Source organism: Cucumis melo, chromosome 5 (assembly GCF_025177605.1).
Source record: "Cucumis melo cultivar AY chromosome 5, USDA_Cmelo_AY_1.0, whole genome shotgun sequence".
Taxonomy (NCBI): Eukaryota; Viridiplantae; Streptophyta; class Magnoliopsida; order Cucurbitales; family Cucurbitaceae; genus Cucumis; species Cucumis melo.
In genome coordinates, this window is record NC_066861.1 from 10,667,494 (window position 1) to 10,722,388 (window position 54,895).

The 54,895-nt window shown below is 34.9% G+C and overlaps 1 protein-coding gene and 2 long non-coding RNA genes across 4 annotated transcripts; all 3 read right to left on the minus strand.

Annotated features, from left to right (window-relative positions):
* Nucleotides 1-2,701: 2,701 nt before the first annotated feature.
* Nucleotides 2,702-4,233, minus strand: LOC127149444 (uncharacterized). The gene is made up of 4 exons (XR_007821049.1): nt 4,130-4,233; nt 3,620-3,683; nt 3,416-3,470; nt 2,702-2,869 (listed from the first exon to the last, which is right to left on the minus strand). It is a non-coding gene; the product is annotated as an uncharacterized LOC127149444 (long non-coding RNA).
* A 15,474-nt stretch (nt 4,234-19,707) lies between these two features.
* Nucleotides 19,708-28,707, minus strand: LOC107991526 (pyridoxal kinase-like). The gene is made up of 5 exons (XM_051085315.1): nt 28,636-28,707; nt 28,493-28,586; nt 28,236-28,340; nt 27,889-27,972; nt 19,708-20,020 (listed from the first exon to the last, which is right to left on the minus strand). The coding sequence occupies exons 1-5, from the start codon at nt 28,705-28,707 to the stop codon at nt 19,977-19,979; spliced, it is 399 nt and encodes a 132-aa protein (XP_050941272.1). The 3' UTR covers nt 19,708-19,976.
* A 4,242-nt stretch (nt 28,708-32,949) lies between these two features.
* On the minus strand, nt 32,950-46,086 carry LOC127149453 (uncharacterized). Of its 2 annotated transcripts, none has more exons than XR_007821057.1 (5): nt 45,966-46,086; nt 45,070-45,178; nt 44,879-44,963; nt 44,693-44,792; nt 32,950-35,077 (listed from the first exon to the last, which is right to left on the minus strand). It is a non-coding gene; the product is annotated as an uncharacterized LOC127149453 (long non-coding RNA). The 2 variants fall into 2 exon arrangements; XR_007821056.1 differs by lacking the exon at nt 32,950-35,077 and adding an exon at nt 44,406-44,446.
* Between the last annotated feature and the right edge of the window lie 8,809 nt (nt 46,087-54,895).

The following is a 54,895-nucleotide window of genomic DNA, read 5'->3' on the forward strand; positions in this document are numbered from 1 at the left end:
TTATTTTCAAACCAACAAAAATGGTTTAAAATGTGTTGAAGTATCACTTGAACTTTCAAAAACGATTTAACAATGCTTACACTAGAAGAAATTTGACCTTTAATGTCACTTGACAAACGACATCTTTGCGAGCGTTATTAAAGGCCTTTAATGTCGGTTTAAAACCGACATTAAACGACATTAAAGGCCTCTTTAATGTCGGTTTAAAAACGACATTAAAGGCCTTTAGTGTCAGTTTTCAACCGACATCTTTGATAGTGTTATTGAAGCCCTTTAATGTCGGTTGAGCTTTAATGTCAGTTTTAAACCGACATCTTTGATAGTGTTATTGAAGCCCTTTAATGTCGATTGGGCTATGATGTCGTTTTAAAAACGACATTAAAGAGACCAATAATGTCAGTTTAAAACCGACATTAAAGACATGTTTTTGTCCATTTTTAGAAATTTATATTTATTTAATTCTTGTATTATTGTCCATTTTTTATAAACCAACATTGAATCCATATAGATAAATATTTTTTTCTCGCTCCAACAAATCAATAAAATTAGTATTATTTTAGAAACTATAATATTTATCTTTTACATTTGTATACACAAAATGAAAACTTAATATTGTGTTTATAAATACATTCTACAATAGTACATGAAAAAAGATCCTAATACAAGACGTAAATAAGAAAAATTCTAAACGTCTTCTCAATCTTCAATCTTCAACGATCGCCTAGCTATCTACACAATCGCTCAGCTTTCAATCCGATACAACTTCAATCATTCTACAAACAAAACCAAAACAAAGCTAAACGTGAGGTATTTAAACATTGAGGTAGAATAGACGCATCTAATAAGTAGTTAAATTCACTTATTAATCACATCAAAATAAGGATTAGGTATCCTATAAAAGATAGGGACCATTATTAACATAAACAAAAAGCTCAACATATAGGAATACCTGTAATAAATTTAAAGAGGTACCAAACAAAGCTAAACATAATCACAAAACCCAAATTCCAATCACAAATTCAAGTGCATAATGAGCAACTTTACTTGAAGAGATGGAAGAAATGAGAAGCATAAAGCAATCAAGAGCCCATGTGTGTTGAGGAGAAGAATCAGAAGGATGAGAATTATGGTGTTGAGTTTCTAAAAGATGATAATTGAAGAATGGTTTTATGAGAGGGCCTTTGTAAAATGCAAATAAAAAGTGGTGACAGGAAAAGCATTAAAAGCAGCCGCACCCGAAACTGCACACGTATATTTAACACCTAAACTATAAGCTATCAACACCAACGTCCTCCTGCATGCATTTCTCAATTAATTACTAAATTTCTTTTCTGATCTTAAAAAGAAAAAAAAAAGTTTGTAAAAATTACCCAAGTAAGGCCAACGTGAAAATCTTGAACATATCTCCTATCGATAAACATGCTACTTCTTTTCTACCACACATCCATACAAAAAATGAAGTGTTATTTGAGAGAAATGTTGTATGAAAATAGTGATTAATGAATTTAAAATTAGAAAATTAATTACCTTTTGAAAAGGATGGTAGGAAGAATAAGGAAGAGAGTTCCAAAAGCTTGCCTATAGAAAATAAAAATGAAGTTGTTCATACCAGAAGTAAAAGCAGCTTTTGCCAAAATACTCATTCCAGAGTACGTGATTTGAACAACAATGGCTCCAATCAGAGGCTTCTTTAGTTTCATTCTTTTTTCTCTAATCAAACTACCTTCTACATACATATGATATATATATATATATATATATATAACAAAAATGTGTGTTTTGGATTTTTCTTTTTTTTCCACTAGAATAAGGGGAAGTTTTCCCACTCCATCTTTGTTTTCACCCACCTATCGAAAACAAGGAACTTCATTATCAATTTGAAAAAAAATGAAAACATTCACAATACAACCAAAAGAGAATGAAAAACCATGGCGTGTATTGCTACCATGGGTTATATAGTCCCCGCCATAGCTAAACGAATACATTCCAACATCACTGCTAAAAGAACCTAAAATATCAACGAAAGCTCATAAGCATAAAATATCAACGAAAGCTCATAAGCATAGTCCCCGCCTTAACAGAAAAGTAAAAGAAATTCTAGCTGAAAATACATACTTAAGAATGCCAGATGCATAAAACCAGTTCCACGTGTATCGCTGCTAAACACACTTCTACAACCAATTAAGCCCTTGATAAATAGCAGATGAAAAAAGTTGATCAGTGTGACGGAATGCAAAGATCATAACCATCAAGAGGATGCATTTTTCACAAAAAAAGAAAAAATGAAAACAAACAAATGTAATTTCTAATTTTTTAAAAAATAACAGAGTTACCAACCAGGGATACAATTCAATTTTTTAGGTACATCATATTATTGTTGATAGTTAACCCTTTTCTTCTTTGCAGTATGCGTTAAGCCAAATTATATCAATCCTATTTGAAGGTTATAAAATCATCAGCATCCCACACAATAAACTATCCTATTGAAGCTTCATAATTGTAAGACTAGCCTATTTTCCAAAAGATATAGTTATCCTAGTCTGGAATGTGGCTGATGCCATCAAATTGGAAATTCAGAGAATGGAGGGATGTGTGAATTGCAACATCTTGCCAATATTACTGCTTCACGGTTTTCATCACATAATTTTGCACCAAATTTGTTTTTCACAAAAACAAGCTAAAGAGAGTGGAATTACCCATGGCAAAGTTCAACAAGCTGAGGAATGAGATCCGAATTTCTTAGTCCAACTATGGCAGTAGAAGTTGTATTGACAGCTTGGGATGTGACAATAATTAGTGACTGCAGTCTAGTTATAGCAGCCTTCGTCTTATCTAGCTTGCTTTCATCCTCCCCCTTGTATTCCTGACTCTACAACAATGACAATTTTTTTTCATGTTCAATCTTCACACCTTCTCTAGCTTGAAAAGAATTTTTATAGAATATGTTAACCAACAAAAACACCGAACACTTATATAGTTTCTATACATAACCAAAATGTGAAACCAAGCAAGGATAAGAGGCCTGTAATATACAAGGGGGGCTTTGAATGAATAAAAAGTAATGACATCGGGGCTTTGGATGAATAAAAAGTAATGACATCTATCATTTTCTATCACACTTTGAGAGAGAAAGAGAGAGAGAGAGATTTAGAGATAATGAATAGTCTAGGAGGCACATTCATAGTCACCAGAAAAAAAAAGCATACACTTATTCTTCCATTCTATCTTTGTGTTTGGAATTTTCGAAGTTATGGAAATTATATCTTCCATTCATAGTCACCAAATTATATCAATCCTATGTGATAAGGCTTCTATAATTAAACCAACATGTTCTTCATTAACCTGAATCAAATCACAATGCTTGACTTTTGCATACAGAAAAGAATAGAAACAATTAGATATACATAAATCTTACCTGTATGGTGACTTCTTCAATTGGCTCAAGCTTCGTTGAATTCTCAGTTTTAAACCTGATGCAAAATGTAGATCAACCAAATTATTTTATGTACTCTATTCTTTTGAAATTTTCTTGTAATGCATATACAAATAAATACATGAGAAAACTGCAAGGAGTGAGATTTACATGAATAATTCCATGCTGAAGCATCAATAAACTCACATTACTTTAGGTGGTGAAATGGATAACACAAATCCTTCACGTCACATGTTCTCAATTAGAATACCTTATTAAATAAGCACATACGACTTCAAAAGGATTGAAATATTAAATAAAATGCAAATAGAAAAGAAAATTAAGAAAGTACGAGTATTCAGAAAAGAATAACTATACTAATTAGATTTTTTTTATTTAACCAAAAAAAAACTCCTTGATAAGCTCATTAACTTCTTCTGTCATAGTAGTAGAAAAGAACATTGTCTACCTCCTTTTTGGAATATAGAATCATATTTGATTGTGAATTATTGCTAAGCTAGCTTAACTCGAGTAAAATTAAATGTTATTTAGAAGATTAATTTGGAAAAACGTAGGCAAAATAATAAAAGAATAATAATAAAAAATAAAATAGTTGGTTGAATTTGGTAATACGTAGTTGATGGAGTGGAAAGACGTCGGCATCGTGAATCTTCCCGGAGTAATAAGCATTTTGGCCGAACTCTTAATGTGGATTACCTCTCTCCCAAAACTCAGAACCAAGAACTTTGAATTGTTCTTCTACACTCATCAATTGTACATCATCTTCGTCGTCTTCTTAGCCCTACACGTCGGCAATTTCGTCTTCACCATCGCCGCCGGTGGAATCTTCATATTCATGCTCGACCGCTTCCTCCGATTCATTCAATCAAGAACCACCGTGGATGTAATTTCGGCCAAGGCGTTTCCCTGCGGCACCGTCGAATTGGTCCTCTCCTAACCTAAAAGTACTGTTGAATCCATTTATTCAGTAATTTCTTCAATTCCTTTGGGCATTCCATTTAGCAGAAAAGAAAAGAACATTGTCTATTAGAATATAGAATAAAAATCCCAGTAAATGTTATATATATAGACAGATCAAAATTTCTTCTTCATGGAAATAATGTCATCAGAGTCAAAGAAAACAAGACTTAAACGATAACATCTTACAAACTCGCGGGGCATGAAGCATATCCATAAACAATGAATTTGTGAAAAATGCAATTCTTCGTCGTACTTCAAGGTTTATAGGAACCTCTATAGCAGATTCTTTCACAATCAATAGTAGATAGAGGCTTTTAATTTGACATACACCCAGAGCACGGTCCCTCTCTGTTCATCTCTCCATACATAAATAAAAATCGAAAAAAAATGGAGATGAAAGAAGAGAAGATGAAAGATGGAAGAAAAGGTGGAAGAAGAAGACGAGCGGCCGATTGGTGCAGCCGGAGAAGATCGTAAAGATGGAAGAAGAGGAGACTAAAGATTGATTATTAAGGAAGAGAAGATGTGAGATGAGAGATATAGAGGGAAGGGCGACGAAGGCGGCTGCTAAAACAAAAGCAACGCAAACCCTAAACTAAAAGGAAAATATTAATTTTATATAAAAAAAAATAAAGGTTAGCTTTAATGTCGGTTTTAAACCGACATCAAAGAGGAAGGATTAATGTCGGTTTTAAACCGATATTAAACATCCGTGTTTTTAAAACCGACATTAAACCTTCATATTCATTTTTTCCAACTGAAGTTAAAGGCCATATTTCTTCTAGTGTTAATTGTAAGTTTTTAACTTATAACCTACCAAAAAGTTAAAAAAGTGCGAAATAAGCACTTCAAGACTTATACGGCAACCAAGTGTGTAAGTGCAACAAACATAGTTTCAAATAAACCAAAAAACTGATTAAAATATGTCTAAGCTTTCAAAACGACCAAACAATGCATAAGTGTTATTTGTAACTCACAACCTACCAAAATTTTAAAGTGTGTAAAAAAGACTTGAAGACCCAACAGTCAACCAAGTGTGTAAGTGCAACAAACTTAGTTGCAAACAAACCTAAAAAGTGTTTAAAATGACTAACAATGCTTGAGTGTAAGTTTGTAATTCATAACCTACCAAAAAGTTTAAAAAGTGTGAAAAATGTTCTTCAAGACACAAAATGGCAACAAAGTATGTAAGTGCAACAAACTTAGTCGAAAATCAACCTAAAAAGTGTTGAAATCGCGTCTAAGTAGCATTTGTAATTTGAAAACGACTAAACAAAGCTTAACCTACCAAAAAGTTTAAAAAAAGTGCAAAAAAAGTACTTCATGACTGAAAAGGGTATGTTCGTAACTCATAACCTACCAAAAAAAAAAAAAAACTGCAAAAAAAGTACTTCATGACCCAAAATGGCAACCAAGTGTGTAAGTGTAACAAACTTAGCTTCAAACAAACTTAAAAAGTAGTGTTCAAAACTTTTGTAATTATCACTTGAACTTTCAAAATGACCTAACGTTGCTTAATTGTAAGTTTGTAACTCATTACCTACCAAAAATTACAATAAGAGTTAAAAAAGGACTTAAAGACCCAAAATGACAACCAAGTGTGTAAGTGCAACACACTTATTTTCAAACAAACCTAAAAAGTGTTTAAAATGACCTAACAATGCTTAACTATAAGTTTGTAACTCATAACCTACCAAAAAGTTTATAAAGTGTGAAAAAAGCACTTCAAGACCCAAAATGGCAACAAAGTATGTAAGTGTAACAAATTGGTTTAAGGTCCAACCTATAGACTGAATCCCTCTCGCGCCAATGAGAGGGTGGAGCCCCTTGTTCAAGACTTGGATTCAGTCCTTAAGGGAACAACCTATCTACTAACTCTAAAGCGGGTAGGAGTGAGTTCCTTCTTGCACCCTAGGTCTCTAGCTATCCATCTGGTCTTACGCCTGAATTGGAAGGCTTGCTAGGCCAGCGCCGTTGAGCTACCCTCACTTGTGCAGATCTAAGGATAATTTTGTGTGAACAGAAGTTCATAGTTAATTCAGGATTAAGATTAAGTTACTTAAGTCTTCAATAATCAAAACAGTTAGTTTTAAATAGTCGATGATGTTATAACTTAAAAGTGACTATTTTATGGTTCTATTCCTATGTAAACTTTTTACACAGGACGCCCTAGTTCCATGTCTCTTCACGAACAATTTAGCATCACTTCGTTTGTACTAACTACAAAGCAAGCCACATCCATAGTGTTCCTAAAATAAGGCTCCCGACCTTATTCATACACTATAGATCGTTTGGGCTATATACCCGAACTTGATCTACGCTTATGTCTCTACATAAAGTTCAAGTCTACACTAGATAGTCTCAGGACCTTAGTTTATTAGATTCAAGAATATAGTATTATATTTTCACTAATAAATCCTCAATAACCATTTTATTGAATATAATATAATTTAACTACAAACTATGAGTTTTAGGAGATAAATTCCAATAGTGCTTCCACTAAATTGAGCTCTTGGGAATTTTTTACCACCAAGTGTCGCTATGCCTTCAGTTGTCTTTCCTTACGGATGATTTGGTCATTTTCCACCTCATGATTCAATTATTCCTTGAATTGTTTCGTTTTAGCACAATTTTGCTCCAAAATTCTCTATTTTACCTCTTATGCATAAAATACTTGCATATTAGACACTTAAGCTCATTAAACATAGGAATGATCTAGAATTAAGAGAAGATTACGTATATCAAGCGCCATCAACTATGGTTGGTCAACATCTAATCACCGTCTCCAACGACCATCACTACTATACCTCCAAACTTCATTTTTCATTCAATCACTGACAACCAATTTTTGTTTACTGTTTTTCCCACAACCTCTTCCGACTAACATCCGATGACTCCTTTTCGACAACTGTCGTCGACTAAATTTAGGATGGCTATTTTCTAGTGATCATCGTGGACTAACTATCAACCATAGTAAATTATCGCTAGAGAATCTGAATTTACCATTTTTCGCTATTGTTTTTTCAACAACCACTGTCGGTCAACCTCCAACAACCAGTTTTCTTGCAATTGACCACTATTAATCGTCGTAGGCGAACCTTTGTGAACTAGTTTTAGAAAATGTTTTTTGTCAATCGTTGTCAGTTAACTTTCTTCTACCGTTTTCCTTGCAATCAGTGTTGGCCAACCTTTGACTATCACTTTTTGACAATCGTCATAGAACAACTTTCGAAAACCATTTTTCAATGACCTTCTCCACTCTTGTAACTGTCTTCTGTTGACCGTTGTCAGCTAACCTTTGGTCACACTTTTTTCGGTGACTATCGTTGGCCAACTTTTCTTTATCATTTTTGGATGATCATAATTTGGTCATTTTTAATTTTAAAAATTATTTCAAATTAATAAAAACATTTTTAGTATATAACAAATTAAACAAAGTTTTACCTAAAAATACTTTTAAACAAAAGTGGCAAAACACATGTGTTTTTATTTTAAGGAGTTTCTAGAAAAAATGTTCAAATGGAAATGCATTTTTTTTCACAAAAAAAACATTATTTTCTTAAGTTATTCCAAACAAACCGTTAAAGCAATTAAGTTTTTTAAAAAATTATTACCTATCTTTGCAAACACAACCTAACATTTATAATAGAGTACTTTTTGTGGGGTTGGTAGCAAAACTTTGGTTGCAATGTATTTATTTTCAGCTTGTTCATAGCAAAAGGCATCTTTGTTTATTCTTTCATTGTAAACCCTTTACCAAAAATCGTTATTGGTCAATATTTTTATACAAATATTATAAAGTGTATGATAACGTATATATATTAAAGTGTTGACTGTTTGTTTTCATATGGGTGTATTGTATTAAAAGTACTTTGTAATTGAACTGGTATGTGTAATGGCAGGGCGACAAGAAAAATAGGGACTATTGTTTAATGTATTTTCTTGTAAAAAAAATAATAGTAATAAAGGAGTATATGACATTTGATTTAAAAAAACTTTCAAGGTAAAGAAATTCTTAACATTCAATTATAGTCATGTTAGGTGTGTTTAGGGGTGAAAAAAACCGACCCGAACCGATTCGGTTCAATTCGGGTTGGACCGTTGGTAACAACAATATTATCGAATCGATTCAATTCGGGTCGGGCTAAAATTAACCGGTCGTTTCAAATCTCATTTCTTCGTTCTTCCTTTCTTCGTTTCTTCGTCTGTGCACTCTACTCTGCTGCATCATTCGCCTTTACCTCTTCCAGTTCTTCGTTTCATCTTCGCCCCAACCCCTCATTCGTTATTTCATTTTCGCACTTTGCCATTTCATCGTCACTCGTCAGGTAGCATTTTCATTTTAGCACTTCGCCATTCTGTGACTCTGTGGGTTTGTTGTTTAGAACACTTTCTTCGAATAACTTCCCTGGGTTTTGGTTGGAAGAAATTTTGGTTTAATTTTGTTGATGGGTTTTGATCTTGTTGATACGACCACTGAAAAAATTCCCGTTATGTATTTGTTCATTGAGTTTTAATTGGTTGTCTTCCTGCACGTCATATTTCAAACCCAAAGTTTCCATAGTATTCTCAATCTTATAAATTGTTTGAGATAAGGTTTTTTGAGATTATGAACAGTCTGAATGAATAAATTGTTCGAGCATTTGGGGTTTTGAGATAAGACCAAATTTGTTGGAACGGAGGGAATGGGAAGCTTTGATGAAGAAATGGGAGTTTTGTGGGGAAGTTTTGGAAGACTGAGAGTAATGGCCATCCTCTGATTTTTCTGGTGGAAACAGAGAGATGGGCGATGGAAGAATAAGAAGAATAAGAGGAAGAGAAACGATAAGGTTTGTAATTTGGTGATGAAATGGCATTGGCTAATTTTGCTTTTGCATTTGGGGTTTTGAGATAATAACATGAAAATTTTGTAAGTGTAGGACAAGAGGACAACCTAGTAGAAATGGGGGAAAGAAGAAAGAAGGTGAAAATTTGTAATATACTGTAGGTGAAAATTTGTAATATACTGTAAAATGGATTAGATATTTAAAAGAAACAAAAAATTTGTTATAGATACCAATCCTCATGGAAGTATACCTTTCTTTTATTTATTTTTCTTAAAGTGATTATCTTCTACGATTCTTAGTAAATTGTTAACATTATTTTATTGTACAAAAATTCCAATGTAGTCTTTAGGTCATTTATACTACAAAGACTCCAGAATCATCTTGATGCTTGTAAACTCTAGAATGTCACCTGAATCCTCTTTACCTTCAGTATTGAGTTAGATATTATTCTCTAGGGAAACTGAGGGATAATTTACCCATTTATATCTTAAGATGTGACTTATTGATTTACCCATTTTTTAGATTATTTATCATGAAATTATTTTCTTTTCACATTTTGGTTTCCATTCTTCTCTTATCCTATTCTGATTTGTATATTAATACATAATTGTTATAATATGTGGACTCTAATTTCATGTCATACATTTGCTATGCCAAATCAAAACATATATATTAAAGAGATAATACAAGCAGAAAAGATAAACCTATATTATTTGAGATGAAGAATGAGCTTCTAAACCTACCTATGAAAGGCCATGAGTAACCACTCTCTTATGCTTCTTCTTAGATTTAAATTACTATTAAGATTTTAAAGTTCTCTAATTACCTACCAATAAAAAATGGTTAGTTTTTATTGACAATATGCAAACTGCAAGATTTAATTTTCAAAATTTTAGATTGATAATATATTATAATCTTAATCTTAGTTGAGATTTTATTTCATTTTAGCTAAAATTTGAGCATTTTTTCTGTGTGTTTTGTTTGATGATTATTAGGATGACTTCATTCTCTGTAGATGAGACTTCAAATCAGAGTTGTTCTAGTCCAGTGTTAGGAAAAAGAAATCCGGTTAAGTCACTATCATTGGTATGGGAACATTTTATAAAAGTAGAAGGATGTGATCCTAAATATCCTAGGGCTGCTTATAAACATCGTGGGGCTTCGTATGCTTGTGATTCCAAAAGAAATGGTATCACTAATTTAAAAAGACATTTAGAGAAATGTAAGATGTATATAAATCCATTGGAAGATAATGTTGAAGGAGAGGGAGATTCTGAAAGTAGTTTGATGGCTGCATCCTTCACTCAAGAAAATTGTAGAACAATGCTTGCTAGGATGGTTATCTTGGATGAATTGCCATTTAAGTTTGTAGAAAGTGAAGGGTTTCACCAATTTTGTTTGGCATTAAATCCAAAGTTTGTGATTCCATCAAGAGTAACCGTTGCAAAGGATTGTTTTCAAATGTATATGAGGGAGAAAAAAAAGTTAAAAAATGCATTAACTCGAAGTAGCCAAAGAGTTTGTTTAACAACGGATACATGGACTTCTGTGCAAAATATTAATTATATGGTTATAACGGCTCATTTCATTGATGATGATTGGAACTTGCATAAAAGAATTTTGAACTTTTGTCAAGTAGCTAATCATAAAGGAGATACAATAGGTAGAGCCATTGAAAAGTGCTTATAAGGTTGGGGTATTGATAGGCTCTTTACTGTAACTGTTGATAATCCGAGTTCAAATGATGTAGTTATTGCCTACTTGGTTAAAAAGTTTAAAGGCGGGTTGGTGTTGGATGGTGAATTTATTCACATTAGATGTTGTGCCCATATTCTTAATTTAATTGTTAGTGACGCCTTAAAAGATTTGCATGTGTCTATCATACGAATTAGAAATGTTGTGAAGTATGTTAGGTCATCTCCTGCTAGATTGCAAATATTTAAAGATTTTGCTAAAGAAGATAAGATGTCAACGAAAAATTGTCTTACGATGGATGTTCCAACACGATGGAATTCTACTTTCACTATGTTGGATGGAGCAATTAAGTGTCAAAAGACTTATGAAAGATTAGAAGAGCATGACCCTACTTATTTACCAAAGGATGATATTCCTATTGCTGAAGATTCGGATAATGCAAAAGTGTTTGTAAAGTTTCTAAAGACTTTTTCAGAGGTAACAATGAGGTTTTCTGCATCTATGTCTGTGACTTCAAACATAATTTTTCACGAACTTTGTTTGATCCAAGAAATAATTCGTGAATACTCATCGTATGAGAATGCATTATTGAGTCAGATGACATTAAGCATGTAGCCAAAATTCAACAAGTATTGGGATATAACTACAAGTGAGAAGACCAATTTATTATTGTATGTTTCTGTAGTTCTTCACCCTAGGTATAAGCTAGCTTATGTGAATTATTGTTTTAATGAATTTTTGGAGGAAGATTGTGCAAAGATATGGACGAATAAGGTTGAAGAAGCATTTCTTCGATTGTGTGATGATTATTATATGAGAATGTCAAAAGAAAAATATTCACAAACACAATCATGTATACCTATGGAAGGATTTGACTTTCAAAGTCAAAGTGAAATACCTTCAATCTCATCTAGTGGATCTTATAAGGCACATGCTGCTGTTCATGATAGATTTAAACAAAATAACAAAACATGTCTAGATGATGTTAAAACAGAGGTGGCTCGTTATCTGGATGAGGCTCGTATAGAAGATGAATATTTAGATTTGCTAAATTGGTGGAAGGTGAATTCCTCTCGATTTAAGATCATTAGCCAAGTAGCCAGGGACATCTACAGTAATCCTATATCAACTGTGCCTTTTGAGTCCGCCTTTAACACTGGAGGACGGGTGTTAGATTCTTTTCAAAATTCTCTAACTTCTCAAACTGCAGAGGCACTCATTTGTGCTCAGAATTGGATTCAGTCTAAACCTTTGGATGACATGACTGAAGAAATTGATGGGGCTGAAGAAATTGATGAAGGTAATATTCTTTTTGAAGTACGCATTTAAAATTTTCAATTATCCCTTATAAGCTAATTGTTTGTCATTTTGATTTAGAATTCATAAACATAGGAAAGGAGATGAAAGGCGCATTTGAGAATTTGAATAATGACTCTATGGTTTAAATCCCTACTCTCAAATCTTTATTTGCATTTTTTTAAATTGCTAACTTGTTAAATATCGAATCTTGTTTTTTTAGAGTCTTGAAGCACAGTGATGGAAGCACTTTGGGTTATACGAACAAGGTGGTCCTCGTGAAGATGTTCATTAATTCATACCTTCACATTGCTTCATGAAGGTTCTTGGGATTTAACATATGGTTATTTGTGTATTCTGAGTATTCATGAGCGGGGTTAATCGATGTGTTATGTTATTTTAGTTTTAAGACCTCGTAGTTAGTGAGGGTTTAGATTTCATTCTGTGGATTTCTAGAGGTTACTGTATGACTATTGGAGAAGATTTAATTTGGAATTGTGTCACTTTTTGCTTGTATGTTATGACTTGTTTAGACTGCACTTTTTGAAATTGAAAATACTGTTCATTCATGGTCTTGTAGTGATGGCATGCTCTTGCATTACATTTGTTTGATATCTGTTTATGAGCAGAAAAAGAAGCATCACCAGCTTAGAAGAGTTATCTGTAGGCTGTTGATTGTTGAATATAGTCTGCTAAATTGTTGCCTATCATATTCTTGTTTTTTATTGTCAACTAGAGCAGAAATATTATACTTTATATCTTGTCAACTAACATTGCTTCATGAAGGTTCTTGGGATTTAGCATATGGTTTTTAACTTCTTTTTGGCTTCAAAGTTCTGGAAAACTCACTTTAAAGTTCTGGAAAACCCTTTAGTTTCTCATTTGTCTATCACAAGCACTTAGTGGTTTCAGACATAAGGTAGCTTCAGTTTGCATCTCATCATTCATTTGCTTTGATCTTTACGTATTTCTCTGCTTGTAGATGTAGATTCTTATATATTTTCATTGATTTATAACTTTCCAAAGAGTATCAAAGATGTTCATATTATAATGCTGGATGTTTCTGATTGGCAGGTGGATCGAGTATCTGTCAGCACTCCAGTATATGTTCATATTATATTTAAATTTGTGATAGCCGGAAGTTGTGTTGTGCCTAATATATTATTATAGAAGGGGCTTAGACTTATTTGTATTATTTTTTGTGTATTAAAGTGTGAACTACTTTTATAGTTTTATTGGGTGCAGAAGGGCGGTTGAGAATAATGTTTTCGTAGCTTTAGAATAATGTTTTTGAATTGTGTATTTGAAAGAAAAAAAAAACAGACCGACCCGAATGTGGGTCGGGTCAGGCTCTGTTTCAGAATTACCCATACATTTTGGGTCGGGTCGATTTTGAAGAAAACCCGACCCGACCTGACTACACCCCTAGGTGTGTTATTGACATTCAATGATCGTCTTGCTATATCTGTTCTTGACATTCGATTGGAGTCATGATTGACATGTTCTTGATAGGAAAAAAATGTCAAATTATATAAATTCATGACATTTTTATTAACAATCGTCAATATGCAAAGAATTACAGATAATTACTTTAATATGTGTGAACTAATGATAGTTATTGTCATAAAATATAAAATAATGACATTCATTATTTGTCAATACTACTGGATGTGACATTTATTTATCATTATTATTGTTATTATTCACGAAAACACTTATTGTGACAGTTTTTTCAATCTATCATAGATAGTCATATTTTTACAGGCGATACAATAACTATAAAAAACTGTCAAGAATTTTGAATATGACGGATTTTAACTATTGTGGTAGGCCATTTTTCTTGGCATGAGTTTGAAGTGCAATCTAATGAAACTAAAATTTTATTCGACTCAAATGAGTCATGAGTTCATATTGATTTTATTTTTCTTTTTTCTTTTAGTTACAATTTTAGTTTCTATCACGTTTGTGCGTATAAAATACTTTATAAACTTTAATATATATTTAATGGGTCACATATTCTAATTTTAAGAATTAACTGATATATTATATATAAAAGGGAAACTTACATACATGTAACAACACATCAAACTATTTACCGGCCCGTGTAACAAAACCCATAAAGTTAGCCGTTTTTTAAATTTCCAGGTTCGCGATGAAATCATCTCTCCTGCAATTTCTTTCATCGTCTTCCCCTGCGATTTCTTTCATCGTCTTCCTCTGCGATTTCTTTTATCGTCTTTCTTCCTTTCCTCTTCTTTTTTTCCGCGATTTTTTTCCATCATCTTTCTTATTTTTCAATTGCTTTTTCACGTCGTTAAATCTTTCCATCGTCTATCTTCTTTTCCTCTTTTTTTCTTCGCTGCGATTTCTTTCCATCGTCTTTCTACTTTTCTGATTTTGTGATTTCTTTCAATCATTTTTCTTCTTTTTTGATTTTTTTTACGTCGTTTAATATTTTCATCGTCTTTCTTCTTTTCTGATTCTCTTTTACGTCGTATAATCCTTCCATCATCTTTCTTCTTTTCCTCTTCTTTTTTTACGTCGTTTAAATTTGGATAACCACATCTAAAGGACCGTGTATAAAAAAATAGCAAAATTTCGTGTATAAAAAATCTTGAAAAAAATTATTTAGATTGGAGTAGCCAAATGTAAACGATCGTAAACAAATGTAAACGATCGTGTACCAGAAGAATTAAAAAAATCGTTTAACCAAATCTAAACAATTGTGTAGATAAACCAAACGATCGTATAAAAACATAAACGATTGTGTAGCAAAAGAATTTAAAAAAATCGTTTTGCCAAATCTAAACGATCATGTACCAAGTTTTGATTGGAGTAGCCAAACGTAAACTATCGTGTAAAAAAATAAATCATCGGTAGACAAATCTAAACGATCGTGTACCAAAAGAATTAAAATAATCGTTTAGCCAAATTTAAACGATCGTATAGAAAAATCTAGCTAAACGATCGTATAAAAAAAATAAACAATCGTGTAGGAAAAGAATTTTAAAAAATTGTTTAACCAAATCTAAACGATCATGTACCAAGTTTTAAAAAAAATCGTTTACATTTGGGTTCCCAAATCTAAACAATCAAAAATATCAAATCTAAATGATCGTGTAACCAAATTTAAACGTAATCAAATCAAACGATCGTGTAACAAAATTAAACGACAAAATTGAAGAAATAAATTATAGCCATATCTAGACGATTGTATACCAAAAAATAGCCAAATCTAAACAATCGTGTACAACAATAGCCAAATCTAAACGATTGCAAATATATTACGCGTCGGTAGTTGACGGGGCATTTTCGGTATTTTACACAGTGAACCTCTAGACATTTTTCGTTTTCGAAATTATTCTATAGAATGTAAATATTTTGCCACTTTTTTATATTTTTGAAAAGACCCCTAATAATATAATAATAAAGAAGTATTATTATTATTATTATTATTATTAATGGTTATAAATTCCTAAGATTTTGTGTATTTAAGGAATTTATTTATGGCTCGTGTAACAAAGCCCATGAAGTTAGTCATTTTTTAAATATTTCAGGTTTGTCCTTCCGTCTTTCTTCTCCTCTTCGCTACGATTTCTTTCCATCGTCTTTCTTTTTTCTTTTTTTATCCAAACTGCAATTTGCTTATTCAAGATCGTGTAGACTTGAAAAAAATGCCGTTTAGATTTAGACCAAAATCTAAATGATCGTGTACAAAAAATAGTCAAATCTAAAGGATCGTGTATAAAGAATCTTAAAAAAAAATTGTTTAGATTAGGATAGCCAAATCTAAACAATCGTGTACCAAAAGAATTTAAGAAAAATCGTTTAGCCTAAATCTAAACGATCGTGTACCAAAGAATCTTGAAAAAAATCATTTGGCCAAATCTAAAAGATCGTGTACCAAATTTTTTTTTAAAAAAAAAACCGTTTAGATTTGGTTACCTAAATCTAAACGATCGTGTAACCAAATTGAACGATAGAATTGGAAAATAAGGTCGCTTAGATTTGGCTATCCAAATCTAAATGACCAAATCTAAACGATTATGTACCAAATAATTATCAAATCTAAACGATCATGTACCAAATATATTACGCACGTTATTGACAGTGTGGTTGACGAGACATTTTTTGTATTTTCCATCGTGGGCCTGTGGGCTTTTTTCGTTTTCAGCATTGTTCTAGACAGTGTAGATATTTTGCCGCTTTGTTATATTTTTTAAAAGACCTCTATTATATATATATCCTAAAAGGAAAAGGAAATAATAATAATAAATATTATTATTATTATTATTATTATTATTATTTGGGTTTATAAATAGCATTAGAATGCTTAGATTGAAAAGAAAAGGAAAAAGAAAAAGTTTTTTTTTATCTTCTTCACTAAGATAACCTCTGCCGCTACAGTCTCACCGGTTTTAGTTATGATTGGTCCCTTTGTCAAAGCTTGAAGATTTAAGTGATGAATTTTTCCAGAAATTTTCAACCTCCATTTGGGTAAGTTAAGGTAACTAAATTAGTAATTTGTTTACAAACATTGTTAATTTAATTTTGGATCTAATTGGGGTTTCTTTAAAGGTTCAATTGGTTAAATTTTGAAAATTTAATCTTGGTTTTTTTTCCTAATTAAGGTTAAATTGGTTTCAACTTTAAGTTAAATTGGGAAATTTTATATGTAAGTCATTGGTAAGTTTTATTATTTAAGTTATTGATTTTCTCTTACTGTGTAGGATCTGTTTTAATTGGGAATTGACTGTCAGCAAAGGAAATATTATTTTAGTTAATCTCAAGGTAAGAGATTCTGCTATTGGATATTCGAATATAAAATTAAGAGCTTGCATGTATTTTTCAATATGCATTGATGTAGCTAAGATGCATAATGTATTGATGTAGATGACTGATATTATGTTGGTGATGATGACCGATATGTTTATAATGTTTATGATACATGATATATTAATCACATGCTTAAGGAGTTATGATTAATACTCATGTCATGTTTATGATGTTTATGATGATGTTACATGCTTTTGGACTATGGTGTGTCTGTTAACTTTGTCTGTTGAGTTTTTTACCCACCTGTATTGTGATTCTATCTATAGGGTCACTCGTATAATAAAGGGTGTTCCTACGAAATCACTCACATGATTTAGGGGTGTACCTACGAATCACATCCATGATTAAGGGACAGTTTTATTGTGTATACAGGGTCATTCGCACAATAAGGGGTGTTCCGACGAGACCACTCGCAATTAAGGGGTGTATCTACATATTACAAACACGTTTATGGAATGTGTACCTACGACCACTCGCATGATAGAGGGTGTTCATATGGGTTACTCACACGATAAGTGGTGTTCGTACGGTCTCACTCGCCCAGGTGTGCTACATTGAACACACGACACTATTATTATGTTTCTAACAGTAAGTTAACAGATTACCTAGCGGAACTAGTAGTGGGTCCCTTACTAGGTATAGTTATATACTCACTCTTTTCTATGTTTAATGTTGCAGGAAAAGATAGAGGATCTGGAAAGTTGGCGAGAGCCAGGAAGGGTTCGTGATATGCCATATGGGAACTTAGTTTTGCTTCTGCTTTTCATTGTTTGTTTTTAGTATTTTGAGCTTGAACATTTTTATCTATTTATTTTTACTATCTTTAAAATTTGTAAAACCAACTGCGCAACATGTTTTCATGGTATTTTTAATAAAAATTTATTTTTCCTCTTTTTTAAGAAATTGCCAAAATTGTTATTTATCTTAAAGGTAATGACATCAACTTAGTATAAAGAGTTTGGTCGTTACAGGATGTCTGCTACTTTGAATATGCTACTTCTTTTAAAAATATAACAAGACGACAAAATATTTACATGGTATAAAACAATTTTGAAAACGGAAAAAGTCCACAAGCCCACAATGGAAAATACCAAAATGCCCCGTTAATCACGCTATCAACAACATGCGTAATATATTTGGTACACAATCGTTTAGATTTGACTATTGTTTAGTACACAATCGTTTAGATTTGGATAGCCAAATCTAAACAACTAAATCTAATTTGGTACACGATCATTTACATTTGGTTAAAGGAATTGCAGTTAAGAGAAGAAGAAAGACGGAAAAGCAAACCTGGAATATTTAAAAAATGGTTAACTTCATGGGTTTTGTTGAACGGATCATAAATATTTTAGTGATTTGTTATATGTATGAAAATTTTCCTAATTTTAATGTATATCATATACATATTAAATTTTAACCTATAATTTTTATATGAATATAATTCACATTAAATTAATACTTGAACTTATTCGAATATTTTATTCTCTCCTAAATTAATTTTCAAACATATCCAAAATTAAATTCATATAATAAAGTTTAATTAAAATATAAACTTTATATTATAATGTATCACTATACATTATATTAATTCTCAAAGTAAATTTGAACATTTCAAATTACAAGTAATACAATTAAATCTCATTACCCTTTACGAGCTAGGAAGGAAACCTGATAAACCTACAGATTAGAAGCTACAATGATATGAGATTAATTGGCTAAACTCATTAACCATGGTAATCAATATTCGTTAACTATGTCTACACTCCACTAAAGGCTACAACTGAACTCTTCTCACTGTAGATATATTTATGTGTCCACAAATATAGACCAATACCAATAAGTTAGTCCTTCACAAGTGTTCGTAACACCAGTTGGATCAAATTACCATTTTACCCTTAAGTTACTTCTAGTCCTTAAATATCAGTGCTTATCTAAAGAACAACGTGTTTATGGTCTAATCACTAAACAAAAATCTCTCTCGTGTCATAGAGAAGGTAGGGCCTTTTGTTCAAGTCTTGGAGACACCATTTAAGGGAACACTTATTTACTTACCTTAAAGTCGAGAATGAGTGAACTCCATTTTGTGTGATTATGTTCCCAGCTCCTATATAATTCTATCTTGTATGATCATGAACTTGCCTTAAAACTTAGAGCTTAGAGTTCTAGTTTGTGTCCATCCAAATAATGACACTCATAACCTCATTCATTTACTCAATCTCTCATATCCCACAAAGCAAAATCCATTAATCATTTATGTTCTAGTTGAACTAATTGGTAGAATCACAAGAAACAAACTCAATCCAAAAACAATGAACTAAATCCCAATGATGACAAAGAAAGGAGCTGCTGTAAATGCAACAAACTGCAGAGACTTTCCAATGATGAGAACAAAATTAAGAACCCAAGAACAAATTAGTTCACAAAATACAGTAAAGAAACAAATACTTCAATAACATTTGAAATAAAATACACAATGATAATCCAAAGAAACATACGCAGCAAAGTCTTCAAATAAAATTACAAATCATATTCAACCAATCATATAAGATTCAAATACAAGCTAAAAATACTCGAGAAATTACATTCTGAGAGATTATCTCAATGTGATCTAAGAAAATTAAAGTTAACCTAGTGAAGAAAAGACCTAAAAAGCTGTGGTTAACACTAAGAACAAAAATCGAACAAAATTCAAAAACCCGACATGAAGTTATTTCTCCCTTAAAGAAGCAAAACCATATATTACCATTTCATCAAACATGGATAGTTGATGGGCATCAAGATCACCAATCAATAAGCGCTTTAAATTGAAATATATCTAGGACATTTGCAGAAAATTGATAAGGGACCATGTTCAGCGGACAAACCAATTCCTGCAGTCTTCTAGTGATAAATGAGTGATGGCAAATGCATAATCAAATTTCACTTCTTCAAAGTGTTCCTAACCCATAATGCTCAACTATAACCTTTTGGACTATGTCAAAAAAGAATACAGTATATTACTATAGTACATATTCCTCAAGAATTGTTTTTGTTATGTGGCTAAATATATAAAAGTATGTACTACTGCTTCTAAGTAAGATAGCCATTTTAAAGAGGTAAATTTTCCCAAACTCCTATGCCCAATACCTATTCATCTGTCTATCCACGAAACTTGAGTGTTTTTCCTAAGTAATTCTAAGAAGGATTATTTTAAAGCACTATGAAGATTTTTGAAGCAGAAGCAGAAAGGAAGTGGATATATTACACAATTCAACCATTAATAAAAAATTTAAGCAAACTCAGAAGCCTCATGTTAAAACTTGAAAATAGAAAAGAGAAATATGCTTTCACAAAAGATCAGATGGGGAACATTTGTTGTCATTAGATGAAAACAGGCGGTGCTATGATACCATGCTATGATAGTATCTTAGAAGTAAGAACAAGAACTCTAATATAAAGTACAATCTAAGTACCTTATGGTTAAAATAACTCTTGTAAAAGAAAATTTCTCTTTCTTTGTAAAAGTAATCTTGAGGCAAGTGTAAAAGTGAGAAAATTACATTTTTACCCTTTAGTTTTCTCTTTCCTTTAAACTCCTTTGCAAGCTCTCAAATTTCTTTTCCTTTGATTGTATTTATTTTCTTTCTTTTGCATGTTTCACCGAGAGAGAAAGGAAGAAAGAAAATAGGGTTTCAAAAGGGGGTTTCTTGATGGAAGGTGAAGAGATGAGAAAAGTGAACAAGATGATGTTTATAGTGGTTCAGCACATAGCCTACATCCACTCTTCAAAGGTAAAAATCCTTTAATTCAACATTCTTTCTTAAAATAGATTCAAAACAAAAAAATGAACTTATTTTCATACTACAACTCCTTGTATTTATTCTATAAGTTTTCTTCTTAAGGCTACAAGACTTTGATTTGTTATTTTGTTGAATATCACTTCTTGTTCTAACAAAATTAGTTGTAATTGATTTGATTCTTTTCTTCAACAAGTGTAGAAAAGAAGTTGAAGCCCTCTTGCAGGAGATAGTGAAGGGATGAAAACTCTTTCCAGCGGAAGAATTACAGAGACCCAATTTTAATTGGAACCTTAAAAATACTAATACATTGGCAAAAAATTACAAAACTATTTTTTTATGGTTAAACATGCTGTGAAGAAAATACAAAGAAGAAGAACTTAGTCTCGTTGACGACTCTGAATATACCAAACACCAACTTGGGGCACCACCACTTGGAAACCTTCCTATTCTCTAATTGAGATGGTTTGTGGGAACCAAAATTGGATTGAGGAAATTTTTTTAGAGAGAAAAAGTTGAGAGAATGCGATGACCTTCTGTGTTTTTGTTACGCAAAGAATTCCTTCTTCTTTGTTTGAAGAAGAGGGAAGTTAGAGAGAATAAATGGGAACGTGGAAAAACCACTCACGTTCCTTATTAATTTAATAAATAAATATTAAATTAATAAATATTAAATTAATTAAATCATATTTAATTAATATTTCATTTAAATCATATTTAAATGAATATCTCTCGCATAACCTATAGTTTTAATTTAATTAAACCAAATTAAACTAAACTATTAATTAATTCTCCAATTAATTACTTTCTAAATTAAATATCTTATATTTAATTTAATCCAAAATTTGAATCATATTTAAATATAAATTTCTCTCATAACCTATAGTTTTAATATGTATCGCATACACATTAAATTTTAACCTATAGTTTTAATATGAATCTAATTCACATTAAACTAATATTTGAACTCATTCAAATATTTTATTCTCTCGTAATTTAATTTTGAATCATATCCAAAATTAAATTTATATAATAAAGTCTAATTAAAATATAAACTTTATATTATGAGTATCAATATACATTATATTAATTCCCAAAGTAAATTTGAACATTTCAAATTACAACCAATATAAATAAATCTCATTACTCTTTATGAGTTAGGAAGGGGACCTAATGGACCTACAAATCAAAAGCTACAATGATATGAGATTAATTGGCTAAATTCATTAACCACATTAATCAATATTCGTTAACTGTGTGTACACTCCACTAAAGACTCACAGCTGAACTCTTCTCACGTAGATATATTTCTGTGTCCACGGATATACACCAATACCAGTAAGTTAGTCCTTCACAAGTGTTCGTAACACCAGCTGGGTCAAATTATCGTTTTACTCCTAGATTACTTCTAGTCCTTAAATACCAGTGCTCCTCTAATGAACAACCTGTTTATGGTCCAACCACTATACAGAAAACCCCTCTCGTGCCATAGAGAGGGTAGGACCCTTTGTTCAAGTCTCTGAGACACTATTTAAGGGAACACTTATCTACTTACCCTAAAGGTGGGAATGAGTGAATTCCATCTTGTGTGATTATGTTCCCAGCTCCTCACTCGGTCTTGTCCCCAAAATGATAAGCATATTGAGTCGGCAATCTGGCCACTCTCACCCGTACAAATCAAAGGACGATCCCTTGTAAACAGGAGTTCGTAATACACTCAGGATTAAGACTAAGTCACCCAGGTCATTCTAATGAAATAGAAATCCAACTAGTTAACAGAGTTACATCTAGTGATTACTATTTCGTGGTCCAGTCTTATGCAAACTTATTACATAGGATACCTTCACTCGCATGTCGCATACATGAACACATTGGATCAATGTGTTTGTCAAATACAAAGTGAGCCGTATCCATAGTGTTAACAGGATAAGGTACCCAACCTTAACCCTATACTATAAACCCTTTAAGCTGATTTTGAACATCGATCCCTGTATATCTCTACATACTGTTCAAGACTCATCAAACAACTTAGGATGTTAGTTTATTGGATTTAGGTTATTAAGACAAAACTAATAATATAATCAATAACACTTATTGAAATTATAATAATAAGACACTTTATTAATAACGATCAATTGATTATATTTACTATCTACGAGTTTTAGAACATAAAACCCAACAGATAGTTCAACAAATCTCAACAAATATCCCTCTTGAACTGTATTATGCTTAAAGCAAGGTATTTACTCAACTTTATTTAAATCCACCACATTGAGTAGATTTAAACATTGTTCAAACTTAGATTTCGGTAGGGCTTTTGTTAGGAAATCAGCAGCATTCTCTTCAGTTTTAACTTTTAGGATTTTCACCACTCCCTTTTCAATGATATCCCGAACAAAGTGTAATTTCACAGCTATATGTTTAGTTCTATCATGGTATTGCTGATTCTTTGTGAGGTGAATTGCACTCTGGTTGTCACACATTAGCTCTATAGCTTTTTGTTTGTAGCCTAGTTCTGAGACTATTCTCCTTAGCCACATAGCTTTCTTCACAGCTTCAGAAACAACTATAAATTATGCTTCAGTAGTTGATAAGGCAACTACTGATTGTAAATTTGATTTTCAACTGATAAGATTTTCTCCCAAAGTGAAGGCAACGCCAGTTAATGATCTTCTTTTATCCGGATCTCCAGCAAAATCAGTATCCATAAAGCCTCTTACTCGTAGTTTAGAATCATTAGGAGATTTATAAAGCAACCCCCTATTTTCAGTTCCAACTAGATACCGAAAAACCCATTTAGTTGCCTCCCAATGAATCTTGCCTGAGTTTCCCATATACCGACTGACAAGACTTGAACTGTGAGCTAGATCTGGCCTAGTACAGACCATTAGATACATTAGGCTACCTGTAGCATTAGAGTACGGTACATAGCTCATTGCTTGTCTGTCAGTTGGATCTTTAGGTGAATCTCTTGCTGATATTTTAATGTGTTGTGCTAAAGGTGTAGAAACTACCTTTGAGTTGGCCAAGTTGAATCTACAAAGTACCTTGTTAGTGTAGGTCTTCTGAGTTAGAGATAACTCATTGTTATTTCTATCTCTCAAGATTTCAATTCCTAGGATTTTCTTAGCTGCCCCTAGGTCCTTCATATTAAATTCAACAGTGAGTTGAGCTTTGATTTAACTCATTGTTATTTCTATCTCTCAAGATTTCAATTCCTAGGATTTTCTTAGCTGCCCCTAGGTCCTTCATATCAAATTCAACACTGAGTTGAGCTTTGATTTCTTTTAACTTGATTGGGTCTCTCCCTGCTAGTAACATATCATCAACATAGAGTAAAAGATAGATGTAATCACCTTTAGTGAGCTTTTATTAGTAGACACATGAGTCATATAAACTTCTAATAAATTCTATCAGGCTGATATAGTCATCAAAACGTTTGTACCAACATCTTGGAGACTGTTTTAGGCCATATAAAGACGTATTTAGTTTACACACCAACTCCATTTTGCCTTTTACTTCAAAACCCTTAGGCTGCTCCATTAAGATTTCTTCCTCTAAGCTTCCACGTAGGAAAGCAGTAGTAACATCTATCTATTCCAGCTCAAGATTTTCACATGCTACAATAGTCAGTAGGATTCTTATAGAAGTGTGCTTCACAACAGGGGAAAAAATCTCATTATAGTCTACACCCTCCTTTTGCTCGAAGCCTTTAGCTACTAGTCTTGCCTTAAATTTTACTTTGTCATTCAAATAACCAATCATCTTCTTTTTGAAGACCCATTTACAAGGAATGATACTTTTTCCATGTGGCGTTTCTACTAGTTCCCAAGTATCATTCTTGTAGAGTGAATTAAGTTCATCATTCATGGCTTCTTTCCACTGATTGTTGTGTCTACTGCATAGAGCATCTTTATAACTGTAAGGCTCATCTTCTATAGTCTCTATAGAGGAGTTAGCTATGCAATCTGCTCTTGCAAATCTAGAAGGAGGCCTAATGGTTTTTCTCCCTCTATCTCTTGTTAAACTATAATTTGTCAAGTCTTCTGCATTTTCTTCTTCCTCTTCTTCTTGAGGATGAAAGCTAGGAAAAGCTTTTGTTGGAAGTTGATCACTGCTGCTAGGGTTTGAGTCTTTCAAATTTGAATGAATCTCTACTTGGTGGCTGGTAGAAGGTTCATTCAAATTATGTTCAGCAGAAGGTATTACTTTGATAGAATCCATATAGATTTCATTCTCCTTGAAAATAACATCTCTGCTTATTAGGCCTCTTTCTTTAGAGAAATCCTAGAGCTTGTAGCCTTTGACACCATCAGGGTAGCCAATAAACATATATTTAAGAGCTCTTGGTTTAATCTTGCTTTGTTTGATGTAGACATATGTTGTACACCCAAAAGGTTTTAGATTAGAGAGCTTAAGGGTAGCTTCAGTCCATCTTTTTTCAGGAGTCTTCATGTCTATAGAAACACATGGGCTTCTAGGTGGCAGTAGCTAAAGCTTCAGCCCAAAAATTTTATGAGATTCTTGCCTCTGAAATCATACATCTCACTCTTTCCATCAATGTTCTATTCATCATCTCGGCAACTCCATTCTGTTGAGGGGTGTAAGCAACTGTTCTGTGCCTTGATATATCAAACTCATTACAAAGAAAGTTAAAATTATTACTAAGAAATTCTAGGCCATTATCAGTTCTTAAGTATTTAATTTTCCTTTCAATTTGATTTTCTACTTTAACTTTCCAATTTTTAAAGCATTCAAAAGCTTGATCTTTAGATTTTAGAGGATAAGTCCATACTTTTCTTGAAAAATCATCTATAAGAGATAAAAAGTACCTTGATCCTCCCCAAGAATTAGTTCTAGCTGGTCCACAAAGATCACCATGTACATAGTCTAAGGTGACTTTTGAGTGATGTTCTCCTTTAGAGAATTTCAGCCTCTTAGACTTGCTAAAGATGCAGTCTTCACAAAAGCCAAGGTTTTTTACTCCTCTAGCTTGAATCAGCCCTTGTTTTTGTAGTTCAGTAAGCCCTTTTTCACTGATATGTGAAAGTCTTCGATGCCATAGTTCTAATTTATTTCCTTTCTCAGTTTCTGAAATTAGAGCATACTTGGGTTTGATCACATTTTTCACAGTATACAAGCCTTCCACCTTTCTTGAATTAAGAATTACTTTTCCTTGTCTTTCCACCTTCATGAAGCCTCTTTCAATATAAATGAAGCAACCTAGGTCATCAAGCATACCTAAAGAGATAAGGTTTCTCTTTAGTTTTGGAACATGTCTTACCCCTTTAAGGAGAACCTCCCTGTTGTTAGATAACTTCAACAACACTGAGCCTATACCAATAATCTCACAGTCTTGATTATTTCCCATGTAAACTGAGTCTCCCTCTTGTGATTTGTAGTCAACAAACCAATTTTTCTTAGAGGTTATATGATAGGGTACATCCTGAGTCTAAGACCCAGTCTTCCTCCTCAGTTTCAATTTCCATGGCCTTCTTATTGGTGGCTGCTAACACCTAATTAAATGTATTCAAAAGCTTCATTACCAACAGGCCCGTGATTACTTCCATGTTCTCTTCCTCTTCTTTGATCTTCTCTTTGATAATTTCTGTTTCGATTGAAGTCTTCTCTGCCATAAGGTCTATATCTTCTGTTTTCATCTCTTATGAAGTTCTTTCCCCTGTCAGGACAATTTTTTTTAAAATGTCCTTTGTGACATATGAAACATTTCAGTGCTGGTTTATCTCTGCTTGATCTTTGATTTTTATTGCTGTTTTTTCTAAAAGAATTTTTTCCCTTTGAGAATAGGGACTCTGCTGCATTTGAAGTCTTGTTTTCTGTCTTTAATTCCAGTTCCTTACTTTTAAGTGCTGTAATAACTGAATTCACTGTGATTGTCTCTCTACCATACTTCAGGGTTGTCTTCACTTCTTTGTACGTGTCATGGATCGAATTAATGAGAATAGCAGCTTCAATTTCTGCTCCCAATTTCTCCCCAATTTGATTAAGAGCATTGGTAAGTTTCTTGAACTCATCTAAATTTTCATCAAGATTTTTGTTCTGGTTTATTTTAAATGAAAATAACTTCTCTCTTATGAACATCTTATTTAGTAGATCTTTCTTTTCATACAGTGACTTCAATTTCTCCCAAGTAGCAAAAGCAGTGGTTTCTTCAATTACCTATCTTAGAACATTATCAGTAATATTCATAACAAGTGTACCGTAAGCTACCTCTTCCAATATTTCTCTTTCTAATTTGGTCAAGGTTGCAGGGAGTTCTTTAGGGTCTTCTAAAGCTTTCAAGGCCTTTTGTGAACCCAAGATTATAGTAATTCTTTTTGTCCACAAGGTAAAGTCTCCATTCCCATCAAATTTTTTAATTTCAAACTTCATAGTAGTCATTTTCTTTCTTTCCTTCTTATAGCTATGATACCAGTTCTTGGAAAAGAAAATTTCTCTTTCTTTGTAAAAGGAATCTTGAGAGGCAAGTGTAAAAGTGAGAAAATTATATTTTTACCCTTTAGTTTTCTCTCTCCTTTAAACTCATTTGCAAGCTGTCAAATTTCTTTTTCTTTCATTGTATTTCTTTTCTTTCTTTTGCATGTTTCACCGAGAGAGAAAGGAAGAAAGAAAATAAGGTTTCAAAAGGAGGTTTCTTGATGGAAGGTGAAGAGATGAGAAAAGTGAACAAGATGATGTTTATAGTGGTTCAGCACATAGCCTACATCCACTCTTCAAAGGTAAAAATCATTTTATTCAACATTCTTTCTTAAAAATAGATTCAAAACAAAAATGAACTTATTTTCATACTACAACTCCTTGTATTTATTCTGTAAGTTTTCTTCTTAAGGCTACCAGACTTTGATTTGTTATTTTGTTGAATATAACTTCCTGTTCTAACAAAATTAGTTGTAACTGATTTGATTCTTTTCTTTAGCAAGTGTAGAAAAGAAGTAGAGGCCCTCTGCCCTCTTGCAGAAGATAGTTCAACAAATCTCAACAAGAACAAAGAGTCATCATTGAAGTAGTGAACTATATATGTATAAACTTTAAATTTTCTGACCATATGTTAGCTTAGGGTTCACCAAGCGAAGCTTATCGACAACTTCCAACACTGTGTTGAGGAAAGAAATAGAACCAATATATCCTGCAAAATCCATAGGTACCATATTACAAAAAATCTCACATTAGCTGAAAAATAAGAATAGCCAATTTTACAGTATGCAAATTACTGCAGGAGCTTTATACGTAATGCTGGCAATACTTTAGCATAGTTCTCCTTTTCTAGAAGACATTTATTCTTTTCTGCCCGCTATTATGTAGCAACATGCAATTCATAGGTAAAAGCCTCATATTGTAAAGTCACCAAATTATACTCCACACCAAAAGTCACTTAAAAAACTAAAGTACCTGTTAACAAATGAGGGTAGTACAACAATTCATTTTCTTCAAGGCCTTCAATTAAGTCCCATAGTTGTCCTCCATTCAAAACTTGGCCCTTAAATGTCGGATACCCTGTTTTATGTTCAAAAGGAATCATAATCCAATTTCAGTAACACAACAAAATCAAACCAGAACCTATGCATAATGACATAAGGCACCGCACCGTATATAATTAAGCCTTAGAGTTCTAAGACTATTTGAATGAACAAATAGAATCATCTTGCCTGCGTGGTTTGAGAACTGCACGGAATTTATTGGATCTAAATCATAGCCCAATAGTTGGAGAGGGAGAACAGCTGATTTATTCCCAACGTATCCCTACGGCAGCAGACAATAGAACAATCCATTGAAGTAAAACTAATAGTACGGAAATAAAGCCAATCAAGAACAATATAAGAACAAACAGTCCACAGAAATACACAAAGCACAAAAGTAACATCAGAAATTATCAAGATAGTAAATATAAAGTCAAACCTCCCACAATTCAAACACAATCTTATAACAAAAACACCAAGTCTAAGTATCTAACAATACAAATTGCAACAGAACTGAAGGAAACTCCTACAGAAGCCTAATGAAAGCAACAAAAACAAAGTGAATATGGAGTTTGAAATGAAATTCTACCAAAATAACCGGAACCGTAGTAAAGTATTGAACAAACCTGAACAGTGTCGGACTGAATACTGAGAACTCAACCAGTGGCGGACGGGAGAGCTAAGGAGAGGATTGGCGGCAACGTTTAGTATTACAGAAGGCCTGAAGAAGTGGAGATTATAGAAATCAACAAAATGGAATGCGTCAAAGAAGAGATTGGTGGAGGAAAGTGAGAGTTGAGAGAGAATTTTTTTGAGGAAAAATGGAAGAAACTGAAAACTGTGGAAGTTTTAATAATGTAGAAGAAGAAGAAGAAGAAGCAACGATGAAGGGGTAAGGAAGTGAAAACTGATCGTAAGTGAAGACAAAGAAATTATGTAGGAGATTTGGAAGAGATTGGATGAATTACCATATCTAGAGAAGAGTAATCATATTATTGAAGGTTTCCAATTCATTAATACCTTTCAATCATCAACCTGAAAATGAGCAGAACTTAGAGAGATTTGAGAAAGCACTACTAGAAATTTGGGTTTTAATGACGCAAAGTTTATGTCGTAAAGAATTTCAACGACACAATTTTCGCGTCTTTGAAGCCACTGTCAAGAAAGGCTCTTTAACGGCACTTTGGAAAATGTGTCGTTAAATATGATTAGATGACACCAAAATTGTGTCATTAATACCTTTATCTTGATGCAATAAATATGTCACTGTCATCTATAACTCGACACTAATATATTATCATCAATACCCTTACATTGACGCAAATCAGGTATCACCGATATCTATACCTCGACACTAATATACTGTCATTAATACTCTTACATTGACGCTTTAATTGTGCCACCGTTATCTATACCTTGACACAAATATATTGTGATTAATACACTTACATTGACGCTTTAAATGTGTCACCGTTGTCTATCACGCAACACAAAAATATGGTCATTAATAACTTTATATTGACGCTTTAAATGTGTCACCATTATCTATTACTCGACACTAATATATTGTCGTTGTAAATGTGTCGTTAAAAATTTCGCATTTGTTATTTTTAACGACACATTTTACTTCCACCCTACTCTTTTCTTATTTTTAACGACATAATATTTTGATTACTAGTGTCGTTAAAACCCAAAATTTGTACTAGTGAAGAAAAAAATTAGGAAACATTTCCAGCTTCATTGCCTAATCATTCAATCAAGTTTCTAACCTAGAAAGAAAGATGAAAAGATGAGATGAGATGAAGAAATCGTCGACGTCATCGTCATTAACCAGGAAGTGATGTCGTTGTCAGTTGAACGTCAATGAGGAAAGACTAACCTTGAATCATTAACCTAGAAGCGACGTCATTGTTACTTGAATGGAAGTTGTGAGTGGTCGGCTGATAAAATGATGAGATAAGATGAAGAAATCGATTGAATAATGTGAGGGATGAAGAAGTCGATTGAACTGTGAGGGTTGGCTATCGCGTGCAAAGAAAAGGAAATTGAAGTGACGAAAAGAAAAAAGTTTTGGGCTAAATTGGTAAAATATTAATTAATTACTTTAAGTGGTAAAATATTTACACTCTATAGAATAATTCCAAAAACGATCATTTAGATTTGATTATTGTCAACCACACCGTCAATAACGTGTGCCTAATATATTTGCGATCGTTTAGATTTGATTATTGTTTGATACGCGATCATTTAGATATGGCTACAATTTATACGCGATGGTTTAGATATGATTCAATATATACGCGATCGTTCAGATATGGTTCAATATATACGCGATCATTTAGATATGGCTATAATTTATACACGATCGTATAGATATGGCTACAACATTTATACGCGATCGTTTAGATATGACTACAATTTATACGGGATCGTTTAGATATGACTACAATTTATTTTTTTAATTTTATCATTTAATTTTGTTACACAATGGTTTAGATTTGGGGACCCAAATCTAAATAATTTAAAAAAAAATTTGGTACACGATTTTTTTAATTCTTCTGGTACACAATCATTTAGATTTATTTACACGATCGTTTAGATTTATTTACACGATTGTTTACTTTTTTAAATGATTGTTTACATTTGGCTACTCTAATCTAAATGATTTTTTTTTTCAAGATTCTTTATACACTATCTTTTATTTTTTTACACAATCGTTTACAATTGGCTACTCCAATCTAAATGATTTTTTTTCAAGATTCTTTATACACGATATTTTAGATTTTTCTATTTTGTTGTACATAGTCTTATACACAATCGTTTAGATTTGGTTACCCAAATGTAAACGCGTAAGAACAAAAAAAGTAAAGAAGAAAGACGATAGAAAGAAATCGCAGCTAAAAAAAGAAGAGGAAAAGTAGAAAGACGATGGAAAGAAATCAAAGCAAAAAAAAACGAAGAGGAAAAGAAGAAAAATGATGGAAAGATTAAATGGCATAAATAAAGAATTGAAAAACAAGAAAGATGATGGAAATAAATCACAGAAAAGAAAAAGAGAAAAGAAGAAAGACGAAATAGTTTACAGGAGGAAGACGAATCGCAAGGAAGAAAAGAAAGATGGAAGGACAAACCTAGAATATTTAAAAAATGGGACCTTATGGACTTTGTTACACGGACCGTAAATAGTTTACAGTCTTGTTACATTTATGTAAGTTTTCCATTAATTAATTTATTTATTTTATTTTATTCCAATAGCTCAATTTAAAATAAGCTATCTTGGAGGGCTATTAAAAGTCCAATATGTTGTAGTGACCTATAGTTTTAATATGTATCATATAGATATTAAATTTAACCTATAGTTTTAATATGAATATAATTCATATTAAATTAATATTTGAACTCATTCAAATATTTTATTCTCTCATAAATTAATTTTGAAACATATCCGAAATTAAATTCATATAATAAAGTTTAATTAAAATATAAATTTTATTTTATAATGTATCACCACACATTATATTAATTCCCATATTAAATTAATATTTGAACTCATTCAAATATTTTATTCTCTCATAAATTAATTTTGAAACATATCCAAAATTAAATTAATATAATAAAGTTTAATTAAAATATAAATTTTATTTTATAATGTATCACCACACATTATATTAATTTCCAAAGTAAATTTGAACATTTCAAATTACAAGTAATACAATTAAATCTCATTAACCTTTAAGAGCTAGGAAGGGGGCCTCATAAATCAAAAGCTACAACGATATGAAATTAATTAGCTAAACTCATTAACCACATTAATCAATATCCATTAACTGTGTGTCCACTAAAGACTCACAATTGAACTCTTCTCACTGTAGATATATTTCTGCGTTCGATGATATAGACCAATACCAGTAAGCTAGTCCTTTACAAGTGTTCGTAACACCAGTTGGGTTAAATTACCATTTTATCCTTCGGTTACTTCTAGTCATTAAGTACCAGTGCTCCTCTAATGAACAACCTATTTATAGTCCAACCACTAAACAAAAACCTCTCTCGTGCGATAGAAAGAGTAGGACCCTTTGTTCAAGTCCCGAAAACACCATTTAAGGGGACACTTATCTAGTTATCCAGTCGAGAAGGAGTGAATTCCATCTTGTGTGATTACATTCCCAGCTCCCCATTCGGTCTTGTCCCCAAAATGATAAGCATATTGAGGCGAAAATTTGGCTACTATCACCCGTACAAATCAAAGGACAATCCCTTGTAAATAGGAGTTCATAATACACTCAGGATTAATACTAAGTTATCTAGGTCATCCTAATGAAATAGAAACCTAACTAGTTAATGGAGTTACATCTAGTGGTTACTATTTCGTGGTCTGATTTTATGCAAACTCATTACATATGATACCCTCACTCGTATGTCACCTACACGAACGCATTGGATAATTACGTTTGTATCAAATACAAAGTGAGTCGTATCCATAGTGTTACCAGGATAAGGTACCCAGCCTTATCCCTATACTGTAGGCCTTTTTAAGCTGTATCTTGAACATTAATCCTTGTATGTCTCTACATACTGTTCAAGACTCATCTAACAACTTAGGATTTTAGTTTATTAGATTTAGGTTATTAAGACAACACTAATAATATAATCAATAACACTTATTGAAATTATAACAATAACACTTTATTAATAACAGTCAATGAATTATATTTACTATCTACGAGTTTTAGGACATAAAACCCAATGCTCCTTATTTTCTACACCTCGGTCGCGCAGCAATCCTAACTTAGAAAACAACCTTCAGAGCTTCCTTTCCCTGCCTCAGTTCTTCAACTCTTTTACTCCTCGGGTTTGGCCTCACCAACCTAAGTGTGCACTCGCCATCCTGCTGAACTAAGTTTTGGGAGTTAAAGAGCGATGTGCTTACGAATTGGATCTTTAAAAGCAAGGTAGGATGACACGCCCCTCGCACCGCACAAGTTTACATAACAACCTTGTCTTTCCTCCTTTACTTGACTTTTACGCTAGAGATCCATCTTTTACTTGGCTTCGATCCATGCCTGAAAACCTGGGGAAGGGAAACTTAAAATGTAAGTCAAACGAACTTAGTGAGCGATAAGTTTGCAAATACCTTTTGGGGAATACACAACTTCAGATGTAGCAACAACAAGGTCAATTCACAAAACATAAGGTTCTCATCAAATCAAATCACAATCAATCAAACCACAATCGCAACAAGCACGATAAGTTCCACGTGCTTAAGACATCACACAATCCAAACTCATCATCTGGACCTAGGATTTTTCCCTCGCCTGGACCTGGGATTCACATTTAACCAGTGTCACACGAGTTACCTAGGATTTCCACATGTGTATCGCCATAATCTTTTCTCAAATCTGTGATTCACATTAAACCAGTGTCACATGCATCATTCCTCGCCTAGATCTAGGATTCACATTCCGCTAGCATCTAGCGTCAATAACACATCACTGCTTGCCTGACCTGGGATTCTTCCCTCCCCTGGACCTGGGATTCACTTTCAACCAATGTCGTGCAAGTTACCTAGGATTTCCACCAGCGTCTTGTTATAGGTCTCATCTTTCTCACATCATACAACCATTACAATCAGCAGACAAAAAGGTTAGCTTTCCAGCTTACTTTTCGTTCATAAAATCACAGTAGTAAATATCATGCAATAAGCATCAACAAAAGAATACTTTCAAACGATCATCAATAGAGTACATCTTTCATTTATCAAGATCATAAACACAATATTAATTATTTATGGAAATCATTTATAAGACATTTCTTCCACTGATGAAAGATTTACAAATATTTTGCTTATGAAAGTTACTAAAAACAAACATTTATTACAAAGATCTTTCACAAAAATACTTGTTTTATTTAAGGAGAATCACTCATGAAAATACTTAGCTTCAACTTCCTCCTTCTCTGCTTTCGGCTTTCTCTTCTCACCTAATGGTTCCCTCGACCAGTCATTCTACACTCAGAGCTTTCTCTTGTAATCTATCAAAGTGTTTAACATTTTTTAAAACTTCTTTTTCCTTCGGTCTTGGGCCCTCCTTCCACACTCAAGGGTCACTTCTATGCTTTACACGTGCCACTTTATAAATTTGTCGTGTCATGCAGCTAATCCAAACTCAACACGTCGATCAAATATCAACGATGATTAGGCGTTCCCTTGAGACGCCAACCATATCTCCTTAGAAAGCCAAACTCTTTAATCGCCTGACTCTTTCTATCACCCCAGGAAGCAACAGACATATACTTCCCACAGCGAGTTGTTTAGTCATTTTAATAGGACACCTACTTCTTCACTGCACTCTCTTAGGCTAGGTACTTCTTCCCGCATTACCACACTAAACGCCTAGCCCTTAGCATCCAATGCATGCTTCTTCCTTGCCAGCTATTCTTATCACGTTGCTTACCTTACGCAATAGAACTTAGACTCAAACATTTCTCTTCACTTCACCTTTTATCCTCCCGCAACCTTTCTAGTAGGATGTCTCATGCTTATATTTATCCGAAATAACTTTCCAGTAAGGCTTCCTTTCAATAGGACTTTCTTTTTTTGAATTAGGGCCTTGCATAATATTGCTTAAATTTTCCAATTTTCGACAAACAAGTTGAATAAGCTTGAGTTGTACGTAAGAAAAAGATAACCAGTGTCACACCCCCTCTCGGACTACCTGCTACCTTAGACCGAAAGGTGGCATGAAGTCGATGAACAACGCTTTTCTGTACCTGTATCTGTCGACTCTGCTTAAAACTTTCATGTGATGAACTTGCCAATCTAGTATATAAACTATTAAGATATGGCGTTGAAGCGGAGCCGGTCGTCGGACTCCTCCAAGCCGCGAAGCATTTACGTCGTCGAACGCCAAAGACCGATGTTCGTGGTCGCCCCGGTTCCAAGCTGACCCGACCCGAGATCCGCTTCCAATTCGAGCCGCGAGCCACAAGCAGATCCGAGTCGAGCCGCGAGCCACAAGCCGAGCCGAGCCGAGCCGTAAGCTGATTTAAGCCGAGCTGCGAGCCGAGCCACGAGCCGAGTCAAGCCGAAGACCGAGCCGAGCCGCGAGCCACAAGCCGAGCCGAGCCGAGCCGTAAGCTGACTTGAGCCGAGCTGCGAGCCGAGTTGAGCCGAGCCGAGCCGTGAGCCAAGGCCGAGCCGAGCCAAGCCGAGGGTGAGCCAAGCCGAGCCGAGCCACCTAAGCCATATTTCCCTCCCTTCACTTCGGGTCACGGTGAGTCTTCGGTAAGGATTGTTTTCGATGAATTCCTTAATGTTGCTACATCCGATTCGAGTTTGAATATTGGAATAAGATATTGTCCTACCTTTCATCCCTTGAAGGTATTAAGAAGTTGACGTATAAGTTCTCGGGTTCCGCGGCAGGCTTGTTTGGAGATAGCTTTCCTTTCCTTGGGTAAGTCAACGGATGTTGCTTAGGACCATTTAAAATGACTCCTACTAGTATCATCGATTAAAACCTTCGTGTTTTCGTTTAGGTGGATTCGTTGAGCGTGGACTCGATCGAGGGGCACAACCGAGAATCAGGTAAGGGTTTTCCTACTACTGGACCTCGGATCGAGGCTGGAAACGTAGTAATCCACAGGGGATTACACGTTAGTAACTGTACTGAATAAAAGTATGTGTGTTTGACTTTTAAGTATTTTTGCTATACTCTTGTCTGATGTAAAGGTAACGCGACCGCTAGTTGTAGCTTGTGTGCTATCGGGTGTAAGGAGTTGCTTTCGGATAGACCCCGATGCTGGATGTTCGGTATAGGGTGGTTATGTTAATGGGCTATGTTGTAGATTGGAATTTTATGTCGATGGACCCTGAAGTTTACGATTAGGTACGTGGTAGTCATTGGCCTGGACATTGATCACGGAGTATGGTCGGGGAAGGACGGTGAGTCCGATCTTGATTGATTAGTTGACTGGGTCTAGGGGTTGTTAATGGTGTGCGAATTGGAAATGCGTATAGCAACTGCGGGTGTAGTTGTTTAAACCTATACTATCTGACTGGCAAAGCCTATGGCGGAGCTGTAATATGAATGTTGTTGGGGTATGACTATTGTAGACGGTTTAGTATGGACTGAGAGGTAACGGTTAGCTTCATCTATGGGGTAGTGTGCCTTACGGATATGTGCATCCTTCGGGAGCACTAGACTGATACGTGCATCCTTCGGGAGCACTAGACTGATATGTGCATCCTTCGGGAGCACTAGACTGATATGTGCGTTCTACGGAACCACTAGACTGTTATGTAGGGTACCCCTAAATAGGAAGTTAACTGTTGTTCCCTAACGGGCCCAGTAGTGGGTCTCTTACTGGGTATGTTTATACTCACCCTTTACTCTTCTTAAACTTTTCAGGTAAGGGCACAGCGAGGGGCAGACCGACGAGAGGCAGGAAGGACGCGTGAAGGCCATATGGACGCGTCTGGTTTGCTTATTGCTTCCGCTGATGTATTTTGTTAGAATATTTGGTTTGTGATTTTGAACTGATGACCTGAGTTTTTATTTGAAACTTTTGTGACTGTGATTTAAAATAGGGCCCGAAACCTTTTTTGTAATATTTCTAACGTTTTAAGAAATCGTAACCGGTCCGTTATAAATTTTGTGTTGTGTGGTCGAGTCTTAGTACCGAGTAGTGACCTCAGCTTAGTCCGGAAAGTTGGGTCGTTACAGTTGGTATCAGAGCCTAAGTTTTAGGTTCTGTAGACTGACTTATAATGTGAGTCTGTGTTTTGTGTCCTTATGGCTAAAACGATCCTTGCCACTCGTCAGGTACGCTCTCATGAAATTATATGTATAACTCTATATGCATTACCTTACCTAAGTTAAACTGCAAAGTTAATTACCATTTATGACTAAAGGGATCATTGGTGGTTGTTAGGGAAATGCCGCCAAGGAGAGGTGCACGTAGGGGTGGCCGAGGAGGCCGAGGAAGGGGAGCAGGACGCGTTCAGCCTGAGGTGCAGCCTGTAGCCCAAGCCACTAACCCGGCTGCGCCAGTTACTCATGCGGATCTAGCTGCCGTGGAGCAGAGGTTTAGGGATTTGATTATGCAGATGCGGGAGCAGCAGCAGCCTGCCCCGCCAGCTCCAGCGCCAGCTCCAGCACCGGCTCCTGCTCCAGCTCCAGCTCCAGTACCAGTTACGCCCCAGGTTGTGCCGGATCAGTTGTCAGCAGAGGCTAAGCACCTGAGGGATTTTAGGAAGTATAATCCCACGACATTTGATGGGTCTTTGGAGGACCCCACCAGGGCTCAGCTGTGGTTATCGTCTTTGGAGACCATATTCCGATACATGAAGTGCCCTGAGGATCAGAAAGTTCAGTGTGCTGTTTTCATGTTGACTGACAGAGGTACTGCATGGTGGGAGACTACAGAGAGAATGCTAGGTGGTGATGTGAGTCAGATCACGTGGCAACAGTTCAAGGAGAGTTTCTATGCGAAATTCTTCTCTGCTAGTTTGAGAGATGCCAAGCGGCAGGAGTTCCTGAACTTAGAGCAGGGTGACATGACAGTGGAGCAGTATGATGCGGAGTTTGACATGTTATCCCGCTTCGCTCCCGAGATGATAGCGACCGAGGCGGCCAGAGTTGATAAGTTTGTTAGAGGCCTCCGACTGGACATTCAGGGTTTGGTTCGAGCTTTCCGACCCGCTACTCATGTCGATGCACTGCGCCTGGCAGTGGATCTCAGTTTACAGGAGAGGGCTAACTCGTCTAAGGTCGCTGGTAGAGGTTCAACATTGGGACAGAAGAGGAAGGCTGAGCAGCAGCCTGTTCCAGCGCCACAGCGGAACTTCAGATCAGGTGGTGAGTTTCGCCGCTTCCAACAGAAACCATTTGAGGCAGGGGAAGCTGCCAGAGGGAAGCCGTTGTGTACCACTTGTGGAAAGCATCATCTGGGCCATTGCTTATTCGGGACCAGGACTTGCTTTAAGTGTAAGCAAGAGGGTCATACAGCTGATAAATGCCCGTTGAGACTTACGGGGAACGCGCAGAATCAAGGAGCAGGTGCTCCACATCAGGGTAGGGTCTTTGCTACCAACAAGACTGAGGCTGAGAGGGCAGGCACGGTGGTGACAGGTACGCTTCCAGTATTGGGGCATTACGCCTTAGTTTTGTTTGATTCGGGATCGTCACATTCTTTTATCTCTTCCGCATTTGTGTTGCATGCCCGCTTAAAGGTAGAGACCTTACACCATGTTCTATCAGTATCTACTCCTTCCGGGGAGTGTATGTTGTCGAAGGAAAAGGTGAAAGCATGCCAGATTGAGATAGCAGGCCATGTGATTGAAGTAACGCTGTTAGTCCTGGATATGCTCGACTTTGATGTAATCCTGGGTATGGATTGGTTGGCCGCTGACCACGCCAGCATAGATTGTTCCCGTAAGGAGGTAACGTTTAACCCTCCCTCGATGGCCAGTTTTAAATTTAAGGGAGAAGGGTCAAGGTCGTTGCCTCAGGTAATCTCAGCCATCAGGGCCAATAAACTGCTCAGTCAGGGTACTTGGGGTATCTTAGCGAGCGTGGTGGATACTAGAGAGGTCGATGTATCCCTGTCATCAGAACCGGTGGTGAGGGACTATCCGGATGTCTTCCCTGAAGAACTTTCAGGGTTACCTCCTCACAGAGAGGTTGAGTTTGCCATAGAGTTGGAGCCGGGCACGGTTCCTATATCCAGAGCCTCTTACAGAATGGCCCCCGCAGAGCTGAAAGAACTGAAGGTGCAGTTGCAAGAATTGCTTGATAAGGGATTCATTCGACCGAGCGTGTCACCTTGGGGTGCGCCAGTTTTATTTGTTAAGAAGAAGGATGGATCGATGCGTCTATGCATTGACTATAGGGAGTTGAACAAGGTAACTGTAAAGAACAGATATCCCTTGCCCAGGATCGACGATCTATTTGACCAGTTACAGGGAGCCACAGTGTTCTCTAAGATTGATCTTCGGTCGGGATACCATCAGCTGAGGATTAAGGATGGTGATGTACCAAAGACAGCATTTCGTTCCAGATATGGACACTACGAATTTATTGTGATGTCTTTTGGTTTGACGAATGCTCCGGCAGTGTTTATGGACTTGATGAACAGAGTGTTTAGGGAGTTCCTAAATACTTTTGTGATCGTGTTTATTGATGATATCTTGATATACTCCAAGACGGAGGCCGAACATGAGAAGCATTTACGTATAGTTTTGCAAACACTTCGGGATAATAAGTTGTATGCAAAGTTCTCGAAATGCGAGTTTTGGCTGAAGCAGGTGTCCTTTCTAGGCCACGTGGTTTCTAAGGCTGGAGTCTCTGTGGATCCAGCTAAGATAGAGGCAGTCACCGGTTGGACCCGACCTTCCACAGTCAGTGAGGTTCATAGCTTTCTGGGTTTAGCAGGTTATTATCGACGGTTTGTGGAGAACTTTTCTCGTATAGCTACTCCTCTTACTCAGTTGACCAGGAAGGGAGCTCCTTTTGTTTGGAGCAAGGCATGTGACGACAGTTTCCAGAATCTTAAACAGAAGCTAGTTACCGCACCGGTTCTTACTGTACCTGATGGTTCTGGCAGTTTTGTGATTTATAGTGATGCTTCCAAGAAAGGTTTGGGTTGTGTTTTGATGCAACAGGGTAAGGTGGTCGCTTATGCGTCTCGTCAGTTGAAGAGTCATGAGCAGAACTACCCCACACATGATTTAGAGTTGGCAGCGGTGGTTTTTGCTTTGAAAATATGGAGGCATTATTTATATGGTGAAAAGATACAGATATTCACGGATCATAAGAGCTTGAAATACTTCTTTACTCAGAAAGAATTGAATATGAGACAGCGAAGATGGCTTGAGTTAGTGAAGCATTACGATTGTGAGATACTGTATCATCCAGGCAAGGCAAATGTGGTAGCTGATGCTCTTAGTAGAAAGGTATCACATTCAGCAGCACTTATTACCCGACAGGCCCCATTGCATCGGGATCTCGAGCGGGCAGAGATTGCAGTGTCAGTGGGGGCAGTCACTATGCAGTTAGCCCAGTTGACGGTACAGCCGACTTTGAGGCAAAGGATCATTGATGCTCAGGGTAACGATCCTTATTTGGTTGAGAAACGTGGCCTAGCAGAGGCAGGGCAAGCGGTTGAGTTCTCCATATCCTCTGATGGTGGACTTGTGTTTGAGAGACGCCTCTGTGTGCCGTCAGATAGTGCTGTTAAGACAGAATTATTATCTGAGGCTCACAGTTCCCCATTTTCCATGCACCCAGGTAGTACGAAGATGTATCAGGACCTGAAGCGGGTCTATTGGTGGCGTAACATGAAGAGGGAGGTATCAGAATTTGTTAGTAGATGCTTGGTGTGTCAGCAGGTTAAGGCACCAAGGCAGAAACCAGCGGGTTTATTACAACCCTTGAGCATACCGGAATGAAAGTGGGAAAACGTGTCCATGGATTTCATTACAGGACTGCCGAGAACTCTGAGGGGTTTTACAGTGATTTGGGTTGTGGTGGATAGACTTACTAAATCAGCGCACTTCGTTCCGGGTAAATCCACCTATACTGCTAGTAAGTGGGCACAGCTGTACATGTCGGAGATAGTGAGATTACATGGAGTGCCAGTGTCGATTGTTTCTGTTAGAGATGTCCGTTTCACTTCCAAATTCTGGAAGGGTTTGCAGACTGCTATGGGCACGAGGTTAGACTTTAGTACAGCTTTCCATCCACAGACTGACGGTCAGACTGAGCGTCTGAACCAAGTTTTAGAGGATATGTTGCGAGCGTGTGCATTGGAATTTCAAGGTAGCTGGGACTCCCACTTGCATTTGATGGAATTTGCTTATAATAACAGTTATCAGGCTACTATTGGCATGGCACCATTTAAGGCCTTGTACGGCAAATGTTGTAGATCCCCGGTTTGCTGGGGTGAGGTGGGTGAGCAGAGATTGATGGGTCCTGAGTTAGTTCAGTCTACTAACGAAGCGATACAGAAGATTAGATCACGCATGCATACTGCTCAGAGTAGGCAGAAGAGTTATGCAGATGTGAGGCAGAAGGATCTCGAATTTGAGGTAGGGGACAAGGTGTTCTTAAAGGTAGCACCTATGAGAGGTGTCTTACGATTTGAAAGGAGGGGAAAGCTGAGTCCCCGTTTTGTTGGGCCATTTGAGATTCTGGAACGGATTGGCCCTGTAGCTTACCGCTTGGCGTTGCCACCGTCACTCTCGACAGTTCATGATGTGTTTCATGTTTCTATGTTGAGGAAGTACGTGCCAGATCCATCCCATGTAGTGGATTACGAGCCACTAGAGATTGATGAAAACTTGAGCTATACTGAACAACCCGTTGAGGTGCTGGCTAGAGAGGTGAAAACGTTGAGGAATAAAGAAATCCCTTTGGTTAAAGTCTTATGGCGGAATCACCGGGTAGAAGAGGCTACATGGGAGCGAGAAGATGACATGAGGTCCCGTTACCCCGAACTGTTCGAGGAATAAAACTTTCGAGGACGAAAGTTCCCTAAGGAGGGAAGAATGTAACGCCCCGAATTTCGAGGTAAAATTTTAGCATTTTATGTGAATTTTTTTCGGAAATTTAAGATTTTGTAAAAATGATAAAATAATAATATAATATTAGGTATTATTATCACTATAATTTCATGTTAATACTCTCATTATTATTTAGTATTAGTATTAATATTATTATTTAATATTATTATAATTATTTAATATAAATATTTTATTATAATAATTATTATTATTATTTAAAATATACATATATATATATATAAAATTTTATAAATTTTTTTAAAAAAACCCTAGACGCGCGCGCCGCCCCCCCCCCCCCCCTCAAGTTCTTCTTCTCCCTTCCCTGACGGTCTTCTCCTTCTTCTTCATTCTCTTCTCCATCCGACAGCGCCACCACCATTCTCTTCAATCTTCTCCTTCCTTTCCGACAGCGCCAGCATCGCCTCCTTCGTCTCCGTCGTCGGAATCTCACCGCTCTAGCCTTCGTCTGCCGCGGCCATCCATTTCCGAACTCCCCCTCGACCTCACGCACCCGGACGCCGCCTTGCGTCCTTCATTCCACCGTGTCCGCCGACGCCCTGTCACTCTCCGCCGCGTTGAAGCGGAGCCGGTCGTCGGACTCCTCCAAGCCGCGAAGCATTTACGTCGTCGAACGCCGAAGACCGATGTTTGTGGTCGCCCCGGTTCCAAGCTGACCCGACCCGAGACCCGCTTCCAGTCCGAGCCACGAGCCACAAGCAGATCCGAGCCGAGCCGCGAGCCACAAGCCAAGCCGAGCCGAGCCGTAAGCTGACTTGAGCCGAGCTGCGAGCCGAGCCGCGAGCCAAGCCGCGAGCCGAGTCAAGCCGAAGACCGAGCCGAGCCGCGAGCCACAAGCCGAGCCGAGCCGAGCCGTAAGCTGACTTGAGCCGAGCTGCGAGCCGAGCCGCAAGTCGAGTTGAGCCGAGTTGAGCCGAGCCGAGCCGTGAGCCGAGCCGTGAGCCAAGGCCGAGCCAAGCCAAGCCGAGGGTGAGCCAAGCCAAGCCGAGGGTGAGCCAAGCCGAGCCGAGCCACCTAAGCCATATTTTCCTCCCTTCACTTCGGGCCACGGTGAGTCTTCGGTAAGGATTGTTTTCGATGAATTCCTTAATGTTGCTACATCCGATTCGAGTTTGAATATTGGAATAAGATATGGTCCTACCTTTCATCCCTTGAAGGTATTAAGGAGTTGACGTATAAGTTCTCGGGTTCCGCGGCAGGCTTGTTTGGAGATAGCTTTCCTTTCCTTGGGTAAGTCAACGGATGTTGCTTAGGACCATTTAAAATGACTCCTACTAGTATCATCGATTAAAACCTTCGTGTTTTCGTTTAGGTGGATTCGTTGAGCGTGGACTCGATCGAGGGGCATAACCGAGAATTATGTAAGGTTTTTCCTACTACTGGACCTCGGATCGAGGCTGGAAACGTAGTAATCCACAGGGGATTACACGTTAGTAACTGTACTGAATAAAAGTATGTGTGTTTGACTTTTAAGTATTTTTCCTATACTCTTGTCTGATGTAAAGGTAACGCGACCGCTAGTTGTAGCTTGTGTGCTATCGGGTGTAAGGAGTTGCTTTCGGCTAGACCCCGATGCTGGATGTTCGGTATAGGGTGGTTATGTTAATGGGCTATGTTGTAGATTGGAATTTTATGTCGATGGACCCTGAAGTTTACGATTAGGTACGTGGTAGTCATTGGCCTAGACATTGATCACGGAGTTTGGTCGGGGAAGGACGGTTAGTCCGATCTTGATTGATTAGTTGAATGGGTCTAGGGGTTGTTAATGGTGTGCGAATTGGAAATGCGTATAGCAACTGCGGGTGTAGTTGTTTAAACCTATACTATCTGACTGGCAAAGCCTATGGGGGAGCTGTAATATGAATGTTGTTGAGGTATGACTGTTGTAGACGGTTTAGTATGGACTGAGAGGTAATGGTTAGCTTCATCTATGGGGTAGTGTGCCTTACGGATATGTGCATCCTTCGGAAGCACTAGACTGATACGTGCATCCTTCGGGAGCACTAGACTGATGCGTGCATCCTTCGGGAGCACTAGACTGATATGTGCATCCTTCGGGAGCACTAGACTGATATGTGCATTCTACGGAACCACTAGACTGTTATGTAGGGTACCCCTAAATAGGAAGTTAACTGTTGTTCCCTAACGGGCCCAGTAGTGGGTCTCTTACTGGGTATGTTTATACTCACCCTTTACTCTTCTTAAACTTTTTAGGTAAGGGCACAGCGAGGGGCAGACCGACGAGAGGCAGGAAGGACGCGTAAAGGCCATATGGACGCGTCTGGTTTTCTTATTGCTTCCGCTGATGTATTTTGTTAGAATATTTGGTTTGTGATTTTGAACTGATGACCTGAGTTTTTATTTGAAACTTTTGTGACTGTGATTTAAAATAGGGCCCGAAACCGTTTTTGTAATATTTCTAACGTTTTAAGAAATCGTAACCGGTCCGTTATAAATTTTGTGTTGTGTGGTCGAGTCTTAGTACCGAGTAGTGACCTCAGCTTAGTCCGGAAAATTGGGTCGTTACAAGATCCTTGGTCTATAAGCTCGGTTTAATTCTTCTCGGCCTGCCAACAACCCAACCGAGTATTAGAACTCTAAACATTCTGGTTTTCTAAAGATATACATAACATGTCGCACCAAATATGACGCTTACGAAAACAAAGCTTAAGAAATAAAATCCTATTTCAACAACTCTCTGAAATTTCCAGATTTCTAACATGAACTTTAAATGACTATAACTTTCTCAATACTTAACCAAAATGAGTGTTATTTATATTAAAATCTTCATTCTGAGATTCTCTAAAACTTACCTGAAGACATGTAAATCTGATTCCCCGTGCATAAACTCAGATAACCCTCGAAACAGAACCACTTCCAGAATCGCGCGCACACGACCTCTTTAACTTGTCCCTACAATTTAACTGATTTTTAGTCATTTTTGGTTCACAATTTCTTCATGAAAGTTGTAGTAAATTGAATAAGCTTTCCAACCATACCAAATAGAGATTCTAACTCCATTGGTACACTCTGAAATACAAGAAGAACCAGAGACCTCCTGATTTCGAGTGAAAACCAACTGCCCTGTTTTCTTCATCAAAAAGCACCCAATGAATATCCGAATTTGTTCCAACTTTCTTCATAAAATTTGTTTGAAAATGAGTTAACTTTCAGTAAATGTAAACTTCACCTCTTAATTTCTTTTGAAGAGTTCAAACCGAATTAAAAACCAGTTATGTGCAGAATGAACTAAAATTCAGCCATGGATACACTTTGCTTGAGTTCTCCTCTTCGTCAACCTCACAAATTCTAGTAAAATTCCTCTTTTTCTTCCAAATCTCTCTTAAATGTTCTCTGAAAATTGAAGAAAGAAAAGAATGGAAGTTGGATGTCTTCAAAATGTTTGGCGGTGAAGGGAAGAGAAGAAGAAGAAGAAAAGAAAAAATGAAATTTTCTTCTCTTTTTCTTCCTTTTATCCTTTCTTTTCTTTCTTTTCTTTAATTTATTTAATAAAACTATTTAATATATAAATATATATATAGAACTTAGCTTACCTTTTCTTCTGAAACGAATAACACCTCGCCATGGAGATAATTTCAAGAAAACTTTATCTCCAACTTGGAATTCTAGGTTTCTTCATCGCTTATCCGCATAACTTTTTTGTCGATCTTGGGCTATCCTCATATTTTCTCTGATCAACTTAATATTATTTGTCGTAATCTGAACCAACTCAGGACCTACTAACTTTCGCTCTTCCACTTCATTCCAGCACACAGGAGTTCTGCATGGTCTCCTGTATAAGGCTTCATATGGTGCCATACCGATACTAGACTAATAGCTATTATTATAAGCAAACTCCATAAGTGGCAAGTGGGTATCCCAACTTCCTTTAAATTGAAGGACACATGCTCTCAACATGTCCTCTAAAGTTTGGATGGTCCTCTCGGACTGACTATCTGTTTGGGGATGAAATGATGTACCATCCTTTTGAAGAGTTCAAACCGAATTAGAAACCAGTGATGTGCAGAATGAACTAAAATTCAGCCATGGATACACTTTGCTTGAGTTCTCCTCCTCTTCTTCAACCTCAAAATTCTAGTAAAATTCCTCTTCTTCTTCCAAAATCTCTCTTAAATGTTCTCTGCAAATTGAAGAAAGAAAAGAATGGAAATTGGATGTCTACAAAATGTTTGGCGGTGAAGGGAAGAGAAAAAGAAGAAGAAGAAGAAAAGAAAAAAATGAAATTTTCTTCTCTTTTTCTTCTTTTTATCCTTTCTTTTCTTTCTTTTCTTTAATTTATTTAATAAAACTATTTAATATATAAATATATATATACACTTAATTTCTATTTTTTTTCCACATTTAAAGAAATTAAACCAAGAAAATATCGGGTTTACAAGCAGGCATGCTTGAATGTTTTCATAAGATATTATGAGTTTTCTATTGACTACATGACTAAGATATTGATGTGCTCGAGGTTGTATGGTAATATGTCTACATAGGTTATATTATGTTGTTGACGTGGAACTGTACTCCGTGACAATGATGTTGTCAGGGGTGTTGGGTAAGCTCCACCACGACAAAGACGATGGTATAGTGATGACAATGCCTACTACATCGTAGAGCTAGTGAACATTGGTTGTACAGGGCATTCCTTACATAATGTAGAGATGTCATGTTAGTTGAATGTTTGCTTTGTTTCCAGTAGGGCGGTCATTGTCTATATCGAGTGATCTCTACCACTAGAGTCAGGTGGAAACTACAACTCATCAAGGCTATCATTGTCTGTATCGAGTAATCTAGTGGTTAGATGAGTTGAAAGTCACTCATTTTGACCACCATCGTTTGTGTCGAGTCTCTCCACCACAACTGGGTTAGATGAGTTACTGGTTTCTAATAGCAAATGAGTTAAAGTAAAGAGAAAATAAATAAAAGTTTATGTTTAAAGATTATTTACGAATGTGAATGTCTTATCAAAATTGGGAAATAAAGTTTAAGCTAAAGTTTACTTAAGTTTTCTTATATTCATCGCTCATTGGGCTTTTCTAGCTCACTCTTTCAAAATTTTCATTTCCCAGATATGATCGTGGTCCCAAAGCTGAGCTTACAACTGCTAAAGGTTCAGTTTATCCATTAGGTTCATGTGGCTATTGTCTATGGAGGATGTGTAATATGTTTAGTAGCGTGGTACAAGATTGGTTATAATATTGTGTTTGTAACTAGAATTTGTATTGTTAAATATAGTGTATTATCAGGTATCGCTCTAAAGGCCGAAGATTTTGCATGAATAGTAACTTTTATTTGAGTTTCAGTTTAGTATGTCAATATGTGTCATCAGAGAGAGTTGACATATATTGGCTTCACACCTCATCTTACAACTAGAGATGGTCCTAGGGAGGGGGTGTGACATTTTTTATGTTCCTTTGCATCTTTTGAACATTGAGAACAATGGCTTTTTCTTTTAAGTTGGAAGTTAGTGGGTATATATATATATTTTGCTTAGGGTCCTTGAGCACTCTGCTTGGACAATGCTCTTGTGTGCTTGCTTATTTGCTTGTACCATTTTCTTGTACCTTATGATGACTTGTCGATGGTACACTCTTAGAGTCGAGCATGTGTGAAGCAATGTATGATGAAAACAAGTATGATTTTTTAGTACATTTTTAAAATTTTTTCATTCACCTCTTAACCACACTTGAATTTTTCACCAATCCATCCTAAGTCTTGCATGTTTAAAGTAGCGTTGTTGTTCCATATTTTTGTTTTCACCCCAAAAAGCCCAAGTGATAATCATTAAAGGACTGAAGCACAATTTAGCATTTACATAAACTTTGGTTTTATAATGCAGAGCTCGTTAATAGCATAAGTTGTTAAATTTATATTTAAATTTAATATTATTTTTAATATGGCCTAATTGCATTATATATTATTTAGGGACGACAAGAAGAATAGCAAAATCTAAGGTTTACTTTGGATAAATGACAAATTTATTTTGAAATTGTCAAAATAGCAAAACAGTTAATTTCCACATAATAAATGGGATAACTATGCCTTAAATGCCCCTACCTACTTTACAATATAGACTCCTAAATACAATAGTAAGAAAAATTACAAATATTCTGTAACTAATACGTACTATGCACTCCCTTCAATTTTCTAATTTTCCCTCCGAAAAAAATAGACCATCTTCTATAAAGGCCTTCCGGCGCATTTGTTCTTCTGTTTTTTAAAGGTTTTCCGACGCATTTCCACCGTAGCTTTCTCTTCCGTTTTTCCACTGTCGCTTTCTCTTCCGTCGCTTTTCCACCATCAGTTTCTCTCTCGTCGCTTTTCCACCGTCTGCACGCCCTTCCTTTTTTAATCGATTTGCACCACCCAAAGTATCGATGAGTTGTTTCATTTCACGCTTCTGTTGCTTCTTCAACCTTTGGATTTTTCCTCTGTTTTCTGCATGTATCAGTAGAAAATACCGAGTTCTCAAAATTTTCTTCAAATTTTCTCCGGTTCTAACATTCTTCAAATTTTCAAATGGTTTTCCACCTGCATTTGTTTTCCACCCGCACCGTCGCTTTCCACCTTCTTCTTTTAGTACAAATTTTCGTTTCCCTTAATTTTGGTTGATTGTCTTCGAGTGAATCTTCTATTTTTGTTTCCCTTAATTCCTGTTGGTTGGCAAAATTAAAGATAGATCACATTTTATTTGGCATGATTTTAGGGAGGGTTGGGATTTGATTCTAAACTTAAGTATTTCCATTATACTTCCCATAATTTTAGGGAATGGTTGAAATTTGAATTTGAATTTTACTTGAGATTTGAAGTATGAATCTTTTAAATGATTTTTCGTTACTTTTTTAATGTTTTTGTAAATAGTTAATTATTGCATCATCTTTATCATTATTTTAGGAAATATTCATTGCATTAAAATTTTAGGACGTATTCATTACGTTAATAGTTAAAGTTTGAATATATAATTATTGAAGGTAAAAATCGGAATAATTAGGGGATATTGAAACCAATTGAATATGTTTAGAGATCTTTGAAAGAATATAATAATTTTTTGATTTAGTTAATAATTATCATAAGTGGGTGTGTTCACAAATATACTGTAATCGGTTTGCACCACCCAAAGTATCGGTGAGTTGTTTCGTTTCACGCTTCTGTTCCTTCTTCAACCTTTGGATTTTTCCTCTGTTTTCTGTATGTATCGGTAAAAAATACCAAGTTCTCAAAATTTTCTTTAAATTTTCTCTTGTTCTAACATTCTTTAAATTTTCAAATGGCTTTCCACCCGCATTTGTTTTCCACTCGCACCGTCGCTTTCCACCTTCTTCTTTTAGTACAAATTTTTGTTTTTCTTAATTTCGGTTGATTGTATTTTGGTGAATCTTCTATTTTTGTTTCCCTTAATTCCGGTTGGTTGGCAAAATTAAAGATAGATCACATTTTATTTGGCATGATTTTAGGGAGCGTTGGGATTTGATTCTAAACTTAAGTATTTCCATTATATTTGCCATAATTTTAGGGAATGGTTGGAATTTGAATTTGAATTTTACTTTATATTTGAAATTTGAATCTTTTAAATGATTTTTTTGTTACTTTTTTAATGTTTTTGTTAATAGTTAATTATTGCATCATCTTTATCATTATTTTAGAAATTATTCATTACATTAAAAATTTTAGGACGTATTCATTGCATTAATAGCTAAAGTTTGAATATATAATTATTGAAGGTAAAAATCGAAATAATTAGGAGATATTGAAACAAATTTGAAACAAATTGAATATGTTTAGGGATCTTTGAAAGAATATAATAATTTTTTGATTTAATTAATAATTATCATAAGTGGGTGTGTTCACAAATAGACTGTAATCGGATATGTGATATTTTATTTGATTTTCCGATCTTCTTAAATATACTGTATTTGAATCTGGACAGTTCTCATCTGTTGAGGGGTAATTTCGGACCAAAAAAGTGGAAAACTATTTCAGCCAGTTAGTTTTGCCATAAATAAAAAAAATAATAACTGTTTGCTATTTTTTCTAATTTTTATTCTTATATTTGCCATTTCAAAGCCTTGATTGAGAACTTATAATTTTACATGGATGATTAATGATTTGTTTTTATGTTTCCGCTACATGTTTTTTTAAATTCAAATCAAGATTCTTTAATTATTGATTATCATTTGAATTAAAGATTCTTTGATTAAAGATTATGAATTTGGGAATTTGATTTTATATTGAAAGCCGGAAGAAGGAAAGAAAATTTTAGAAGTTTAAATCGAATTTCTCATTACCGGCTGCAATCAATTTTGTGTTTGTCAAATTAGTGAGGAAACTTTGTGATTACAATTTATTTACTGTTTCCTCGAGCTTTTAAATCTCCTCCGACAAGCTTTTTGATCCACCGTCCGCCATAAAGTATGTGGAAGGTCAATTATTAATGATTAAAGTTTCTCATTAAAATTAATAATTAAAGAATTAAGATATTGAATTTTAATATAAATTTCAATTATTTTTGAAGGAATAAGTAATTTAAATCAATTTTCTAATCCATAATTAAAGGAATTAAAATCTAATGAAGGTTAGGATATTGTCGAAAATCTAATTCATTCTAAATTTAATATAGTTTTTAGATTTTGATGATTTTCGAAAAATTGCTATATTTAATATGCATATATTTAGTTTATGTTGAAGTTGATGATCATATGTTAATTATATTTTATGTGTTATGTTTAATGTACCCACTTATCTTTAAAAATTAAATTAAACAATTAGATTTTGGAGGATAATGTATGAATGTATAAAGTTTTTATGAAATTATTTTATCTAAGTGCAAATTATGAGATAAATAACTTGGAATTATGTTATTTGATATCTATATGTTAGGAATAATTTGTTAGTCACCAAAGTGACTAAATTAATAAGTTTTATAGATGTTCCATTGATAGTGTTTTGCAAATTAAGGAAATAATTATTTTTTATTATTTTAATATGATATTTTATATTATGAATAATTTGTTAGTCACCAAAGTGGCTAAATTAGTAAGTTCAATAGATATCAAATTAAGGTTAAACTCAATTACTCATATTTATGTGATGATGATGAATTATATTATATTATGAAACATAAAGATGTTATTACGAGTATATTGATTTTCATTATTATAAAACAATTAAATTGCCCAAAGGTAATTAGTAGTTTTATAATTTTGAATCTTATTGTGGTTAATTGGAATTGTTTTATCATGATGCCTATGTTATGAACAATTTGTTAGTCACCAATGTGGCCAAATTGGTAGATCTTTAAACATCAAATTAAAGTTGATTCAATTACTCATGTCCATTTGATGCTAACGAATGAGATAATATTATGAAACATTAATGATTTGTCATGAGTATATTGATTTTCATTATTATAGAACATTTAATTTGCCCAAAGGTAATAAGCAGTTTTACAATTTTGAATCTTATTGTGGTTAATTAAGGTGTTTGGTTAGATATTATTAGTATATCCAAAGATAGCTAATGTATCTAATTTGAGCATTTAAATTACCAATTATATGAAACTAAATCTAGCATCAGTTAAGTGTAAATGTTGTACATTGTTGTGTCTTCTAAATAAGAATTTTAATGTATAAATTAATTATTATTTAATATTATCTGAAAATATGTCGGTATCTTTAAGTTTATTTCTCAAAGTAACAATATATAAGCATATTTATTTTGTAATTGCAGCATCTGCTCCTATTTCTCTTTATTTGCATGCTACATTTATAATAAAATTTAATGGACTCAATTTCTATGATTGGTGCGAACAAATCCTATTCCATCTTGGAGTTTTGGATCTTGATTTAGCACTTTTAAGTGAAAAACCTGCTGCAATTACTTCTGCTAGCAATGATGAGGATAAATTTTTCTATAAAGCTTGAGAAAGATCAAATAGATTAAGCTTAATGTTTATGCGAATGACTGTAGCAAACAATATTAAGTCCACAATTAAGAAAACTGAAGATGCTAAGGAATTTATGAAATATGTAGAAAAAGGTTATCAGTCAGAGTCGGTTGATAAGTCACTTGCTGGAACACTTATGAGTACTTTAACCAACATCAAGTTTTGATGGTTCTTGTACTATACATGAAGGTATCCTTGAAATGACGAACTTGGCAGCAAGATTAAAGACCAAGTGAATGGAAGTTAATGAAAATTTTTTGGTAACGTTTATCCATAATTCCTTACCTTTATAGTATAGTCCATTTCACATGAACTATAACACTCTGAAAGAAATGTAGGTCACAAAGGAGCTAGAAAGAAACGTGGAAAAAAGGAAGCGAGGCTTAAAAAGCCAGTAATTTACTCTGCCAATCTCATGGGTCATAAAGGAGCTGGAAAGAAACGTGAATTAAAGAATGGAAAGGGCAATCATGGACAATTAAAGGTAAAACAATCATCTACCCCAATCCACAAAAAGGGACAAATTAAGGATAAGTGTCATTTTTGCAACAAACCTGGGCTCTATTAGAAAGATTGTCTAAAACGTAAGGCATGGTTCGAGAATAAAGGTAAGGATAATTCTTTAGTATATTTCAAATCAAACTTAACTGAAGTTCCTTATAATACATGGTGGATTTATTCTAGTTGTACCATTCATGTTTTCAATACGATGTAGGAATTCCTTACGACCCGAACCATAAACCCAAATGAGAGATTCATTTTTATGGGAAACAGAGTCAAAGTTCCAGTTGAAGCTGTGGGAACCTACCATTAACTTTAGACACTGAACATCATTTAGACTTTTTTTATACCTTTTATGTCCCTTCTATTTCTCGTAATTTGATTTCCTTGTCAAAACTTGATACTTCAGGTTATTACTTTAAATTTGAGAATGAGTGTTTTAGTTTATTCAAACATAACATTTTTATTGGTTTTGGTATTCTTTGTAATGGCTTGTATAAATTAAAGCTTGATAATGTTTTTGCTGAGAGTTTGTTAACCCTACATCATAATGTTGGTACTAAACGTGGTCAAACTAATGAATCATCAGCTTACTTGTGGCATAAACGTTTAGGTCACATATCCAAAGAAAGAGTTAAAAGATTGATAAAGAATGAAATTTTTCAAGATTTGCATTTTACTGACCTTGGAATTTTTGTGGATTGTATTAAAGGAAAACAAACAAAACAAACAGTTAATAAAGAAGCAACAAGAAGCTCACAGCTTCTTGAAATTATACACACTGATATTTGTGGGCCTTTTGATATTCCATCTTTTGGTGGAGAAAAGTATTTTATCACCTTAATTGATGATTTCTCACGTTATGGTTATATCTATTTATTACATGAAAAATCTCGAGCAATAGATGTCGTAAAGATATTTATAAATGAAGTTGAAAGGCAATTAGATAAAAAGGTGAAAATCTTAAGATCGGATAGAGGTGGTGAGTATTATGGAAAATATGATGAGAATGGACAATGCCCTGGTCCATTTGCTAAATTTCTAGAAAGCCACGACATATATGCTCAATACACAATGCCAAGAACACCACAGCAAAATGGTGTTGCAGAAAGGCGAAATCGTACATTAATGAATATGGTTAGAAGCATGTTAATTAATTCATCTTTACCTGTGTCCTTGTAGATGTATGCATTAAGAACCACTCAATATTTATTAAACAGGGTTCTTAGTAAGTCAGTTCCAAAGGCACATTTTGAACTGTGGACAAGAAGGAAACCTAGTTTAAGACACCTACATGTTTGGGGTTGTCAAGCGGAAGTAAGAATTCATAATCCACACAAAAGGAAATTGGATTAAAGAACAACCAGTGGTTTCTTCATTGGTTATCCAAAAAAATCAAAAGGGTATAGATTTTATTGTCCTAACCACAGTACAAGAATAGTTGAAACTGGAAATGTAAGGTTCATTGAGAATGACATAATTAGTAGGAGTTTGGAACCACGAAAAGTGGAAATTCAAGAAGTTAGAGTGGAAATTCCTTCATTTATAACTTCTTTTAAAGTTGTTGTTCCTGTAGTTGTTGACTCTGTTAACAATCCACAAGAACAACAAATTAATGGTCAAACACCACATGATGATGTTATAACCAATAAACCTGTAACTGAGGGACCACAAGAAATAGAGTTAAGAAGATCTGTAAGATTAAGAAGATCAACTATTTTTGATGACTATGTGGTTTATTTGCATGAGTCAGAATTTGACTTAAGCATTAACAATGATCTAGTTTCATTTTCACAAGCCATTAAAGGAGATAATTCTGCCAAATGGTTAGATGCCATGAAAGAAGAGTTAAAATCTATGAATGATAATAAAGTTTGAGATCTTGTAGAATTGCCTAAAGAAAGTAAAAGAGTTGGGTGTAAATGGGTCTTTAAGACCAAACGTGACTCAAATGACAATATCGAACGATACAAGGCTAGACTTGTTGCCAAAGGTTATACTTAGAAAAATGACATTGACTACAAAGAGACCTTTTCTCCTATTTTGAAAAAGGACTCATTAAGAATTATTATTGCTTTGGTAGCTCATTATAATTTAGAGCTTTATCAAATGGATATGAAAACTGCCTTTCTAAATGGAAATTTAGATGAAGAAGTGTTCATGGATCAATCAGAAGGTTTTATGGTTGAAGGAAAGGAACATATGGTGTGTAAATTAAAGAGGTCAATATATGGACTTAAACAAGCTTCCAGACAGTGGTATCTTAAGTTTAATGATACCATCACATCTTTTGGTTTTAAAGAAAATATCGTTGATCAATGTATATACCTAAAGATCAGTGGGAGTAAGTTTATAATTCTTGTTCTATATGTTGATGACATCTTGCTTGCTACAAATGACTTTGGTTTGTTATGTCAAACCAAAGAATTTCTTTCTAAAAACTTTGAAATGAAAGATATGGGTGAGGCATCCTATGTGATTAGAATTGAAATATTTCGTGACTGAACACATGGATTGTTAGGATTTTCTGAAAAAGCCTATATTAATAAAGTTTTTGAGAAAT

Coding starts and splice junctions, on each gene's coding strand:
- LOC107991526 (XM_051085315.1), bottom strand. CDS start 28,707: ATGTTACTTTTGTGCTTTGTGTATTTCTGTGGACTGTTTGTTCTTATA. Junction 28,587..28,635: donor TCTTGATTGGCTTTATTTCC/GTACTATTAGTT, acceptor CTGCTGCCGTAG/GGATACGTTGGGAATAAATC. Junction 28,341..28,492: donor GCAGTTCTCAAACCACGCAG/GCAAGATGATTC, acceptor AACATAAAACAG/GGTATCCGACATTTAAGGGC.